This window comes from Quercus suber, unplaced genomic scaffold (genome assembly GCF_002906115.3).
Source record: "Quercus suber isolate HL8 unplaced genomic scaffold, Cork oak 2.0 scaffold_194, whole genome shotgun sequence".
Taxonomy (NCBI): domain Eukaryota; kingdom Viridiplantae; phylum Streptophyta; class Magnoliopsida; order Fagales; family Fagaceae; genus Quercus; species Quercus suber.
The window spans coordinates 324,638-396,726 of NW_027069652.1; the positions used below are offsets into that span (position 1 = coordinate 324,638).

General features: G+C 35.1%; 4 protein-coding genes and 1 long non-coding RNA gene across 5 annotated transcripts; 4 read left to right on the plus strand and 1 right to left on the minus strand.

Annotated features, from left to right (window-relative positions):
• The first annotated feature begins 21,299 nt into the window (after nucleotides 1-21,299).
• LOC136069871 (uncharacterized) lies at nucleotides 21,300-23,234 on the plus strand. Its single transcript, XR_010631071.1, has 3 exons — nucleotides 21,300-21,813; nucleotides 22,151-22,207; nucleotides 23,102-23,234. It is a non-coding gene; the product is annotated as an uncharacterized LOC136069871 (long non-coding RNA).
• A 758-nt stretch (nucleotides 23,235-23,992) lies between these two features.
• LOC112029422 (calcium-transporting ATPase 1) lies at nucleotides 23,993-41,193 on the plus strand. Its single transcript, XM_024062103.2, has 7 exons — nucleotides 23,993-24,600; nucleotides 33,813-33,867; nucleotides 33,952-35,903; nucleotides 37,114-37,272; nucleotides 39,607-39,778; nucleotides 39,900-40,198; nucleotides 40,815-41,193. The coding sequence occupies exons 1-7, from the start codon at nucleotides 24,424-24,426 to the stop codon at nucleotides 41,055-41,057; spliced, it is 3,057 nt and encodes a 1,018-aa protein (XP_023917871.1). The 5' UTR covers nucleotides 23,993-24,423; the 3' UTR covers nucleotides 41,058-41,193.
• A 55-nt stretch (nucleotides 41,194-41,248) lies between these two features.
• On the plus strand, nucleotides 41,249-43,590 carry LOC136069870 (calcium-transporting ATPase 1-like). Its single transcript, XM_065778937.1, has 2 exons — nucleotides 41,249-42,112; nucleotides 43,322-43,590. Exons 1-2 carry the CDS (start codon nucleotides 41,267-41,269, stop codon nucleotides 43,571-43,573), a joined length of 1,098 nt encoding a protein of 365 aa, XP_065635009.1. The 5' UTR covers nucleotides 41,249-41,266; the 3' UTR covers nucleotides 43,574-43,590.
• A 2,573-nt stretch (nucleotides 43,591-46,163) lies between these two features.
• LOC112029408 (cyclin-D5-1) lies at nucleotides 46,164-48,647 on the minus strand. Its single transcript, XM_024062086.2, has 5 exons — nucleotides 47,996-48,647; nucleotides 47,763-47,849; nucleotides 47,368-47,659; nucleotides 47,147-47,280; nucleotides 46,164-47,045 (listed from the first exon to the last, which is right to left on the minus strand). Exons 1-5 carry the CDS (start codon nucleotides 48,227-48,229, stop codon nucleotides 46,926-46,928), a joined length of 867 nt encoding a protein of 288 aa, XP_023917854.1. The 5' UTR covers nucleotides 48,230-48,647; the 3' UTR covers nucleotides 46,164-46,925.
• Nucleotides 48,648-68,121: 19,474 nt separating this feature from the next.
• On the plus strand, nucleotides 68,122-68,833 carry LOC112029774 (basic form of pathogenesis-related protein 1). The gene has a single exon (XM_024062460.2). It carries the CDS (start codon nucleotides 68,198-68,200, stop codon nucleotides 68,675-68,677), a length of 480 nt encoding a protein of 159 aa, XP_023918228.1. The 5' UTR covers nucleotides 68,122-68,197; the 3' UTR covers nucleotides 68,678-68,833.
• The last annotated feature ends 3,256 nt before the right edge of the window (nucleotides 68,834-72,089 follow it).

Here is a 72,089-nt window from a genome sequence, read left to right on the forward strand (position 1 = left end):
ATATAGTAAAAAACTTAAAATATGACACATAAGAAACCGCATCTAAGTTATACACATCTCAGACTCAATATCATATTGAGACATATAGTTTTTATTGGATTCCAAGCACTTGAAAAAGGAAGGGATGGAATGATTCTCTTGCATGATTACCTCAGAAGATTATTTTTGAGTGTTTTAGACATAATCATCCCCACTATAAGTCACATATCCATTAACTTTTATCTTTCTTTCTCATATACTCTATCTTCCCCCCTTTCCTGCTTTCCATTTGCTAGAATACATTTTAGATAAAGAAGGTCTAGGTTTTCTTTCTTTCTTTTTTTCATGCATGCGCGTGAATGCTCTCCCTGCCACTCCAATGTGGGCCGAGGTGTCTTGTTAGAAGGGGAATTTTCTGCACATATTTGATTTTCACTTAGATTTTCTGAACTTGGATAAGGTGAGATGTATGACCAACTTCCCGTACAGTACTGTAGTAATACTTGAACACTTTCATGTGTTCCCCAAATTCAACGTGGAGCTTGCTTGATCACTGAGAAAGTAATTGCTGCAGATAATTCATCCGGCCCTTCCATTAATTGGTGCGAAAAATTTTGTTAGAGATTCTGGAATCACATAGTAATTAAGATGAGAATAGGCCAAGATAAAATTTTCTTTCCGAAACCAAAAGTGAATATAAGACGTGGATTGATTTTTACTATAAGTTCTGTTTAACTGATTATATTTTCACCTTATTTTTAGAGACAAATTTAACTTATAATATTTGTTTATAATAATTGTTCTTTATTATCAAACTAAGATATTAATTACACGGCCAAATCTCTTACTCAACAATAAAAAAACTTTATCAATTGAACTAATTGGAACCCACAATTATATTTTCACTTTAAAAGTAAACATAATAAAGTTTATAAGATGAATAAAATCATGAAAATAAACTGAGAATAAGATGATTCTTTGGGAAGCAACCATACCAAAACCTTGCATGACCTAGTTATCCATCAAAATCAAACTTTTTAGATAGTGGGTTGCACTTGCACTACAGTGGGGAGAGTCTTTTCAATCGAACGTTAAATCTAACTTATTATCATGTCTATTGAGGGAAAGAAAAACAACTGTTGAAGTCTCCCTTTTTTATGGTATGGTAATCTCAAGTCTCAACACAACACAACACAACACAGATTCTCCTGAATTATTATACCTAGTGAGGGTAATTAGGATGCAAAAATCAACCCAAATAAGTACAAAAAACAGAATTACCAAACCAAAAAAAGAGAGTACAAAAACAGATCAGTGTAAAGAAATCAATTAGAGGACGTGAATAAACCCGTAATTAGGACGGAATTGACTATGATTAGATTGCCCTTGCACGCGTGCATTAACGTAAGTACGCATATACTCAAGGATATGGTGGGGTTCCTTTTTTCTTTTCTTGTTTCTATTACTATTCTCTCTGTTGTGTGACGTTGTCGTCCCAATCTTTTGTTCTTGTCGGAGTGGTCGTTGAAAACTTTTAATATTTGTTATCATTGCTTTTTTTTTTTGTTTGGGGGTAGGGGAGGGGGGGGGTGGGTGTTTTAATTTGCTAAGCTAATTAAGCTTTGCACAGAAGTTGAAGTTCACCATATTTTCATGAAGATTTTGTAGTGAATATGTAAATGTGTTATTGTACGAAGATACTTATATTTTGACTCTAATAAATGAGTTATATTAACAAGTATTTTAAAAAATTGATAATAAATTATTTTAGAAAATTTGTTAACATTATTTTTATGAAAATATAAAAGATTTAAAAAAAAAAATTATTCTTTTTTATTTTCTCATAAAAAATTTCTAAAAATATTTCTAAAATAATACTCTTAGAGCATACATTAATACTTCTTATAATTAAAATATATATCATTTCAAATTAAATATGTATCATTTCAAGTTTATAAGATGTCCTAATAGGCAATAAATTTCGTATTGTAGGTAACGAAGTGAGATTCAAAACCCAACTGAGTAAAGTAAAGTGGTTTTGTTTTTCCTTTATTGGGTCTTCTATCTTTTTTTTCCATTTTTTTTTTTTTTGAATCATTCTTATTGAGTCTTGAGTCTTGATAGAACTCTGACTCTTGAGCAATGTGGCTAATAAAGAAAATGTGAAGCAAATCGATATCTGAATAGAAATAGAAATGGTTGGACGAAATTCATTCAGATAAAAAATAAAAATAATAAAATAAAAACTATTCAGCCTAGCATGTTGATGTTGGGATACGGAATTAGCTGGGCCTCATGGACTCCATGGAAACAGCCTTTTTTTTCTAGGTTGGGCCATGGCTATTGAAGGGACTCAATGCTAGGCTAACAAGTCCCATCTTTGTGATATTGGAAACAGCCTTTTTTTTCCTAGGTTGGGCCATGGCCATTGAAAGGGACTCAATGCTAGGGCTAACAAGTCCCGTCTTGTTGTGGATAAGAAAATCCAAATCCACATTTTCGAACAAGTCCCTTCATGTTATGGATCATAAAAACCAAATTCACCTAGTATTGAAGTGCTTAGAATCATTCCTTTTCTTTTTGTTTCTAGCAGAATTATTTGGTTATTGTGAATTGGCCAAAATAACCCAATATAGAAAACATCCTAATATTTTTTATTAATTTTGATGTTGGAAAGAAGTCCAATTGAGTATTCCAATTCTTTAAACTTGACACTTTGTATTGCAATTGATTAGAAATACTTTGGCTAAGAATTTTTCTAACTCCTTTTACCCTTGGATTTGAATTGACCTTCGATCTCCTATGGATCGTCGAGTACTAGATCCCCTTCAGGTTGATGACAACGCAACATTGGCCATGCTTTCCACTCACATTCGCCGTCGGGTAGGAAGGTACCTATCAAGTTACCCAATCTCGACAATCAATTACATTTAGTCCCACACCAATTGCGTGTTCTCCACTCATGCATCCCTATATGGAAAGAACTTGCACACAATGTCCAAAAATCCTCCTACATATTCAGATTCTCCAAATATGGGAAGTAAAACCCTAGGATCTCAAAACATTAACTCCATATCTTCCTTACAAGGGAAAATCCTACGTTCACGGGAACTTGGTCAGCCATATGCTATTATAAAATCACTAAGCCTCTTCCTCTACAAGGTACATGCAATTTTTTAGCTCTTACACCCTTAAATTATTGAAGATTCTTCTATCACTGACTTAACTTTTGGAGGGTCTTTAACCAGCACCCCACAATGATCTCTGTAGGTTATAAACCTTTTTGTTCTTCAGATACCTCATTCGCCATGCTTGTGGACAATCAATTCACTGACGATTTTGAGCATTGTCAACAATCTACACTAAAATCTCACAAGGAAATTAAACATCACATTCATCTATTTGTTCTTTCTTTTGATTGAGACAAAACATGCAGTCTATTTAGTTGATGTTGGCTTTTCAATCTTCTACGAGTCTATGACACAACTTGTCTCATCGCTTCAATGAGCTCTCAGGACTGCAATCTAATATGATTTTAGATCATATTTTATACAAGAGGTGTAAACATCCTCATTTTCATATGTTTCTAGAATCCACGTGTGAAACTGTGAATCTTATATATATGTGAGAAAATAATCAAAATATTACATACACTCGTTAGAGTACTCACATCAATGAGTGCAAAATACATAAAGTTGTAAAATTTACATAATATGGGTTAAAACTCAAGCATATCAACTAGCGTATAAATGTGTATATTTACACATCTGCTATAGTAACCATATAAATATACACAGTTACTGTAGTTGTATATTTCAATATTATAATATTTTTTCTCTCACATCAGATCTCCTTCTCTCTCTTCCTCTCACTCTCTTCCATATCTATCTCCATCTCCATCTCACTCTCTCTCTTGCTCTCTTCCTCTAAACAAGACAGAGTCGGTCAACCACCCACCACTGTCTAGCCACCACACCCAAGCAAAAATCTCATATTTCTCAAACCCCAAAACCCAAATCAAACTACACCACAACTCAAAACACCAACAACCAAACAAAATACAAAGTCCTCAAACCCAAGAGAGAACCTGAAGGTAAGAGCCTTTGGTGGCGGAATGTGGTGGTTGATTGGCTAAACCCATGGTGTTCAACCATGGTAGTCTAGGCTATGTGATGTTCATGTTTAGAAGGTTATAGAGAGAAAGGATTTGATTCATGTCGGTTTTAGCCTTGTGGTGGTCATGTGAGTTTTAGGCTTCAACCATGGCCTCGTAGAGATTAGGTCTTTGGTGGTCAAGAGAGAAGTGAGTTGACAGATGAGAGAAATTATTTTTTGTTTTTGAGGAAATGATGAGAGAGAACGTGAGAAGGACAACCATAAAGTAAAAACTAAAAAGTAATAATAATAAAATGAATATTTAAATAAAGTGCAGTGTATAATAGATAATCTGATGTAGATTTTTGTAAAAATGTTTGTGTAAAATAGAATAAGTAGGTTTTTATACTAGAATAGACAGAAAAATTTAGATAAAATGATGCAATTACTCTAGTATAAGATATTTTTTTTGCAATTTGAAGGGGTGTATATATATATATATATATGTTTTTTTTTTTTTTTTTTGAGCAAGGCCCAAGAAGCCAAGGCTTCACTTATCGACAACATGTGCTCATACCTTTTAGCCTTTGGTGGGTGAAGCCATGGAGGCCCAAAACTACCAAGCACAATGATAGGCCCAATGTCATGGTACTGGCTCAAGGGTTAGGCTTAAGACTCGTAAGTGATTTTTTTATTAAAAGTGATTAAAAAAAAATGATTATACACTATTTTTCTCACCTTCAAATAGGTCTCTAAAATGTTAGACTTAGACATATAGAAACTCAATTCAATCAAAATCTTAAATTGTTTAGGAGAAAAAATCTTGTAAATGTCCCAAAACAATAATGATGATTAATGTTCCCTAACAACTTGAGGATTTAATTATTGTAAACAAATATCATACATGGTGGACTGTCAACATTAGCCACCATATCATTACATGGTCATACATTAAATAATTTCTATCTCTTTGTTCATATGGAAATTCAAAATTTAAAATTAGATTACAACTTTATTTAAGCATGCATTACTTATCTAAAATAAAGCAATAATTTTTATGAAAATAAAAGCATTTATTTTTGTTAAAATTTATTCATGAGCCATGAGCCGTGATATTTGATTCTTTATATAAAATTAACCTTAGGTTGGTTAGTATTAGTTATCAAATTAACTTTGGTTGGTTAGTATCTAAATAATTTTGTAAATTGATATTTGAATAAATAAGGTTCCACTTAAATTTATTACCTTCAATTTCAAACTATATCAAGTGGTTTAAATGACCCTTTCTACAAAATTTCTTATGATATCTCCACCCTATTAGCAAGTGATGACATGAGTAATGTTGCCTAATCGTGTACCATGGTTGTGGTCCAAAACCAAAAAACGTAGGGATGATAATAGGGTGATAGGAAGTTGGGTTATAAGTGTCACATCTATTTTTTTAGATTGTTGATATCATTGTTTTAAATTTCATGTGAATTATGTATGTGTGTGTTTTATAAACTTTGCCTCCTCCAGAGTCTAATCGCGATACCATCACTAAAAGTAATTTTCAAGACTAACATTTTTAACCATTCACGCATCTATGTGACTATGTTAATGGCTAACAAGTAACAACTACTATACTAGGGTTGAGCTTGAGATGATGTTATTTAACTTCATCTTTCTTTTTTCTTTTTTTTTTCTTTTTTTTTTTCTTTTTTGAGAAAGATGTTATTTAACTTAGGGTGAGTTTTTAGGGTGAGTTTGTTTTAGCTTTTTGAAACTGGGTTTTTTGAAAAAGTGAGGTTTTTAAAAAGTGCTTTATGAAATTAGGCTTTTTGTAAAAGTTGAGTGTTTGATAAAAACTGTTAAAAAGTGTTTTTTGAAAAAGTTGAGTGTTTGGCTAGCACTTATAAAAGTGGTGGTTTGAGTGGTAAATTACCAAAAAAAAAAAAAACAATGTATACATAAAGGAGTTTATTTCATACTTAAATCAATATTGTGAAATTATTTTTTTCTCACCAATATTAGCTAATAATAATCTACCACTTAAGATTTATTGTGAAAGTATTGTAAAAATATTGTGATAATTTATACTGATTTTAATTTGAACGTACTATTACAATTATTTTTTTCTCTTTCTAAATAAATTATTTTTTTCTCACAAATATTAACTAATAATAACCTACCACTTAAGATTTATTGTGAAAATATTATGAAAATATTGTGACAATATTTCTCAATTTTAATTTCTTATTCTTTATTTTATGTTTCCCTTATTTTATTTTATTTTCTTATCCATATTTCCTTCTTTTTTTCTCCTCAACACACGTACCCTTAGTTTTTTTTTTTCTTTATTTCATTCTTTCCTCTTTTTCCCTACCACTTCCTCCACACATGTGCCCTTAATTTTTTTCTTTATTTCCTTCTTTCATCTTTTTCCCTGCCACTTCACACTCCAAAATGTTCCACACAGAGCCGAGCTCTTTCTTCCTCTTTCTTTTTCTATTTTCTTTCTTCCTTTCTCCCTTTTCTCTTGCTACTTCGTTTGCAAGTTTCTTTCCCTCTATCCCATCAAAACACACAAACTTAAAGGTCACACACAACCACACCATTTGATTCTCATCAAAAGAAGTTGGCTCAATACCATGTGCATTGAAGAAGATGAAGAAAGAAGAAGAAGAAGAGGATGGCATGAGAGTGAGCTTCAGGGCAAAGGGTAGAGCAAAGAGATGAGATGAGAGGAATGAGGAATCTAGGCCTGAGAATTGAGGACATCTTCTGATTTATTGAAGGGAAAGGACCTGGACCACAAATTTTTGCGAGCTCAGACATTCATAAACATTTAAACTCGTTATTGGGCTCAGCCCATACATTACTCCGCAAAAGGCAAAGTAAAAGTATCTAGGAAAGTCCACACGTTGTCTCTGGTCGGTGTTGCGTTATGTTTATTTATTTGTTTATTTATTTATTTTATGAACAACAGCGATCATGTGTGACACACCCCCTTGGGCGTGGCCATAAGGACACCCACATTAGGAAATATTGGATTGAGCCATAACTATTGTGATTGAGGTGTCACACCCTAACACCTCAAGAAAGCTAGCAGTAAGGCGCAACGCATGAGTGCTCCCACCTCCTATCCCCGGTACCCGCCAGGGTTCGAATGAGGGATTATTGCGCATGCACGCGGGCTCCTTACCGCTAAACCACCCTCTTGGGGCACGTTATGTTTATTTAGAAGATATTCACAAACTTAAAAATATATATATATATATATATTATATTATATATTTATTATTATTATTATTATACTGGCTTGGATATCTGAATTCAAATTTGGTGAGGAGGATAACATGATTGCACCAGTCCATCCCATGTGAAACTTGGCAATTGGACCAATTTAGAATTGCACGATTTTGTGCGTGATCAGCATGGTTTTGGCTCTCTGTTTTTGTCTGGGCTGAGAAAGTGGACAAAAAATAAATAAATAAAAAACCTTAACCCATAAGCTAAGTATCTTTGTTTTAGTGTGCAAAGTCCCTTTGAAAATAAAGTGTTGTTAGTCTGCTCAAAAAGAAAAAAGTTCAAGAAAATAAAGAGTTGATCTTTTTCTTTTTGACTTAAGAAAATAAAGTGTTACCATTATGAGATGTGACTTGATGGTAGAAATTTTCGAATTGCTTCACTTGGTGAGTGGTTCGAGCAATAGTCTTGGTGATGTACACGATATAAAGTGTTGAACTTTTTCTTTTTGAGTTAAGAAAATAAAGTGTTACCACTATGGGGTGTAACTTGATAGTAGAAGTTTTCAAATTACTTCACTTGGTGAGTGATTCGAACGATAACCCTAATGGTATATGTAGTATAACCCATTGTCATCATGTGTCGTGGGGCATCCATGATATAACCCACGAAATCCCTTTTTTATTAAGCAAGAAAAAAAAAAGGGAGGAGTTTTAGTGGGTTTCATTATATAAAGATAAAAAGTAGGTTGGTCTTTAATGATAGAGAATTAGTGGGCTCAATAGTCAATTACTATTAAGCATAAAAAACAAAATATGACACGTTTGTTGTTTTTTTAAAAAAATTTAAATATTTTCACAGTATTATTGTACTCTTTTTAGGGATTTAGTTATTTTTTATATGAACAAATTTAGTTATAGTGGCTCAGGTATTGTTTCTTAAATTTTTCTCAAAGTTCAGCTATGTGATTTTTTTTTTTTTTCCTCATTGATGGAAGTATGTTTTAGTTAAGTATAAACACATAATTGAATTATAAAAAAAAAAAAAAAATCAAAGAACACCTAAATATTGTACCTAAGTTGTGTAATTTTCATTTTATTGTATACCTATATTAACTTTTTGAAACTTAAGAGTTAAGAGATATATCATTATCATTATCATTTATCATACATTGTGTCTTTGACAATTAGTGTGCGTTTGGAAAGCACATTCCCCTGCCATGTCTGCGTTTGAAACAGTGGGACCCACGACTATTGTTCACATTTTAAAATGAAGACCCACAACAGTATTTTAAAACTGGGACCCACTTCTACTGTTTAGCCAACAGATGAAGACCCACGACAGTGTTTTAAAACTAGGACCCACAGCTACTGTTCACGTTTTAAAATTATTTTACTGCAGTGTTTTACAAACCCTTAGTCAAATCGTTGATGGGGCAAGGGATGTCTTCGACCTTTACTTCTTTTTTTTAATCTTTTTTTTTTTTTTTTGGCCATGTTTTGTTAATAAGTATACACGGGAATAAGGGAAAATGTTTTAAAGCAAACTTTTGTCATTTAAAATTTGAGTTGTTTTCATTTTGGTCTTTTATAATTTAAAATTTTTACTTTGTCCTTTTATTTTTTATTTCTTTTTCATATTTATCTTTTAAGTTTCAAATTTTTTATTTTGACTCTTAATGTTTGACTTAGTTTTATGTTTGGCATTTCATATTTGATTCAGTTTTTTTTTTTTTAAATTTATTTTATAGATTTTTTATGAAAATTAAAAATTTGAAACATAAAAGCCTACCAGAAAGTCACAGTTAAATGGTTAAACTTTTTCATTCACCGAAAGTCATTGAATGGGCAACCAAGGAAATCAATTTTCATTCAACAATATCTGTGTAGATTACTCACCGAAAGTCATTGAATGGGCAATCAATTATCTATGCGACTAGGTTCTTGTACTTAGGACTGATATTGGGTCGGGTTGGGTCGGGTCGGGTTCACTGTGACCCGAAACCCGACCCGATAGGAATCGGGTGTGACTGTCTGAAACCAACCCGAACCGGAAAATCGGGTCTGCAATCGGGTCGGGTTTCCGGGTCTCGGGTCTCGGGTCTCGAGTTGGACTTTTTTTTTTTTTTTTTTTTTTAACCCAGAAAGGTTCACAAAGGCCATGATTTTGAGCTACTACCTTTTGGGGCTGGTACATGGAGTTTGCCAGAGAACATGAAGATTGAAGATTTAAACATGGATTTGTTCACACCTTAAGGTCATGCTATTAGTGTAATCTATATCAGATGTCTTGCTGCTATTAGCTAATGAATAAGCTGATCGGTTTGATTCATTTGAAAGCATTTATTCATGGTTGGTCTTTCCCTTAACATCTAATCTTCAAGCCTAACCTTCTCTCCTTCAAACACAGAGGGGGAGTGTCAAGGATTAGGAATAGGTCCTTACATTATCATCAACCGAAATATTTNCATCTTCTGATTTATTGAAGGGAAATTTGATAATTGCTCTGTGAGTCCAATGGATATAAATCAATGCGCACGGGCTTTTTCCAAAATGCACCTCTGAGCTCCCTTATGGCATTGCGCCTTTTTTTTTTTCCAAAAAGTTATGTTTTATACCTAACCAAATGGGCTTTTTGGGTTGGGAAAGCTAAAACAAACAATCACTTAATCAAATAGAAAACTTTATATGATTCTAAAAAAAAAAAAAAAAAAAAAAAAAGATAGAATACTTTATAGAAGACTTTTTTTTTTTTTTGTATGTGAGAATACTTTATAGAATACTTTTTCTATTTTGCACAAACGCGTTATAATATTTTACCTAACTTATTCACTCGACCTGGACCACAAATTTTTGCGAGCTCAGACAATTCATAAACATTTAAACTCGTTATTGGGCTCTCAGCCCATACATTACTCCGCAAAAGGCAAAGTAAAAGTATCTAGGAAAGTCCACACGTTGTCTCTATCATGGTGTTGCGTTATGTTTATTTATTTGTTTATTTATTTATTTTATGAACAACAGCGATCATGTGTGACACACCCCCTTGGGCGTGGCCATAAGGACACCCACATTAGGAAATATTGGATTGAGCCATAACTATTGTGATTGAGGTGTCACACCCTAACACCTCAAGAAAGCTAGCAGTAAGGCGCAACGCATGAGTGCTCCCACCTCCTATCCCCGGTACCCGCCAGGGTTCGAATGAGGGATTATTGCGCATGCACGCGGGCTCCTTACCGCTAAACCACCCCTCTTGGGGCACGTTATGTTTATTTAGAAGATATTCACAAACTTAAAAAATATATATATATATATATATATTATATTATATATATTATTATTATTATTATACTGGCTTGGATATCTGAATTCAAATTTGGTGAGGAGGATAACATGATTGCACCAGTCCATCCCATGTGAAACTTGGCAATTGGACCAATTTAGAATTGCACGATTTATTTCCAAAATCAATTCCAAATGCGAATAGCAAGAATGAAACTAATCCATATATCACCCCCACGAATTCAACTAAAAGTTAAAACTAACTGAACTTTGAAATGCCAAAATAGATAATAAGTTAATGATAGCTGACCCCTAAAACAACTGTTAAGTAAATTTATAAGAACACGATCATTTCTACAAACACAAGTTTGGCTATCATCAAGAAGCCTCCCATCTTCAATCCCAGCAAGACTCCCACCTTTTAAATGATGCCGCCAACATTTGTGATCAAAAGCACAACAGTTTCATGGATCTTCTCTACACAATATCTTCTCACATAGCACCTAGAGTTCAAGTAAAATTAGAGCTGAAATAATTAGTTCTAGCAAGAGTAAATTTTTTTAAGACAAATTTGATATATTCTTAATTTCAAGTAATTCTATCTACTTTTGTATTAATAGGACATCAAAAGTATGTCAAACTTCAGCAGAGGAATCAGGGTACAAATCATTTAAAAAAAATTATTAGTATTAATTTAGATTTTTCATCCCATTCAACATAACTAAGAACAAAACAACCAACATAACTAAGAACAATATTTATTGAAAAAAGAGAAGTAAGATGGTCATTATGATTGTGTTAACAATATCCAAATAAAAATTAAAATGGATAATGGAGATACAGAGACTATAAGGGCATAAACAAAACCTGCAATGTATGTAGGCAGATCAGTCAAGATTAGTAACAGTGCTTGATGGCGAAGGCAATGCTGCTGAAGGTGAAGCTAACTTCGCTTCCATCCTTACTTAAATACATCCATCCCTACTTAAATACATCTTAATGAAAGATAGGTGAAATATTAATTGTATCAATATTTTGAGAAAATGTAAATAAAAGTGGTGTGTAAAAGTAAAATTTCACACACGGACACTATATTTATCTCCAATCATTCTTTTATAAAATCCCAAATGATGGACCTTCAGATTGTGCATGTGATATGTTTGTTACTATATGCTATTAAGATCATAAATGTGTGTCTTAGAAAAATTAGAAAATTTATTAATTTAATAGAAATTACTAACAATTAATGTTGATTACCCAAAAACATATGGCATATCTTTTGAAACATGGATGTAAAAAGGGAACTATTTTGAAATCTCCACCACCCAACCCAAAAAAAAATGAAAAGAAAATTGAAAGGTTGAATTACAAATTACACTCTTAACATTGGTTAGTTTTTGTTATTCCTCTAACTTTATTTTTTTTCAATTCTAAATCTTTAATTCCATTTGTTATCATGTCCATCTTTGTTAAGTGGGTTGCCATAAGTACCAAAAATGACATAAATTTGATATATTTTCTATTGTTTTTAAATTAAAAAAAGCTAATAACAAATATTTTTTAAAGGAAAAAACAAAAAATTTATTTTGATTTCAATATTAAACCTATCCCGGTTAATTAATGCAAAAACCAAGATAAAATATAAAAAATAAAAAACTGATTTTCTATGATCATTCATCACCAAAGTATATTATTCCACACAAAAATCCATACATTCAATGCAAAACCAAGATCACATATAAAAGAAGTGTGGGGCCAGAAAATCAAGCAGCCTCGGCCCACCTCAAACCAAGCTCAGAGGCCCGTGCCGAGGATGCATGTGGGATCCGAGGATGAAAGTGCGGTGTCCAGCCCCCAAGGAACATATCCGAGGACGACCTCATCCTCGGACATCCGAGACCTCAGAAGTACACGAGCACCACTCCACCAAAGAGGGGTCTTCTTGAATATCCGAAGAGGAAAGGGGCAAGTGCCACGCGTCGGCGACGGGAGCACGATGAAGGAGCAAGTCTAAGGCGAGCTGTCACCTCCACATTGAATGCCCTCAACTAACGTTCTGGCCGCATTAATGAGGATAGGACTCCTGAACAGTGCTGTCTTGGGTGCTGCAACCCACAGGAGGAATGGAGATGCGGCTGATGGGACATGCTCTTAAGTGGTGGCTTGGCTAATCAACGAATGTAGGGTTAGGACCAGTTTAGAGAAGTGTATATAATGCAAGGAGTCTCTCTTGAAAGGAGGACAGAAAATCTGCATTAAGAAGTACTGTAGCGACTTGTATTCTCTTAACCTTTGTAATCAATCTTAAAAGAAATAATAAGAACTCCAAGCTCCGGAAGACAAGTCCGAGGAGCACCATTGTGCACCCCAATTCATGTTTAGGTTGTTAAGCCCACATGCAACCATGCAAGGCAGTTGCATCCCTTACTATGGCCTAGTTCTTGAGCCCACTCTCTATAAATTCATTGAAGGGCAAGCTGGGCTTGGGTCCACTCTCTCAACCCGAAGAAGTGCTCAAATCTGGTCCCTACAATAAGATATAAAAAGAGTTGGGGGGTATAAGACTGTAAGATTTAATTTAATAGTCTTTGTGTTGGTAAATGAGAGAGAGAGAGAGAGAGAGAGTCGTTATGTAGGTCATGATCTAATGCCCTGTAGCTCAAGACTCATTGTGACCTAACTTACTATTGTAGGAAGCCGTTTCTAAAGTGCCATCGAATCTAACTAATGACTCTTACATTTTTGTGTTCTATGATCTTGATATTTATGATAATATTAATGGATTTAGGTAGTTTGGAGGCTGTACATATATGGATTTTTGTGAGTTAGATACTATTAAATTTCTTACTCCCTCGTCTCATCCCAAAAAAAAAAAAAAAGCAAACAAATAGTCATCAACCACTATAAGATTTAAAATCCTTGCTCTATTTGTATATATTTCACGTTTCAGTTTTTACTTTATTTGCACAAAAACTTTGATTTCCTCAATTTCTTTTTTCAATACCATCTCTTTGTTCAGAAACGTGCATTTCCTTTGATATTATTTTAATTATTACTTTGTATTTTTAATTGTATTTTCCTTTTCTTTAAACTAATTTTATGTTTGATTTAATCTCCTATTATTTATTTATCATAACTTTAATGTCTCATTTTCAAGTTCTTCCCACAATTCCATTAATTTCCTCTAATTTTATCCGACTATATATCATCCCCCTTTGAGAAATGCATTTTTCTATTTACTTTTTAAACATTCATCACTTCCCCTAAAAATTTGGTTAAAAGTTTAACTTATAAAAAAAAAAAAAAAAAAAAAAACAAAACACTTTCGAGCTGCTAGTGTGTTTTTTTTTTATTATTAAATATAATATATATAAATATGGGTGGGTCGGTGGGTCGGGTCGGGTTTGGCGGGTTTGTAATTTTATGACCCAAACCTAACCTGACCCGCTATAAAAAATTTTTTGTAATCCAACCCAACCCATCAAGGCCTAAAAACTGACCCAACCCGATGGGTCGGGTCTGGTTTGGCGGGTCGGGGGGTTTTCTGCACACCCCTATCGTCAAGGATCAAAAAATTTAGAATTTACCATCTCAAAACTCAATTTTTATAACATATAACACTCCATTTTTCAATACAATCTATATCAAAATTTTTAGTTTTTTTACCATTTCATTTAAATAATGTTTCTTTATTATTTTTCAATAATTTTTTATTTTCCTCTCACTCCTCTGTCTCTCTCTTTCTCACAGCACTGCCAGCACCACACTACCAACCACTCACCTATAACCCACCACCCATACCACAACCACCACTAACAAAAAAAGAAAGAAAAAAATCACAGCAAAAACCTACACATCCATGTCCACATCCACCTATAACCCCAAATTCGTTCACCACCACCNTTTGTATATATTTCACGTTTCAGTTTTTACTTTATTTGCACAAAAACTTTGATTTCCTCAATTTCTTTTTTCAATACTATCTCTTTGTTCAGAAACGTGCATTTCCTTTGATATTATTTTAATTATTACTTTGTATTTTTAATTGTATTTTCCTTTTCTTTAAACTAATTTTATGTTTGATTTAATCTCCTATTATTTATTTATCATAACTTTAATGTCTCATTTTCAAGTTCTTCCCACAATTCCATTAATTTCCTCTAATTTTATCCGACTATATATCATCCCCCTTTGAGAAATGCATTTTTCTATTTACTTTTTAAACATTCATCACTTCCCCTAAAAATTTGGTTAAAAGTTTAACTTATAAAAAAAAAAAAAAAAAAAAAAAAAAAACACTTTCGAGCTGCTAGTGTGTATATATAGATAGAACAAAATTTTTAAGTACAGTACCTTAAGTGCTGTTTCTTAAGTTCTCATCTTCAGATTCAGCCATGTGGCTATTTAACTAAAAAATATACTTTTATTCTATGAAAAAATTTCACATCGCATAATTTTAAAAAGGAAACTTAAGTAATAACATCTAAGTACTGTATCTAAGTATTGCTCATATGAATATGTATAAATTAATGAATAATAGCTTAATAGTTTAGAAAAATTATTGAATACTCCGAGAGTACTATAAATGTGTACTCCCCCTCTCACATGAATTGTGAGTGTCACCATAAATTTAATTAGTGAAACCTACAGTTATATGAGAGGAAAAATATGCATTTATAGTATTTCAAAAATACTCAATAATAAGTTTAACTTTACTACTATTAAACCACAGCAGAAGAAGAAAAAAGAAAAAAGAAAAAAGAAAAAAAAAAAAGGGAAAGAAACCTCCACCATCGCTTCCACCAGCAAAACCACTAGCAGTGAAAGCTTCTCTTCTCTCTTAAGATTGGCTTATAGGCTTTAGATTGCCGCGGGCCGGTGGTGGTCGTGGCTCGCTGTGTGTGGGGTTCAAATTGCAATGGGTGGCCGTGGGTGGGTTCAAATCATCGTGGATTGCCGTGGATGGCTTCAAATCGCGTGTGTGGCTGTAGATTGGTTCAGATCGCGAGTGGCCATGGGGCTGTTGCTCGCCTTAAGCCGCCATGGTTTGCTCACCTTGGGCCGCCGCGATGATGGTCGGTGGCTGATTTAGGGTCAGTCACAAATCAACCATGGGTTGGTGATTTGGACGGTCATTGACTGTTAACCATGGGTTTGGAGAGAGAGAGAGAGAGAGCTCCACTTGAATAAAAAAACAATATAAATTTTACAATTGGTGAACAGTGTGGTCTCAAATATGAGACCACATTGTTCACCAATGCCAAAAATTTTATCATTGAAACCCTTGATGGAGCAAGCTTTTGGGTCAAAAATGCTAAAAAAAAGCATCTTTTGGCATATAGAACCCTTAATGAGAAAGCTCTTACCCGCTCTCTCTCTCTCTCAAGTCTCAAGCCTCTTTCTGAAGATAAGTTCTTGATCATCTTCCTCAACATTTTATTCTAGTCAAAGCTCAAAGCATAGCTTTCTCATACATATCATCTGAAAGAAGTATCTTTTATTTTTTATTTTCACCCACAGATCTGAGATTTTCCCCAATCTCCTCAGTGCAGATCTAAGAAGTTTGTAATTTTGTATCATTTTATTCTAGTTTTTCTTTCAGCTAAAGAAAAAAATTTCTAGTTTTTATTCATATTCTTCTTGGTTTTTATTTTCCAGTTGAATTTGCGGTTTACAGGTTTTCTTGTTTTTTCTTCAATTTTCGGGTTTTAATGATAACTGAACCAGATTGGTGTCCGATTCCTGTTGCACCGGTAGGTACTATTTTTATACTATAATCTTCTATTTTTTTGGTAAAGGGTAATAAATTAAATTGTTGACAAAATAAATTTGTAGTTCATATTGAATTTTAACCCAAAAAAAAAAAAGTGATCTTATTTTGTAGTTAATATTGTACGTCAAAATTAAAGAAGTATTTTTACTAAGTTTTGCTCTTATGTAAACCTATATTATTTTTTACTAAGTTTTGCTCTTATGTAAACCTATATTATCAGGTATTTTGGAAAAAAATGTTTAGTCCAAATTGGAAAAGTTCCTTTAATAATAGTATATATGTTTAGAATTTAGGGCAAATTACAACTTATTTACTTATAGATAGGTTGAAATTTAAGTTGCATACATGTGATTTGAAATCTGACACTTTATCCACTTAGGTTAGCTCAATTACATATTCGTAATCTACTAAAAACATTACTAAATATATAATTTTATTTAATTTTTATGTCTCTTTCTTTTAAAAATACAAGCTCAAATAAGATAAAAAAAAATAATCTAACCGAATACTTGCATCATAGATTTTAAATCACAATCAAACAACTTAAATTTTGGGCAAACATTAGGTAAAGTTTTAAATTTTAAAGCAGACCATTTAAGTTACGGCAAAACAACGCTCGAATAGGTTGTAATTTTTTTTAATTTGAGTGAAATAAATATCACGACTTCGATCTTTTTCAATATAATCATCACGTAGTAAATCAACAAAGCCTAAAGTGATTTCTCTTTCCCCTTCAAGTTTACCTACTATGGTACTGGAATGAATATGATCTCCACCAGACATACGTAATGCTTTAGCTAATACACGAAAGTATATACCATGATTCTTCTGTCGATCAATAACTACATGCATTGCACGATGGATGTGAAGAAGTAGACTATTATCTCTAGGAATGGCAATGGGTCGGGTTCGGGCCGGGTTTTTCCATACTCGGACCTGACCTGCGGGTCTGCCCCAAAACCTGGACTCGGCCTGTCTATTAAACGGATTTTTTTCTTTACCCCAAACCTGGCCAGTCGGGTACCCGCAGACCCTGTGGGCCCCGTTAGCCATGCCATGATTTGGGCCTAAACCATGGCCCAATCCAAAAAAAAAAAAATCTACCTACTGTGGCCCAAAATTTTATAAAAAAAAATGTTTGCCCAGATTTTTTGAGAATGTGTTTGCCCAGATTCAAGCCTTGAATTTGGGCAAACACATTCTTATACAATTTTTTTAATACTAGCAGGAGTATACTTAGGTAGAGAAAATCAAAGAAATCAAAGGATGAAAATTGAAAAATAAAAAGAACCACCAAGAAATCATGGATGAACAATGACCAAAGATCTATGATTTTCCCTTTCAAAATCACAAAAACAAACACAAATCCTAACCCAAACACAAACCCAAATATTTCAAATTCATAATTTTCCCATTCAAAATCACAAACACAACACAAATTCAGATTTATGATTTTTCCCATTTAAAATCACAAACACGAACACAAAAATTTCAGATTTATGTTTTCCCTTTCAAAATCACAAACACAAACACAAATCCTAACACAATCACAAACAACTCACATGACTGAGACGAAATGAACCTAGAAAAAAAAAAGAAAAAAAAAAGAAAAAAAAGATAGAGAATGAGGTGGTCCGGTGGAGACAAATGGAGGAAGTGAGGCGGTTGGAGGTGCAATGATGGCCGGCGGTGAAGGGCTTCAGGCTAATCATGCTGGCGGTGACAGATGTTCAGGCCGGCTGTGACAAATCGGAGGTTGGGGTGATGAAGAATGATTGACCAAGTGAGAGTGGGAGAGGATAAAAAGAGTAGGCAGGCGGCTCAACATCAGAGTGATTGTGTCAAATGGGAATATGGGGTTAGGATTTTTTTTTTTTTTTTTAACTTATATATATATACGGGGGTATTTTAGTATTTTTAACTTATATATAAACGGGTCGGGTCGGGTTTGGGTTCGGGTCGGTTTTTGCAAAAACCCAGACCCGACTTGGACCCGCTTCGGGCTTTTTTAAAAAACCCATACCCGACCCTATAATTTATCGGGAGGGTAAAATCCGACCCATTAGGGTCGGGTATCTGCAGGTCGGATATAAATTGCCATCCCTAATTATCTCGACAATAATGAGCCAAGCTAGTATTTGCAGTGAGCCCTCCCGATTTAGTCATGCATTTAAAAAAAAAAAAATCACAAGTTATCCGCATGTTGTTTTGCCAAAACTTAGGGCTTGTTTTGTTTGACCATGGCTCAGTTTTCATAACTTAGTATTCATAACTCAAATTCAAAACCCATAACTCATAACTCAGTTTCCACTTTCTCTCAAAAACTCCAAAATTCTTGGCTGGCAACATAACCCAGTCACATAACTCAAAATTTAATCCTACTTTTTGCCAAAATAGTGGAGCCACCCACCGACACCACACTGTTTGCTTATGGTTGGTGCTCGCGTGGGGATTTCTCTTACCTTTCATAAGACATTTTCTCCCAATGCAGCACACCTAGTCTAGAAATAAACCCAAACCTCATAAAGTGAAAAGCACTACACAAACCTTCCTGTCCGACGCTGGTTCAGATCGAAAACAAGTTCGGTCTTCTTTACTCTTCTTTCTATTTCTATTTCGTTATGCTTTTCATCAATACCCATTAACATCTCTTTCCCCAGAAACCCATTTCACGCATCAATACCCAGCTACATTGAAACCCAGCTCCACCACCACCAACGGCAAACCTAGAAATCCATAACCATAACCTCCACCACCAATAGCCCTCAACACGACCACAGCCTCTACCAAAAAATCTGAATGAATAAAAAATTCAAACCCACCGATAGCCCTTAACCAAAACCACAATCTCCACCAAAAAATCCAAGTGAATAAGCTTTAAGCCTTAACCACAAACTGTAGGGAATTCAACCGAAATTCCAATTTGTGAGAAACAAAAAAAATTGAGAAAACATACGTCAAAGAAAAACAATCACACGCACAAGACAGTATTTACTTGTTTCGGCAATTTGCTTATGTACACGGAATTGCAGGGATTTCACTATTATCAAGGAAAAAAGTACAAAGTGCGGTTATAGTGTTTTTCTCTCTCTCTAAAACATGACAAGACAAAACCCTAATCACCAAAAAACGGCTTTTATATCCTGTGCACAGGGTTCACAATGGGCTACAAAACGGGCCAAAATTTTTCCCGAGGGCAAGCCTCCACTCCATGGACTAAGTCTAAGAAAATCTTCCATTAAAAATTACGCAACATTATTTGGGTCGAGTCGAGTCATCAACCGGATCAAACATAAACTAAGCTACACAAAGCCCAACACAAACACAGAAAAGCCAAACCCAAACCTAAGAATCCTTAGATTGAAAACCAAAATTACGAAAATGAGGTATGGGTTTTTGTTTATGGGTATAAATTTATGCATGTATGAAAATGGTGGAGTGGGTTCAAAGAAGAAAGAAAGAAAGAAAAGGAAAGGAGAAAATGCCACCAGTGATGAGTGGGTCTGACTTGGCAAAAAACAAATTTTGGGCCCCATAAAGTCCATATATTTACGTTGGTGTCATTGATTTTTTTATCTCAATTTTTAAAAACACTTGGAGCCTGTTTCTTGTTTCCGTCACTTTAAATTGAATTTTTGAGTTTTGAGTAATAAAAACAAAGGTTGAAAATCAAGTTAAACACAATTTTTTATGAGACTCGTGTTTTGGCCTAAAATTTAAACTTGAAAAACGTTTAGTGGATCCCACGCACGTCAGACTCTGTGGGCATGCAATTGGGTCAAAAACCCACCCACATGGGACCCCCGGTAATCAAGCATAGTACATAGCAGCCAATACGAGCTTTAATAATAAAAAAAAAAAAAAATTAAATCGACGCCTTCACGCGGTTTCTACTTTGAGCCACGCGGTTTTGAAATAGATATTTTCATTTTATTTCCTTTTAAAATTTCCGCCCCATTCCTCATCCCACTCGTGCCTTCTAAGTTTCACGCACATCATTACAGATTCAAAGAAAAGAGAACACAGAAATCATTCATCACATGGCTCAAAAAAAGAAGAAATCATTCATCACACAAAGAAAAATATCTGAAAAAAATTTGAAATTGTCAAAAGACTTTTGGTAGTGTATTCCGGTCCATTTCTCTTGCTTTTGTCACAAGTGTCGTTACTCGTTAGGTAAAGTAACATCAGATATAAATTTAACGCGTTGCTTTCTTTCTCTCTTGTCAGATCAAACAGCAATTTGGAAAACGATTCTATTCAAACGTTTACGACACTCGTTTTCTAACAGTTGATACCGCTTTATTCTTTGAATTTTTTCTGAAAGCTTCCTCTGTAATCTTTGATTTCGTGGTGCTTTTAACTAGTTTACTTTATTATTATATCATATCATTATATACTATTTTCATCTTATTTTTTTTTATTTAATTTTGAGATGTCTCAAAATATTGTCTTGTTTTTAAAAATAAAAGTCATTAATTTACTAATATTTCTATTATACCCCTATTAATTTACTAATTCAATTTTTTGATGAATTTTTTAAGGGTAATTTTAAAAACTTATACATTTTTAAAAGATAGACAAGATAATAAATGATGTTCCCTTAAAATGTTTGACTTTTCAAACAGGAAAAAAAAATTAGAACAAAGAGAGTAATACTTTTAGACCCCGTTTAGTTTGTCATTTCAAACAATATTTTTTAATTTTTAAATAACATTTCACGCATTTCAACGCACTTTTTTACCCACACGTATTTCAAAAAATTATAAACAACAATTTTCAAACTACTCTACCAAACTACCCCTTAATATCTCAATTTTTATTTATTTTTTTAATTTTATTTATTAAAATAATATTTTTAAATAATAAAATAATATATTATCGTCATTTATCCATATCTCAATTTTTATTTATTTTTTTAATTTTATTTATTAAAATAATATTTTTAAATAATAAAATAATATATTATCGTCATTTATCCACACAACCCACTGCCACCACCATCACCAACCTAACCCAGCCCAACCCACTACCGCCATCGCCATCATCCCCAACCAAAATTAAAACTCTCATTTAACCACTACCATCAACACAACCACCGCCATTAACTCACTACCCACACCACCAACCCACACAAACCACAACCACAAACTAAGGAACAAAGAAATCCGGCTAGATAGCTCACAAATCACAACCATCAAATTACACAGGCTCACAATAGGAACCCAGAAACATTGACCTCGGTGTGACCCATGCAAAAATAAAAAAAAAAGCAACCACAGAACTCGCCGGATTGCAACCCACCAGAAAAAATGAGCCAATGTGACGTGTGATGTTGATGTTGAGAGGAAGATGGTATTTGGGCATAAAGAGAGGAGAGAGAAATTGAAGGAAGCCAGAGAGAGAGAAGAGAACCAAAATAACGAGAGAGAGGACAGAGAAATTTCGTATCAGGTGAGAATAAAATATAAATATATATTTATATATATATATATATATATATTTTTTTTTACAATACTGCTAAGAGTTGTAAATTTTTTTGCAATACTTTGTATATAGCATTTCGGATGTGGGAGTTTTTTGAAGAAAAAAAATACTAAATGAAGCTTAGATATGGCATATGCAATTCCCAGAGCTCATGCCCTCTCATTCATTCCATTTCCACTTTCATACCACTTTCCTAGTCAAAGACGTTTACTCTTGTTTTCTTTTTTTATCTGCTTTCCATCAAATCTGACTAAAGCTCCTTTTACTTCACTTTTCTTTCCCCACACTTTTTTCGGTAGTGCAGTGGAGTACACATCCTCTCACTTGCTCTCTCTCTCAAGCCTCAAGTCTCTTTCTCAAGGTAAGTTCATGATCCTCTTCCTCAACATTTTATTCCAGTCTAAGCTCAAAGCATAGCTTTCTCATACATATCATCCGAAAGAAGTATATATATTTTTTTAAAATTTTATTTTTACCAACAGATCTGAGATTTTCCCCAATCTCATCAGTGCAGATCTAAAGAAGTTTGTAGTTTTGTACCATTTTATTCTAGTTTTTCTTTCTGCTAAAAAAAAAAAATTCTAGTTTTTATTCTTATTCTTCTTGGTTTTTCTAGTTGAATTTGCGGTTTACGGTTTTTCTTGTTTTTTCTTCAATTTTCGGATTTTAATGATAACTGTTTTAAACCATTATCTTCTATTTTTGGGTAAAGGATAATAAATTAAATTGTTGACAAAATAAATTTGGAGTTCTGATCGAATTTTGAAAAAAAAAAAGTCTTAATCTGTAGGTAATATTTGATGCTTTGCTCCTCCTTAAACTTTGGTTATAAAGGTGTTTTGGTATAGCTTATTTTCGGTACCCATGTATTTTGAGATTTTACCGTTATATATATATATATAGTAATTAATAAAAAAAATTTATTATTCATTTCTATTATTAAGCCAAATGTTATAAATTAATAAATTTAATATAGTTTTTTAAAAGAAAATCATGATAATAAAATGATTTTTTTTGAAAAGATATAAAGTAATTAGATTAATTATTATAAAAATGGGGTTTTTTGGTAAATAAACAAACATAGTGGGATGCATATAAACCCATGAAGCTTCCTAGAAGCATCCTTTCAACTTAAACTCCACTCAATATCTGCCAGGTGCATCATTGAGTTCTGTACTCCTATTCCTCGTTTCAAAATCTTGTCAGTTATATTTTATTCCTCACTTTATGCCCCTCTGAAATGATTTGGTAGCAGATCTGATCTGGAGTTCACGTTTATGGTGAAGGAATGAAAAAAAAAAAAAAAAAAAAGAGTTTCGACCGGAATTCATTGAAATAGCCCGAAATGGTCGAAATTGACTGTAATGATCCGGAATTTTATCCAAGGTAAAAAAAAAAAAAAAAAAAGAGTTTCGACCGGAATTCATTGAAATAGCCCGAAATGGTCGAAATTGACTGTAATGATCCGGAATTTTATCCAAGGTGTAATAGGGGGGTTTCTCGTTCTGGTTTGGATACCGGAATGGTATTTTTCGGCCGTTCTGGTCGAAATGGAACAGAATTAATACTTATCAGGTTAGTTCAATTAGATTCTCTTAATTTAGGTTGGTTAAAAACATCACTAAATATATAATTTTACACTTTTATGTCTTTTTTCTTCAAAAATATAAAAATATAAAATGAAATAAGATAAAAAATAATTCAATAAGAGGCATATAGATTTAGGGCCCGTTTGGTTTGCCATTTTAAACAACATTTTTTAGTTTTTAAACATCATTTCACGTATTTTAATACACTTTTTCACCCACACGTATTTCAAAAAACAATAAACAACAATTTTCAAACTACTTTACCAAACACCCCCTTAACATCACTTTTTCCATTGATTACAACTCGCAACCAATGTTGTGCATTTTGGCGTGGCGCAAGATTTTTTTCAAAATTTAAATTTGAAAAACGTTTTGTGGATCTCACACGTCGCACTCTGTGGACACGCAATTGGGTGAAAAGTCCACTCACATGGGACCACCGGGAATCAAGCATTAGCAGCCAATACGAGCTTTAATAAAAAAAATTAAATCGAGCTTTCACGCGGTTTCTACTTTGCGCCACGCGGTTTTGAAATAGATATTTTTATTTTATTTCCTTTTAAAATTTCCGCCCCATTCCTCATCCCACTCCTCTCCCTTCGACCAAGTTTCAGGCACATCATTACTGATTCAAAGAAAAGAGAACACAGAAATCATTTATCACAAAAAAAAAAAAAATTCTCTTGCTTTCGTCAGAAGAGTCATTACTTGTTAGGTAAAGTAATATCAGATATAAATTTAACGCGTTGCTTTCTTTCTCTCTTGTCAGATCAAAAAGCAATTTGGTATACGATTCTATTCAGACGTTTACTACACTCGTTTTCTAGAAGTGATACGACTACTTTATTCTTCAAATATTGCCTGAAAGCTTCCTCTGGAATCTTTGATTTCGCTGTCCTTTTAACGAGATAAGGCAAAGCCAAGTTTTTGTGTATATATATTTGAAGAAGAGCTTGGTGTTGCTGAAAGTGTGGAGGGCGTGAGATCTATGGAAAACTACTTGAACGAGAACTTTGGGGATGTGAAGGGCAAGAATTCGTCGGATGAGGCGCTTCAGAGATGGAGAAAGCTCTGCTGGCTAGTGAAGAACCCTAAACGGAGATTCCGATTCACTGCTAATCTCTCTAAGCGATTTGAGGCCGAGGCTATTCGGCGATCCAATCAGGTTCTAACACTTGCTGAATTTGATTTCTGGTTCGTTAATCAAAAAAGTTTTTGGTAGAAAAATTTTTGGTTTGATTTATTGTGTTTTGCTTGTTTTAGATGGCTAATAAAAGAAGTGCATATCAATTAACTGCATCAATGTCTTTTTTTTAGTTCTGCTTCTTAGTACAATAGATGAATCCATTTGTTTCCTTTTTTGATATGCCTAATTGCGAATAGCTTTACATTTTTAGTAGTTTATCTACTTGCTTCCCCCTTTGGGTAGAAATTTTATTGACATAGAATTCCTAGCCTAGGTGATACCTTCACGACAAATCCTAAATGTTAAATTGTTGAGGATTGTAATTTGAACATACTGCTAAAATTACTTTTTTACCCCCAACAAAAACTAGTAATATTTTGCCACTACTTAGAATTTGTTGTGAAAGTATTTTGGAGATAACATTTCTCTTTACTTATATTCATAATAGAAATGTATTTCAAATGGACATCCTCATGTAAGATTGAGTGTAACCGGTCTTGAAGGGGTCCAAGGAAGGTGTATCCGGCCAACCACGTAGGTAGGCTAGCTTTCACTTAGGTCGATTCATCTAGCTGTTGTATATACCTATAGGTATATACAAGGATAGGTTGTGTAATAATGATGGTTGAGTTTGGAGAATATGGTTTCATAAAGTGAAAATTCAAGTTCTAGAATTTTCTAAGTGAAAATTTGAAATCTGAATTTTTTGGAGTTTTCTAGAATTTTTTGGTGACTATTCAGAAAGGCTGAAGAGGTTTCAATCTTTAGTAACCGTATTATGAAAAAATAATTAATTTTCCATATGTGCCTTTTAATGAAACAGGCTTAAGTTCACTTAAAAAAATAACTAACTCTCTATACGTGCCTTTTCTTGAAATAGAACCCTATAGGTATAAATAGAGGCTTAGAGGCTATTTAGATCATTTTTTTTCATCACTCAATTTTTGTCACTCAATTTTCATAGCTCATTACTCATCAATTATCACTCATCACTTATCACTCTAAAATACCACACCCGTTTGGCATAATCACTCAATATTTTTCACACTGTTTGTGGTCCTATACCTGTCTGTTGGTTAGAGCAAAACTGTTTTGTGGGTCCCGCCATTTTCTCTTTTCTCATTTCCCCTCCTTTATCCCTGTTACTCTCCCAAAACACAAACTCGAACCCAACTTCAACCACAATAACAAAAACAGCAACAACAACAACATCAACAGCAGTAGCAGCAAAATGTGGCCAATCAGACGGCTAATTCCACCTCCACCTTAACTGGCAATGACGGGACGAGGAGGAAGAGGAGGAGGAGGAGCTGATTTAGAACCGATACGGCGACTGTCTTCGTCCATCAACCGATATCGAACCGATGCGAGATCATCGTCCACGGTTGCGGCTGGGACACCATGCCGAAACCCCAACTGCCGTGTTCAAGGAATGGGTATTTTGAAACCCCAAATCCAAATTCAAACCCATCCTTGGCTGGTCATGGAGTGCAGCTTTAGACCAAAAAATTCTGTGATGAAGAACAAAAAAAAGAAAGAGAAACCCGAACCCAATGAAAGAAGAAGAGAAAAAGAAGAAGGAAGAACTGAAGATTGAACCCAGTGAAAGAAGAAGAAAAAGAGAAAAAAGAAAAAAAAGAAACCCAAAAAGCCGAACGCAGTGAAAGAAGAAGGAAAAAAGAAAAAGAAAAAGGAAGAACAATGGTGATTGAACCTGGGAGAAGAAAGAAAGAGAAAAAGAAGGAGATAGTGTCAGGAGTTGAGTTGACAAAGTTGTGTAATGGGTCCCACCATGTGTGTTTAATTACAAAAATGCTGTTGAGTTATGAGTTATGAAAACTGAAAATAGCCAAATTGTGGAAAAATTAAGTATTGTTATGTAAGAGTGGTGTAAAAGTTGTACTTGAATCGGACAAGTGAATTTTATTCAAGAATGGGATATTTGTAGAAAAGGGATATGCTACTAATGACATGTACAAACTAAGTATTATTAATAAAGAAGTTTTTGGTTGTGCTAATATTGTTGATTCTTCATATTTGTGGCATGCTAGATTAGGACATTTAAATTTCAAATTCTTGAAGTTTATGTCAAAGCATGGTATGATTTCATATAAGGATGATGATGAAAAAAAATGTGAGATTTCCATTCAAACAAAGATGACAAAGAAACATTTTTCTAAGTCAAATAGAAATTCTATTATATCAAAGTGTGGGGGTGTTTAGCCTTTTATAAAGTGGTTGATCTAAAAAGAACAAAATGAGGTCCAAGAGCTATTAAAAGTGTGTTTGTAGGTTATGCTGAAAATTCAAAAGCATATAGGTTATTAGACTTAAGCTCTAATATAGTGGTGGAATCAGGAGATGTTGAATTTATTGAGAATAAATTCAGTAAAGATTTCATGGATGCTTTGATACTTACTCAAACACATCAAGGTGACTCTAATCCTAATACTATTTTGACTGGTACTAAAAGGATTGAAAGTGGTTCACCAAGTGAACAAATAAAGAGTCAAAGGATAAGAAAAGTAAGGACTTTGGTTCAGATTTCATTTCTTATCAAGCTCAATTGTACTTAATTGAAGGTAATGGAGAAGTGGTCTTAAAATAAAATACCCAGTGTTTAACATGGAGTATGATCCTAAAACGTTTGAGAAAGATATGGCTTCTAGGGATTCAGCTTTTTGGAAAGAAACTGTAAATGATGAAATGGACTCAATATTATCCAATAATACTTGGGTCCTAGTGGATCTACCTACTAGTTCTAAACCAATTGGTTGTGAATGGGTATTTAGAAAAAAAATATAATACTAATAGATTAATTCAAACCTTTAAAGCTAGTGGCAAAAGGCTTTAAACAAAGGGAAGGAGTAGACAATTTTGAAACCTATGCTTTAATGGCTAGGATCACGTCTATTCGTGTGTTGTTAGCACTTGCATTCATATATAAGTTGATTGCACATCAAATGGACGTTAAGACAGCTTTCCTAAATGGTGATCTTGATGAGGAAGTTTACGTGGAACAACTTGAGGGTTTTGTACTTACTAAAAAAGAAAAGAAAGTTTGCAAGTTAGTAAGTCTTTGTATGGCTTGAAACAAGCTCGAAAACAGTGGCATGAGAAGTTTGACTTAGTAATTTTGTTGGATGGCTTTGTGCATAATAGTTTCGACAAATATATGTATTCCAAATTCACAAAGGAATATGGAGTTATTGTATGTCTTTATGTGGATGATGTGCTCATATTTGGTACGAATATGAAAGGTGTATGTAAAACCAAAAAGTATCTCTCTTTTGTGTTTCAAATGAACGATTTAAATGAAATAGATATTATTTTGGGAATCAAAATTAAAAGACATAGTAAGAGTTTTGCACTATGTCAATCTCATTATGTTGAGAAAGTGCTTCAAAGATTTGAATATCTTAATATAAAGCAAGCAAATACACCTGTTGATCGGAGTATAAAGTTGGGTGAAAACACTGGAAAAGCAATAGCACAGCTTGAGTATGCTCATGCTATTGGTAGCATGATGTATGCTATGCGTTTTACAAAACTAGACATATCATTTTCGGTGGGCAAACTTTCTTGTTTTCCATGTAATTCAAGTGTGGATCACTGGAAAGCAATTGGTAGAGTTCTTGGTTATTTAAAAAAAAACCATAAGTTTGATACCTTTTATTCTGAATTTTCAGCTGTGCGGGAAGGTTATTCCGATGCTAGTTGGATTACTAGGGTGAGTGAAAACAAACCTATGTCTGGTTGGATATTCACTCTTGGTGGGGGTGCCATTTCTTGGGCATCAAAGAAACAAACATGTATTTCTTACCCTGGCATGGAATTAAAATTTATAGCCTTGGCTGCAGCGAAGCGGAATGGCTAAGAAATATGTTGTTAGAGTTGTGGCTACAGCCAATACCAACCATTTCGGTGTACTGCAATAGTGAAACCACCTTGGGCAGAGTATACAGTAAAATGTATAATGGTAAGTCTAGACATATAGGTTTAAGACATGATTACATAAGACAATTAATCGAATCTCGTACCATTTCAATTGTATATGTAAGGTCAAATAATAATTTGGCAGACCCTTTAGCCAAAGCAGTGTCTCGAGATGTGGTTGGCCATCGGAATGGACTAAAACCCTTCTTTTAAGAGAATTACCAATAGTGGGAACCTTACCTTGAATTGATTTAATCTAAAGAGGTTTGAAGGGTAACAACAAGCTATTGATACGTGGTTAGTAAGAGTACTAATTTTGTGTCTCATTCAGGATGGATTAGTGTAGACTGTTACGATGTAATTCAGGATGTGTTATACACTTTTAATGAAGTTCATAAAAAATAAATGTCTGTGTAACAGGGTCATAAGAAGGAACTTCACCTTTGTGAACATAGGAGTGGTGCTGCTTCTAGCAAGAGTAAAAATGTTTTCTCTTGTACATATTCATTAAACCGGGAAGAGCACATGGCCATAATAGTGCTTACAACAGGAGATTTTTAAATGTGTTGTGGATGTTCTCATGTGTGTGTTGTTTTCGATTTCAACACATAAGAGTTTTGGTTTAAGCACCAAGCCAACATTAACTCTTTTGATTTCTTGTGCAATTCCACTAAAGAGGTTTATGTTGAAAGGCACCTCTCATTATGCATGCTAGGATATTAATCAAGTGAGACATATATTATTACAAACTAGTGGGGGATTGTTGTATATATAGGTATATACATGGATATGTTGTAATAATGATAGTTGAGTTTGGATTATATGGCTTCATAAAGTGAAAATTCAAGTTCTAAAATTTTCTTAGTGAAAATTTGAAATTTGAATTTTCTGGAGTTTCTAGAATTATCTGGAGGTTCAATCTTTGATACCTGTATTATGAAAAAATAACTTACTCTCCATATGTGGTTTCATATATACGTATTACGTTTACTTAAAAAAAATGACTAACTCTCCATATGTGCCTTTTTATGAAACAAACTTATGTTCACTTAAATAAATAACTAACTTTCCATACGTGTCTTTTCGTGAAACATAGCCTTATTGGTATAAATAGAAGCTTATGTTATCTTGAAAAAAAAAAATTTCACAAAATCAAAAGTTGGAGAGAAATACAAAAAACACAAGAAATCATGTGGTCATTCTCCAGAATTGCTATCTGTTCAACGCAACATTTTGGTTATATCTTGGAGACAAATTTGCGATAAAGCAACAAAAGTGCGGGAGGCAAATATTATTTAAGGAAAACGATATAGTGGCTCTAAATTATTTTATTTTATTTTATTTTTTGTGTTTTCTATTAATCTTGTTTTTCCATTATTATTTTGTGTAATATTCCCAACACTAGCTTCTACTTAGATCGATAACATAGGTCCTTCTAGTTAGGTCAATAACATAGGTGGACCTACATCCTCTTAGATTGACATCGTATGTTAAGATATATCGGCTTAGGTGCAATGATGTAGGTAGACTACTTAGTTGGGCCGGTCAATATAGCAGTCTTCAAAAGAAGTGCCCGCTAATCCTCCTCTTATCAACATTTATTGCATACTGACAACCAACGATTGCAGTTAATGATACTGAGCAACATCTCTCAGTTGATCTGACCTAACTTTACAAACAACTAGCTAGCAAATGTATTGAGTTGTTGCCTTCGCACGCTGCTTCAGCCGACTTGACTTGATAGATGACCAAGTGGTAGGTCTACTACATGGTTTTAGGGAAATTTCCCGCCTAAAATTCTTCCCACATGCTTTATAAATACTCCTTCACTCAACAAAAGAAAAGAAAGAGGCAAGATCTATACACTGTAACTTTGTGATTCTTTTCTATGTTTCTCGCCTCCGCGAGTTTTTCACTAGTTTCCTTGGCCACCTTCCTTTGGGAGGTATTGGTGGGTCTAAGGTCTTCTTGCTTAGTAGGTGATCAGTTAGTCAAGAGGAGTTTGATTTGGTCAAAGTTCCATCACAATTTGGTTGGTGTTGAAGTCCTTGTTGAAGTTTTACCTCTTCTTTGAAATTTTATCCACCTACAATTGGTATCATCTATAGAAACCGTACGTCAAAAAAATTTGACTTAAGGTCCATGTCGTGGTATCCCAATTTATCCCACATGAGTCTCACCCTTAGGATGCAAATCGACGTTAGCAACTTTGGTTCAACCTAACCAATAAGTTTGGGCACCCAACCAAATCGGCCTCACCAACTTCAGTTCAACCTCACTAGTTAGTTCAATCTCACCAATTAGTACGACTCCACTAGCTAGATCAGCCTCACAAGTAAGTCTAGCTTGACTAGTTAGGTCTCCCTTTGGAGCCAAATTGGCCTCAATTCACAAGTCCCAACTTCAGTTTGACCTCACCAGCTTCAGTTAGACCTACCCACCCACTTGCCAGATCGGCCTTACCAACTTTGGCTCAGCCTCACCGGTAAATTCAGCATTACCAGCCAAATTCGCCTCACCAACTAGGTCACCCTCAAGATCTAGATTGGCCTCATTAGCTTTAGTTTGGCCTAGTCAGATTAGCTTCACTAGTGAATTCCGCCTCATCACTACAAGAAGGCACAAAACCCTTCTTTGCAAAAGCATAAAAGCCCTCCTCAAAGGAAGCACAAAATCCCTCCTCTGTAGACGCACAAAAGCCCTCCTTTGCAGAAGCACAAAAGCCCTTCTCTATGATCTCAACTACACAACCTGCACTAGGAGAATAATGAACCCACCTAAGTAGGTACAACTTCATCTTTCACTTCCCTTGTTTGGCTTAGACATGTAAAAATTGGAGGCTATTGTGGGGGGTCGGTATTGATAGGGTCAGGAAGGTGTGTGTACCAGGCCAGCCATGTAGGGGGGTAAACTTCTACTTAGGTCGATGGCATAGGTCAATGGACATCCGCTTAGATGAACGACGTAGGTTGATCGACTACTTCTACTTAGGTCAACGTCGTAGGTCGACCTACGACTGGGTTTGGCTCAAAGTAAAATGTTTTTAAAATGTACTTATCAAAGAATATTTCAAGCTGTTTGCATCCTAAAAAATGATTTGGAAAATATTTTAAGGTGTTTGGTTTTGTTCCTGAAAATGCTCTAGAAAACACATTTTCTACTAGTTTCTCACATTTTTTTAGTTTCCAAACAAATACTATAATAGAAAATCCCAATATATAAACCAAAGAAACAAAAAACAAAACAAAACAAAATTCAATCTCTCTCAAACTAGACACTGATTATGAGAGAGGGAGAGAGATAGATTTAGAGAAAGAGAGAGGTAAATGTGGTGGCAGGATCTTGTTGGTTGGATTTGAAGGGAGCAATAACTAACTTTAGGCAATAGCGTTGAGCTTGAGGTGACGACGACGAGATTGGTGGTTCGGTGTAGAGTTGGCAGGCGCCGAGCTTGAGGTAGCTAGATTGTGGGATGGGTGGTCTTGGTGGTTGTCGTCTGTGGGTGGGTCACAGTGATTCGATTAGTTTTTGGGTGGGTCATAGTTGTTTGATCGACTCATGAGTGGGTTGCAGCGGCTGGTCCGATTGCTCTGTGCTCTCTCCTTCATCTTGTTCAAGCTCCTTGTGAGTCTGCTCTGTCTCTGTTGATGGGTGAGTGTGAGTGAGTGGTGGAAAATGAAATTGGGGAAAATGTAAGTGTAATTCATTTAACCAAATATGGGCCTATTTTCCAGTCAATGGAGGTTGACTGAATTTTTCAATCAACTCAAACACCTGACTTGATGTAAAATGTTCTATGTAAAGTCTTTTTTGTCGAAACAAACACAGCCTACATCTGCTTAGATCAACGATGTAGGGAGACTGACTACTTCTACTTAGGTCAACGACATAGGGCGACAAACATTCACTTTGGTTAATGACGTAAGTTGACTAGTCAGTTTAGTAATCCTCAAAACAAGTGCCCACTGGCCCTTGCATCAACATTTATTGCGTCCTAACAACTAACCATTGCATTCAATGCTGCTAAGCAACATCCCTTCGGCGAACCCAACTTGATAGAAAATCAGCGAGAAGGTTTGAGCTATTATCCTAAAACACATCTCTTTAGCCAACTAGCTTGTAGGTCCACTACCTAGGTTTAGGGCAATTTCCTGCTAAAATTTCCGCACACATGCTCTATAATTGTCCGTTCAGTCAACAAAAGAAAAGAAAGAGGTAACCATCAGAGCCTCGTTGGCTCAACGCCCTTGGGGTGGTCTAAGGTATTCTTCCTTAGCAAGTGATCGGATTGGTCAAAGGGAGTTTGGTTCAGTCAAAAGGTCCATCAAAGCTTGCTTGTTGTCAAAGTCCTTATTGTAGTTCCATCTCTTTTTTGAAATTTCGTCCACCTACAATAAGCATGATAAAATAAATGGGGAAAGAAAAGATTTATATTTTTCAAAATGCACCTTGCTGTTTACTGTGAAAGTGTTTTAGGGTTTTGGTGAGTCAACCCTAACACATAAAATATTATTTATGTATAAAGTACGTGATATTATTATTTTGCCCCTATTACTCATAATACACCTCTTGGGCATGAGGATAAACTGCTTAGCCTGTCAAGAGTGAAAAACCTCTGGATTACTCAGTAACTGGTTTTGGCGGGTGGGATCAGTTGCTTGTAGGTGTTTGATTAACAGTGAGAATTGTTGTATAGTATGCTATGCGTGTTGTAAGTCATAAAATTTGAACCACTATAAGTAGGTGTGAAATTATAGATCCCATTGGGTGGGTGATGTTACTATCTTCAATCTTGACTTTGAAATTGGTGCCTTTTAGTAAGTACGTGTAGTAGAATTTTGCCAACAGGATATACCGGTCACATAAGCGTTTGCCACTAATTTTGATACTAGCTGCATGAGACTTCTACGGAGAACCCAAGAATTTTGAGCCCTGTGGTGGATCCAAACTTTGATTCTTTGATAATCATACTTGTATGGTCCTTCCAGATGGGAACTTGTCTGCAGTCTCTTGAAGATTTTCAGGCAGATCCATCTAATACATAAAAGAAATTATGTTGGATTGAAATTATGGTTATACTATTATTAGAATAATTAATTCAAATTCAGGATAATGAGAAACAAGATTGAACTTCTTAGAATAACTAGAAGTACAAGTTTTTTTGACAATTGAAGAAATAGATTGGGTCATTTCAACTACATTCCTGCCTTTTTTTTTAATGTTCTTTTCTTTCTTTTTGTGTTGGAACATTATAGGAGAAGTTTAGAGTTGCAGTTTTGGTTTCACAAGCTGCACTTCAGTTTATCAATGGTAAGAGTCTTAACTTGCTCAAATAAAAAATTTTGATATTATGGTTATACTTCTTAATGTTGACTCCACCCTCAACGCCTGTAGGTCTAACTTTATCCAGTGAATACATCGTACCAAGGGAAGTCCAAGATGCAGGTTTTGAAATTTGTGCTGATGAATTGGCATCCATTGTTGAAGGCCGTGATGTGAAGAAACTAAAAATATATGGTGGTGTTGAGGGTATTATATACAAGCTTGCAACATCAGTCAACAATGGCATTCCAACTTCTAATAAGTTGTTGGATCAAAGAAAAGAGATTTATGGAATTAATAAATTTGCTGAAAGCCCAGTACGAGGATTTTGGGTCTTTGTATGGGAAGCCCTTCAAGACATGACTCTTATGATACTTGCTGTTTGCGCTCTTGCCTCTCTTCTTGTTGGAATAACCATGGAAGGATGGCCTAAGGGTGCCCATGATGGACTTGGAATTGTTGCCAGCATTTTGCTTGTTGTATTTGTCACTGCGACGAGTGATTATAAACAATCTTTACAGTTTAAGGATTTGGACAGGGAGAAGAAGAAAATTACAATCCAGGTCACCAGAAATGGATATAGACAAAAGATATCAATATATGATTTACTTCCTGGTGATATTGTTCATCTTGCTATTGGAGATCTGGTCCCAGCAGATGGACTTTTTGTTTCTGGGTTTTCAGTGTTGATAAATGAATCCAGTTTAACAGGAGAGAGTGAACCAGTTAATGTCAATTCTGACAATCCATTTCTTCTGTCAGGAACTAAAGTTCAGGATGGATCATGTAAGATGCTTGTGACTACTGTTGGAATGAGAACTCAGTGGGGTAAACTGTTGGCTACTCTTAGTGAAGGAGGAGATGATGAGACCCCATTGCAGGTCAAACTTAATGGTGTGGCAACCATTATTGGAAAGATAGGCCTGTATTTTGCCATTGTTACTTTTGCTGTTTTGGTGCAAGGACTTGTTAACCGCAAGCTGAAAGAAGGGTCCCACTGGACCTGGTCTGGTGGTGATGCAATGGAAATTCTGGAATTCTTTGCTGTTGCTGTTACAATAGTTGTTGTTGCTGTTCCTGAAGGGCTGCCTTTGGCTGTGACGCTAAGCCTTGCCTTTGCCATGAAGAAAATGATGAATGATAAGGCACTTGTCCGTCATTTGGCTGCTTGTGAGACAATGGGATCTGCCACAAGTATCTGTAGTGACAAGACTGGGACTCTAACTACTAACCATATGACTGTTGTGAAAGCTTACATTTGTGGGAAGATCAAGGAAGTGGGCAGCTCTACAGAGACTTCTAGTATTTGCTCTGAAATTCCTAGTTCTGGTTTGAGTATCCTACTACAATCAATATTTAATAACACTGGTGGAGAAATTGTTAAAAACAAAGATGGAAAAGTTGAGATCCTGGGATCACCCACTGAGACTGCTCTTTTGGAATTTGGGCTGTTGCTTGGTGGGGATTTTCAGTCAGAACGACAAACATTGAACATTGTGAAAGTTGAGCCCTTCAATTCTGCTAAGAAGCGAATGGCAGTACTTCTAGAGCTTCCTGATGGTGGTCACAGGGTACACTGTAAAGGCGCTTCTGAAATAATATTAGCTGCTTGTGACAAAGTCATAGGCTCAGATGGTGTTATTGTAGCCCTTGATGAGGCATCCCGTGATCATTTGAAGCATATGATTGAACAATTTGCTAATGAAGCTCTTCGAACTCTATGCCTTGCTTATATGGAAATTGGAAATGAATTTTCTGCTATAAGTCCTCTACCAATTATAGGTTACACATGTATAGGAATTGTAGGTATTAAAGATCCAGTTCGCCCCGGTGTGAGGGAGTCTGTTGCAATTTGTAGGTCAGCTGGTATAACTGTTCGGATGGTTACTGGAGACAACATAAACACTGCAAAGGCAATTGCTCGAGAATGTGGAATTTTGACCAACGATGGTATAGCAATTGAAGGCCCTGTATTCCGTGAGACAAGTGAGGAGGACTTGCGTGTAATTATTCCAAATCTTCAGGTGATTTACATTGTTTTGTAAATATTTGGTGCGTTCTTGGGTTGGAATCTAGGGGTAAATGGTTTTTCATGGCCATTAGGTCCGTTTGGTTGGGAGGAAGGAAAAAATTTAGTTTTTCCTTGATGTGTTTGGTTGGAGAGATGGAAAAGTGGAGGGATATAAATTTTTTTTGTTTGGTTGTGGAGAAAAGTGGGAAGATAGAAAATCTAGTTTATCTAAATTTACTACTATGTCCTTAGTATATAATATGTAAAATATAATTTCTTTGTCATAAAAATTATAATTTCTTTGTAATCATTAAATGAGAAGAAAATATTAATTATTGATTAAAATTAATAAAATAACATTATATATAATATAATATATTAATTTTTTTTTTTTTTTGTACTCATTATATTTTCCTTTATTATATAATAATATATAATATAATATATTATATATGATATATTAGTGGCTTGAAAGAAAAAAGAAAAAAAAATTGGCAAAGAACAAACCTGACATGTTTGATTGTTTCATGTGGTTGCTTGTGGGCTTGTGGCTATTCAGAAGAAACAAAAGAGAGGCAAGGAGAAAGATAGACTCAGTAAATTTGGGCAATTTGGTAATTGGACAAGCAACAAGCTTTTATGCTTGTTCTCTCTCCAATTTGGAGTGAGATTTTTTGGGGGCCTGGGTGGAAAATGCTTGGGCCCCACCAAAAAATTGCCTCTTCTTCTCTCCAACCATACATTCCCTTAAAGTTCAGTTTGCAAATTGCTGTGGTGTCTGGTTAGTTGCCAGTTTGATCTAAAATTTTCCACTGTTGATGTGATTACTACAAAAGGTAGGAAATTTTATATTGAACTAAATGGCCCATTCCGAAGGTTGCCTTGGACACCGCATTCCTCTACCAGATATCTTAAAAAATATTTCCAGACCACCATTTTTTGTGCATCTTCCTTATATCCAGTTTACAGTTCCTGTGATGTTGGACTTTAATTATCCTCTTATTCTCTTGCCTTGGAAATACTGCATCTCAATGTGCTAGTAGTATGTAATTGCAAGGATTGGAATAAAGCAATGAGTTTGCTAAATTTCTAGTTCTGGGCGATATGGGTTCCAATAGACTTGAGAATTTAGTGGCAATCACTGAAATATGAAATTGTCAATTAACGGCTCTTTTCTGTGGAAGAAAGTTATCTGCTAAACGAAAAGATTTCTTCATATGCAGGTAATGGCTCGATCTTCACCAATGGATAAGCATACTCTTGTAAAACACTTACGAACTACCTTTCAAGAAGTTGTAGCAGTGACTGGTGATGGTACAAACGATGCTCCAGCACTTCATGAAGCAGATATTGGACTAGCAATGGGCATTGCTGGAACTGAGGTGTTATGTTGTTGCTTTTCCTTTATTTTGCTGAGAAAATATCGTAGGTTAAAAAATATAGCTGATGCAAGCCCCAACTTCCAAAAGTTATAGTAAACTTCTTTGGTTTTATCCAAAATATATCTTTTTCTTTGAAATTTCAACCCCTTTAAATTACTTTTGCGAGCTAACTACTCTCTCTCTCTACCACATAGAATTGGAAATAAAATATAGAAAAGAGAAAGGGTAGGAGTCGTATATGTTTATCATTGGCAATCATAAACCATTCAATCTATAAAACCCTTCTTTTTTGTATAATTTTAAAATACAAAAAATTTAGAAACTTTTTTTGATAGGTAAAAAAAACTTGAAATATAACATTTAGTGGATGCGATATTTATTAATTTTTTATTATCTTGAAAATTTGTAAGCATAGTGAGTATAAGAAAAAAATGTGATTTAACGATAGATTTGTCAAAATTCACAACCACCGAAAAATATTAAGGGTTGTAACTTTACTTGAAGTTATACTAAGTGTAACTTGAATCTAACTCATATAAAGAAGACCTTGACAGCAAGATATCAAATAATAGCAATTTGCAATATTTGAGGATTTATATTATCCTAAGAAATTATGAATTTTAAAATCTATTTCTTATCTGCGTAATCTTTTTTGTGGTTTGTTTTCTGCTATCTTTTTGCATCATACAGCTGTTATATTTCTGAAAGGGAATCTTAAAAAGGACATTAGGATTTGTGTTCTTCATGTAAAAGAGTTGGACAAAGGACCATAGACAATGGTCTTCGTTCTAGGAGCCTTGTAAGTTGTAGCTCTGGTTGGCACTTTTTGGTATTTCCAATATTTGTAAAAGTGCGCTTAAGCGCAAAGCCCCAACCGTTTAAGCTCCAACGCTTTTTGCCTCTAAAGCAATGCGCATTCAAAGAAGTGCGTTTTAGGTGCGCTTTTTTACATTTAAAAAAAAAAAAAACAACCTAAACTGAATTGTAACTATAAGATCTTAATATTATTGTTATAAACCATTGATTTGACATATTTTTAGTGTAACTTGTCTTGAAACTCACAACCCCCTCTATTTTATTTTAATTTTTAATTTTTAATATTTATCTTTTTTTTTCCTCCCCAAAACATTTACCCACCCATCTTCTTCTTCTTATTTTATTTTTTCCCCTTCGAATATCTACTTGGTACTAATTACCAAAACTACTATGTCCTAAAATTCTTAGTTCATTCATTGAAAAAAAAAGGTATGATATAATTTATTTGTGGTAATTTTTTAAATACTTTAGTATTTGATGCTAAACATGGCTCTTAAGGGGTGTTTAGTTTGGAATGGTGTGTCCTTGATGTGATGTACATTACGATAATATGAAATTAAGGTTTTTGGTTTATTTTATTTTTTCTAACATTACCATAACCTAAATTACAAAATATATCACATCACCTTAATCTCATCTTCTTTCTGAACAATGTAATGTTATATTCTTGTATTGAGATTACATTAATGTAAGATTACATCATGGCAAACCAAATGTCCTCTTAGACTTGTATTGACTAATTCTTATAGACTTATAATTGTTAAGGGAATAATTTATTAACTAATATTAGTAATTCTTCATAGGGCATTATGGCTATTGGAGATCTAAGAAAGGATATTGCGTGGAAGTACTCATATCTGGCTATCTAACTGATCCAAAAAATAAAAATGACTTGGCTTGCAATATTTGTGGTAAAATTGCAAAAAAGTAGCCTATATATAATTTTTTTTTTCAATTTAAATGATTATTTGATCACTTGATTGTTTTATTCCCCATTAATAATTTTTTTCAAATTTATTAAATTTTTTTTTTCAAAATGTGCGCTTCACTTTAGTCAAATGCGCGCTTGCGCCTAGGCTCGAAAGACCTTTGCACTTAAGTGTGCCCCACACTTTTAGCAACACTAGGTATTTCTAGTGGAGACATCCAGAGTTCAAATTCCCTCCCCCCCCCCCCCTCCCCCTAAATATTGAATTATCAAAAAAAGAAAAGAAGAGATATTGGTCTTATGTACGCTATCATTTTTAACGTGGAGGATTTTGAGGGTTAAAATTCTGACCATGAGGTTTCATCTTCTGTCAATTGAAGGTCCTGATGCCTCACCTTCCACCAGTGTAACCTTTGAGGTGTTCTGTGTGGACTATCTTACTGTACTTTCCTGCTGATTGGAGGCTCTTAGTCACTGAGATTGTTGTCTTTACTTCCAGGCCCCTGTCTTTGTTCTTGTTGACAAATTATTATCATTTTCAAATCTTCTTACTTGACAACTTATGTCATACAACTGTTCGCAATTTTCAGGTTGCAAAAGAGAGTGCTGATGTCATAATCTTGGATGATAACTTCTCCACAATTGTCACTGTGGCGAAATGGGGACGTTCCGTTTACATAAACATTCAGAAATTTGTTCAGTTTCAGTTAACAGTAAATGTGGTTGCCCTAGTTGTCAACTTTTCTTCAGCCTGTTTGACAGGTAAGAAAATCCAGATTTTTTCTCCTCTCTATCACATTTAAAGTTTTTGGCTTAAACCTTTTCCTATACCATTATTCTTTCATCCCCCTTTTCTCTTTGGGGGATATATGTGTGCTTTCAGGAAATGCTCCCCTTACCGCTGTTCAGCTTCTATGGGTCAACATGATCATGGATACTCTAGGAGCACTTGCCTTAGCCACAGAGCCTCCGAATGATGACTTGATGAAAAGATTGCCGGTTGGTAGGAAAGGAAACTTCATCAGCAATGTTATGTGGAGGAATATCTTGGGGCAGTCTGTGTATCAGTTTGTCATAATTTGGTTTCTCCAGACAAGAGGAAAAACAATTTTTAATCTTGGTGGCGCAAATTCTGATTTGATATTGAACACAATCATTTTCAACTCGTTTGTCTTTTGTCAGGTAAATTTAAATCCATCGCGATATTTTACTGTAATTTGGAATGTGTTTTCTTGACATATTGGCTCTATAGGAACCTCATTGATAGTATAATTTACATTCAAAATCTTTCCCAGAAAGTTTTTGTTTTCATATTTAGAGCTGTTTGTGAATTCATAGCCAACTCCAAAATTTTGGGACTAAGGCTTGGTGGTTGTTGTATGTGAAGGCATATTGTCATTATTATCGCTGCTAATATTTGAGAAATGATTTTGATCTACCAGGCTGATTCTTAATGCTTAATCCATATGACACACTACTGTTATAATGATTCCTCACATATCAGGCAGATATGATAGATACTTCATCTAATTGCATGAATTTTATTTTGCTTAATATATGAAACCATCAATGGATTTCCATCAGGATGAACTTGTTAGGTTTAGTTGATTTTATAAATTGGAAGTATATAAAAGGATAGTATTCTAGTTACAATATCCACTCAAAGTAATAGTTAGGATAATTTGAAATGTCTTAATTATGTAGGATTTGAACTAATCAGCATTCTGCAATCCCTCATTTTAAGACCTGCGACACTTGGATTATGTGACTTACACTCGAATTCTGATGTCTTCCTCAGGTTTTTAATGAGATCAGCTCTAGAGAGATGGAAAAAGTAAACGTCTTCAAAGGTATAATGGATAACTACGTGTTTGCAGTTGTGCTTACTTGCACTGTTGTCTTTCAAATCATCATCATTGAGTTCCTGGGTACATTTGCAAACACAACTCCTCTCAGCTTGCAGCAGTGGTTTGTTAGCATTTTAATTGGATCTCTTGGGATGCCAATAGCAGCGGCTTTAAAAATGGTTCCTGTGGGTTGAAACTGAGTTCATGGCAAAGTGAATGGGTACTTTCTGTCTTAGTTTTTTAGATTCTAACCCTAAATGAAATTTTTGTTTGATCATGTAGTTTGTATTATATTGTGTTCATCTGTTATTCTTGTGATTGTTATTCTTACTGCTGGTCCAGCATCAAAACTGGATATTCTAGAAACACCCCCCCCCCCCCCNATTTGGCTGCTTGTGAGACAATGGGATCTGCCACAAGTATCTGTAGTGACAAGACTGGGACTCTAACTACTAACCATATGACTGTTGTGAAAGCTTACATTTGTGGGAAGATCAAGGAAGTGGGCAGCTCTACAGAGACTTCTAGTATTTGCTCTGAAATTCCTAGTTCTGGTTTGAGTATCCTACTACAATCAATATTTAATAACACTGGTGGAGAAATTGTTAAAAACAAAGATGGAAAAGTTGAGATCCTGGGATCACCCACTGAGACTGCTCTTTTGGAATTTGGGCTGTTGCTTGGTGGGGATTTTCAGTCAGAACGACAAACATTGAACATTGTGAAAGTTGAGCCCTTCAATTCTGCTAAGAAGCGAATGGCAGTACTTCTAGAGCTTCCTGATGGTGGTCACAGGGTACACTGTAAAGGCGCTTCTGAAATAATATTAGCTGCTTGTGACAAAGTCATAGGCTCAGATGGTGTTATTGTAGCCCTTGATGAGGCATCCCGTGATCATTTGAAGCATATGATTGAACAATTTGCTAATGAAGCTCTTCGAACTCTATGCCTTGCTTATATGGAAATTGGAAATGAATTTTCTGCTATAAGTCCTCTACCAATTATAGGTTACACATGTATAGGAATTGTAGGTATTAAAGATCCAGTTCGCCCCGGTGTGAGGGAGTCTGTTGCAATTTGTAGGTCAGCTGGTATAACTGTTCGGATGGTTACTGGAGACAACATAAACACTGCAAAGGCAATTGCTCGAGAATGTGGAATTTTGACCAACGATGGTATAGCAATTGAAGGCCCTGTATTCCGTGAGACAAGTGAGGAGGACTTGCGTGTAATTATTCCAAATCTTCAGGTGATTTACATTGTTTTGTAAATATTTGGTGCGTTCTTGGGTTGGAATCTAGGGGTAAATGGTTTTTCATGGCCATTAGGTCCGTTTGGTTGGGAGGAAGGAAAAAATTTAGTTTTTCCTTGATGTGTTTGGTTGGAGAGATGGAAAAGTGGAGGGATATAAATTTTTTTTGTTTGGTTGTGGAGAAAAGTGGGAAGATAGAAAATCTAGTTTATCTAAATTTACTACTATGTCCTTAGTATATAATATGTAAAATATAATTTCTTTGTCATAAAAATTATAATTTCTTTGTAATCATTAAATGAGAAGAAAATATTAATTATTGATTAAAATTAATAAAATAACATTATATATAATATAATATATTAATTTTTTTTTTTTTTTGTACTCATTATATTTTCCTTTATTATATAATAATATATAATATAATATATTATATATGATATATTAGTGGCTTGAAAGAAAAAAGAAAAAAAAATTGGCAAAGAACAAACCTGACATGTTTGATTGTTTCATGTGGTTGCTTGTGGGCTTGTGGCTATTCAGAAGAAACAAAAGAGAGGCAAGGAGAAAGATAGACTCAGTAAATTTGGGCAATTTGGTAATTGGACAAGCAACAAGCTTTTATGCTTGTTCTCTCTCCAATTTGGAGTGAGATTTTTTGGGGGCCTGGGTGGAAAATGCTTGGGCCCCACCAAAAAATTGCCTCTTCTTCTCTCCAACCATACATTCCCTTAAAGTTCAGTTTGCAAATTGCTGTGGTGTCTGGTTAGTTGCCAGTTTGATCTAAAATTTTCCACTGTTGATGTGATTACTACAAAAGGTAGGAAATTTTATATTGAACTAAATGGCCCATTCCGAAGGTTGCCTTGGACACCGCATTCCTCTACCAGATATCTTAAAAATATTTCCAGACCACCATTTTTTGTGCATCTTCCTTATATCCAGTTTACAGTTCCTGTGATGTTGGACTTTAATTATCCTCTTATTCTCTTGCCTTGGAAATACTGCATCTCAATGTGCTAGTAGTATGTAATTGCAAGGATTGGAATAAAGCAATGAGTTTGCTAAATTTCTAGTTCTGGGCGATATGGGTTCCAATAGACTTGAGAATTTAGTGGCAATCACTGAAATATGAAATTGTCAATTAACGGCTCTTTTCTGTGGAAGAAAGTTATCTGCTAAACGAAAAGATTTCTTCATATGCAGGTAATGGCTCGATCTTCACCAATGGATAAGCATACTCTTGTAAAACACTTACGAACTACCTTTCAAGAAGTTGTAGCAGTGACTGGTGATGGTACAAACGATGCTCCAGCACTTCATGAAGCAGATATTGGACTAGCAATGGGCATTGCTGGAACTGAGGTGTTATGTTGTTGCTTTTCCTTTATTTTGCTGAGAAAATATCGTAGGTTAAAAAATATAGCTGATGCAAGCCCCAACTTCCAAAAGTTATAGTAAACTTCTTTGGTTTTATCCAAAATATATCTTTTTTCTTTAATTTCAACTTCCTTTAAATTACTTTTCGAGCTACCCCTGGGGGGGGGGGGGGGGGGGGGGGGGGGGGGGGGGGCTAGTGTACCAGATTTGTTAATGGTCCTTACGGTGTTGGTTTATCGAAGAGTATCAGTCAGGGATGGCCTTCTTTCTCAAGCCATATCCTGTATGATATTGGTGATGGGTCTAGGGTGAAGTTTTGGTAAGACCGTGTGGAGAGACCTTTTGCAGTTAGCTATCCTAACTTGTTCAAATTTTGCAGGAATAAGGAGGCTAGTGTGGCTGAGCTTATGAAATCCTCCAATGGATTTCTTTTTTGGGATGTGAGCTTCTTTAGGGTTGTTCATGTTTGGGAATTAGAGGCTTTGTCAAGCTTCATGGAAACCAGGTACGGTTCTTCAATAAGGGGGTTTGGTGAGGATAAGATGTGTTGGATTCCTAGCAAAGATAAGGGTTCTTGGTGAAAGATTATTATAGAATTTTAGCTGGTCTTACTATCTTCGGTTTTCCTTGGAGAAGCATTTGGAAGGAGAAGATTCCCTCTAAAGTAGTTTCTTTGTATGGTCTGTTGCTTTAGGGAAATGCTTGACGATTGATAATTTACGAAAAAGAAAGGTGGATTTTGGATTGGTGCTACATGTGCAAGAGTAATGGTGAATTGGTTGACCATCTCTTCCTTCATTGTCCCGTTGCTATGGATCTATGGTCTATGGTTTTGGGTTTATTTGGAGTATCTTGGATTCATGCAATTTTTGTATTTGATTTGTTGTCCCCTTGTTCACTCTCTGTGTACTAGGGTGTTTCCTTTTTTGATATCAATATATCTTTTTACTTAAAAAAAAAAAAAACTTTCTGTATTTCTATATTCAACAGGGTTTTTCATTTATTTATTAGGGGAGTTGGGATAACATTGTAGAGTGCCTGTCAAAGACTTAGTTGAATATCCCAGAAAACGTCAGTTCCCACTTGAAACTCGAACCGCACCTAAGTGGGAATGAATAAATGGTGGCAATTTGATCAGGGTTTTGCTTTGCAACATTAGAAACTATAGTGATGGATATTCATGCAGGCGCTCAAATATCAAGCCGTATTTGTATTTGCAAATGGTGGTAGATAGGTATCATAATCACAACTGAATGCAATATGGTCATCTGACTATCGGAGTAGCTTGTTCACACTGTACGACCAGTGTAAATGCTTGTTCATACAGGCATTTACAGATTGATGCAAGCTATATAGCAAAATCATTTATGAAACATTTGGCAAACCTACCCACTTCTGTAGGGTATATCGGGTTCAAAAAAAAAGTTGCACAAATAAAAGCTTTTCAACAAGGTGTCTCATTATATTGATTATTTCCTTTAGTTGGCAGTTGGGACTTATGGACAATCAATGGTAAACAACGTAGAATGTTGTTGTATTATGAATCCCAACGCATGCCATGGCGCATGTAAACAATGTCATCAATGCAATAGCAGTCGCCTTTGGTCAATGTTTGCCTATTCATACACGCAAAGAAAAGAGAGAGTTGGGTTGGCTATAAAGGCCTAAATAACTAAGGTGCATACAGTACGAAGTGATTTTCAGCACAAGCCAAGATGCCATTTTTTTTCTATCCAGCCAGCAAAGAAGGCAGCTGGTTAGGGGTACCACTGTCAGGGAAAGTACTAAGTACTTAGCCAGTTTTGACCACACGGACATGATCTCGTTTAGTCCTTGAGCATGAACAGATTTAATATTCACCCATGAAATGTTATCCAATGAAACGTCAACCTGATCTAGTCGTATCTCAGATTGCAGCCGAAGAACATCCGGTATAAACTAAAAAGTACTAATAAATTTAGGGCCTGGTTTATGTATGCCTTTAGGGCATTAACAAATCCGTTTTTGAAAAAAAATTTATCAAAAAATTAAAAAAACTGTCAAAACTTTTTTAATTCCCGATAAATTTTTTTTCAAAAATGATATATTATTATGTGCCTTTAGGACATACGTTAGTAAAATTCATAAATTTATCAACTTTCAATTTGTTAAAACATTTGAATATATGATAAATACATATCTTTGGGCTTTTTTAAAGTGCTTTAACCTGGCCAGAAACCCCGAATAAAGTATATGCATAAGATCAAAGATGAATCCAGGTTGTATTGGATGCTTCATGCACTTTAAAGGCCTGAAAGTGAGATAAATACTAATCTTCTAAAAGTTCCAATGGTTAAAAGACAATTTCATGCCTAGGGCATTTGGCTACGGAGCTAACCTTTATGTACTGTTACTAAACGGTAGGGACCAATGTCCCATCATAAAATCTTTCACCAAAAAATTATCCCATCATAAAATCAACATGGAAACTCAATTGGCTTGGGAAAATGTAGCCACCGTGTCACAAAACTGTATTTTATAAAGTTTAATCAAGTAATCAACGCAGAAATTCCTTTTGATTCCACAAACAATGTCTTGGGTTTCATGACCCACCCCTCAAACCTGCTCAGCCAGGGCGTCACAAGAAAAAAAGAGTGGGGGCCTAGCTTAAAAGGTATTTACCCAAATATTCAAACAAATCCAATCACGTTCACCTTTACACAGCTTTTTTTTTTTGGATAGCCAACATGAAGCACATATGCATCAAATCACACAAACAGAGTTCCCTTACCCCCACTTTACCCCTCAAGTCTACATTGCTTTCAGTCTTTTCAAAGACACCAACAAAGCATCCCAAGCATCCAATCAAAAGGTTGGTTGTATAACATCACAAACCCCAGAAAGAAAAAGCAAAATAGGGAAGAAAAAAAAACTTTATATAAATATATTGAACAAGAATGAACTAAAACTTTCCTTCAAAGAAAGAAAAGAAAAAAGAATGAACTAAGACTGACTGTTATACATGCAGCCTTCAAACCCCACCCCCACCCCCCTTCTCTTCTGGTCTCTTTTTCCACATTGTAGTATTGCCCTATAATGGCAATCAGCTTTTATGTGCAGCCCAAAGCTTTGCTTTTCTATTTTTCTTTTCCTGCTCTCTTTCCCCTCACTGTCTCTCACTCTCTCTCTCTCTGGCCGTTCCTAAGGGAGATTCAATAAATCAATGAATCCCAAATCATATCCATTAAGTAATGATTAAAGAACGCTGATTTGACCAATAATCATTATTGAAAAAGCCACTACCAAATCTTTCACAAATGCTTATAGTACAATGACTCCAATCTTCTTTAGCAGAGTCGCTTGTCATCAGGTATGACACAACTTTGATCACTAGTATTGAGTGTAAGCCTTTTTCTTTTATTGCTAACAGCAGAAGTAACCAATGAATTATCTAAACATCAATTGGCCCCAATTGGGTTGGGGAAAGATCTGGAGAATTTACAACCTTAGGTATTTTAGATTTCTCCACGCCCAATCTTCTCATTATATTATAGCATGAAAACAGATCATCCTGTGACAAAAAGGCCAACAAAATTAATCCAATCTACTTTATTTATTTGATCAAATGAGTTCTAAAGAAAAATAGATAAATAAATAATATGAGGCACTCACAATTTCAAGAAATCTACAATGGGAAATGGAATTCATCTTCAACTCCAATGCTTTTCTTGATAATCTATCATCCAAAGCCAACAAGGTTGCAGCAGCAGCTATAACAGACGGTCGATGATCCATTAAATTGACCTCTACATTAAAAAACTTACATCAATACATTAATAAAAAATAAAATTCGTACAACATTATCAAATTAAACATTAATGTTCATAATGTACCTCTGGCTATAGCGAAGATGAGTTCCACAGTCCTGGACAAAATATTACTTGGTGGAGATTCCTTGCACAACTTCGTGATGAAGAAATGAAGAAAAGCAAAAGGAGTGATTAGGCACATCCTCCATTCTAATGTGTTCAATACCAAAAGCTCCATTCTTTGAATGAATTTGCTCTCGAAGTTACAATCTTCTAAAAAAAACTCTGATAACATTGGAACTTTTAACTCCTCCATCTTTGCAGCCAGAGAAAGACATGCCACTGACAGTAATCTAATGGCCCATAATTTTTCACTCTGCACAACATTAACAATTTCAACAACAAAGACAAGCATTGATAGTCAAAAGGATTGTCTTGAAGCAGAAACTTTGGCATTGAAAAGGAAATCAAAAACTTACATCGATGGACCGCCTTGAAAGGAATCGATCGAAGTATGTCATTGACAAATAGACTGTTTGGAAGCGGAATCCAAATGCTGCTCTTGTCTAGATTGACATACAAAATAAAATGAATGAAAAAAAAAATCAACCCCAATTACAATTTAATTAATCTTTATAATTAGTATTGATTTTGTACTTAACAGAAAACAAAAAAAAAAAAAAAAAAAAATGGAAATGGTAGTGAGACTAACTTTCAGAATCCATGTGAAAGCTTCCAAGCGAGCACATTGGACCCAGTTTCCAAACACCAAAGACTCATTCCTTTTGAACCGAGAACAGATTTCTCTTTCAAATAGCATTTCCAGGTGCTCATCTTCTGAACCATCATAGTTCTTAAAGTTAATGAAGGTATCCCCATTTACCAACTCTTCATCCAAGCAAGTCTCACTTTCTTGACAAAGTAGGCTAGACATAGAATTATCCATGTTTGTTTTTTTATTTTTCTTTATCTCTCTCTCTCTGCATCCAAACAGAAAATCTAAGACAGTGGAAGAGAGAGAGGGGGAGAGAGAGAGACTATTAAGTGATAAATTCAGGAATTTGAGAGATAAAAGTGGTTGACAACCATGACCAAAAAGCAAAAACTTGAGGGAGAAGTGGGTGATGGGGATAGGTGAGGTATAATTATAAGCCTATAATTTAGCAAAAAGATATTGTCACTATTTTTAGCGGTTACAGATTGAATTGTAAAACGCTAAGCTTTACTCTGCAGCATTTGTCTCTAAATGTGGCTTGGCAAGAATGCAGAAGAAGTTTTTTTTTTTTGGTTTTTGAGAATTGAGACTCGTGAGAGAGTTTAGGAGTAAGAACGAGTGTGTGTTTGGAACAGTGTGTGCGAGTGAGTGAGTGTTAAGGAGGACTGTTTTTGACTGAGAAAAAAAAGCCTTTGTTTCAGGGCACGAATAGTTTTGGCCTAAAGTGGGGTTGGGAACTTTGGTACTACGCGAATTTTAGGAGCGTGGAAGCACGCCCCAATGGGAAGAGGTTTTGTCACACTTAAGAGTTAGAACTCAGTAAGTGCCGTACATGAGGTCGTACCCATAAGCCATAAGCAGTGGGGCACAACCAGATGTCTTCTGTGATTGGTGGGAGGTGGGATCGTGTGAGGTACGATTAAGCTGGTACCGTGACCAGTCAAATTTGATTCACAACGTATACAATAGATTTTTGTTTTTTGGGCTGAGGATTGAGGATTGAGGAACACAACATATTACGGAATAAAACAGGATTTAGTTATAGAATTTAGGTATGATTTTTTAAAATTCTGCCATTTGAATTTTTTTTTATAGGATAAAAATGTATTTTTAAGTTAAATAACCATATAGTCGAATCTTAAAAAGAGAACCTAAGGAAAAACATTTAAAGTATTGTACTTAAGTTTTGTCCTATACGATATATAATAATAGATAATAAGAGAAAAAAGACTAGTAATAAGCCTGATAAAATTTGCAACCCGACCCTATAAGCTGTTCAAATCTGCAGGAATATTATTTTTTAAATAGTATTTTATATTATAGACAAATAGTATTTTAAGTCTATAACCATATAATATTAGCTCTATGATAATTGTTCTTTATTATTTAACTAAGATATCTGTTGGTTTTTGAATTAATCTCAATATATTAACAGAATTCAGAAAGTTAGTTATGCCTTCAGAGAATGTCAAAAATACTCTTAAGCTAATTAGCTAATCCTTATTCTTAAAAAATAAAAAATATGGTTAAAATTGTAATTCAAAAAAAAAAAAAAAACTGCCAAAGAAACTTTTTTTTCCTAAAAATTAGCACACTCTATTTTTTTTTTTGGTTGAAAGAACACACTCTCTATTTAAAGGTGTGTGAGATATATTTAAAGATAACACGTTTGATACATTTTATTCTAGAAATTAGCATACACTAAACCCATTAGTTTACTATATTTCAAATCATAAATTTTAGTTTCTTAAAAATTTATTCTTGTATAACCTCACTAATAATAGATAAATTCAAATTGAAAAATTATATTAAACTCAAAATAAATAAATAAAGCCTCATCACACATGCAGAACGTGTGTGATGAGACTAGTATAAATTAAGATTTTTGAACTTGTGAAAAATATGACTGACTCACTAAAACTTCGGGTGGGGTCGTCTTACACAAGTTGGCTCATTATTATTTTTTACCCTTTTATATTTAGGTTTCTTACTTAGTATAAATATGTTTCACTTTTCACTTTTTATTTTATTTATTTATTTTTAAAAATCAATTATTTTTCTAAAGTTTTTTTCTTCTTACAAACACTTACATATTCTTTCTTCACAAGTGTCGGGGATGTTTTGTGACATAAGCCAAAAATGCAAGAACGGCCCAAATCTCTCATTGAGTTCTTTAGAAGTGATTATTTGTGGAAAGTATCAAGCCCAAAATTCCAATATTTAGTTAATAAATGCTAATGATGCTTTAACAAGAGAGAAATCAAAATGCCAATAACAAAAATGCTGAAAAATTCCTAAAAACATAATAGGTCCGAAACCTCGACTCACAGTTAGCGAGAATAAGAAATTGAGAGAGGTCGTGAGGAAAAAAGGGAAGATCCCCCTGTACCCATATTTCCACCCTTAAGCTTTGGAATTGTGAAAATGTTATACGATTGAATGGGTTTTGGCTGTAAAGTTTCAACTCTAAGGGTAAAATGTGATTCTTTCCTTTTGAATTTGATTGGGGCTTTTTGTATTGAGTTTGGGGTGCTCTAAGTGACTGGTTTTTAGTCAATAAAAGAGGTTTTGAACCCTAATGTGTCAACCAAAGAGGTTATGGTTAGATTTGCTTTGATTAGGTAAAAGGGTTGGTTTGTTTTTTGCATAATTTAGGAAATGAAGTGGCCTAAATTCATAGGCTAATGTTTCCTAGACATGGTAGTTCCTTGAAGGTTGCATTTGGTTGTTGTAGGAGACAAGGCCAGCCACTTAGGGTTAGCTATGTGCTTTAGGCAAAAAAGTGTAGAGCAGAAAAGTTGGGACACAGTCAACCAGAGTATGAAACCTCTTTTGAGGTGGAAATTTTGGATAGAAAACTTCTTTCATGAGCCTGAGGTGCTACTTGCGTCCTTAACTCACTTAATAGCACTTGTGGGTTGGGATCATGTAAAATGTCTGAATAGAACTGACGGACATTCTGGCATTTTACCCACTTTTTTTATTTTTTTATTTGGTATTATGCCCCTGTTTCGAAACTATATAGGTGCGTGCCCTTGTTTCGATACTCGATAATCCTAAAATTGAGTTAATTAAAGTACTCGATTGGTTTAAAATCGAGTTATGCCCGATCAAACTTAAAAAAAAAAAAAAAAATTGCATGGAACTCAACTTCCTAGAAATTGAGTTCCATGCAAAAAAAAATTTAGTGTCATCGCCCCATACAATATTCAGGGAGCTCTATAGTGGCGTTTTTAACATCTATAGCGGCGTTTTCCTGTAAATTTTTTTTCTGAGTGTTATTGTCCCATGGCAGGATCAAGGAGCCCTATAGTGGCGTTTTTAAGCCCTATAGTGACGTTTTTGAACCCTATAGTGGCGTTTTGGAACTCGATTTCCATAAAATCGAGCTCTATACAATTTTTTTTTTTTTTTTTTAAAATTTGATCGGGCATAACTCGATTTTAAACCAATTGAGTACTTTAAGTAAATCGATTTTAGGGTCATTGACATCGAAACAGGGGCACGCACTTATATAGTTTCGAAACAGGGGTATATTTTGCCCAAAGGGGCAAAAGGCCAGTGTAGGGTCGGTTTTTGTAGCCCAAAAGATATGGGTTCCTCAGGGCCCAACGAACCTAGAACAATGAATTTGTAGAGAGTGGGTTGAAGGTTTAGGTGCTCACCGGCCCCCATGAAGCATAAACAACTTTTCTTTTATTGAAAGATACTAAGAACAATTTACAGCTGAGGGATGCTCCTCGGACCATGGCCGAGGAGGTTTTTCCTCCTGAAAACCCCCTTTTACACTTTTCTCTCCTTTCTTATATATCCCTCTTTTCCTCCTTCTGTTGATCATCTATTGGCCTCCCTTCTGACCGTCTGTCCCGTTAGAGGTCATATCCGTGCTCAGGTGGCTCACCCTGATCGATGTTGCCATGTCAAGGGGTTATATCCCCATCAATGCGGCCAGAAAGGTTAGGTGAGCGTATTCAATGCCGAGGTGACAGTTCGCCCAGGGCTTGCCCCTTCTCCGTACTTCTGTTGCCAACGCGTGGCACTGGGCCCTTTCCTCTTCGGATATTCCAGGAGTCCTTTGGTAGGGTGGTCCTCGTGTTTCTCTGAGGTCTCGACGTCCGAGGATAGGGTCATCCTCGGACCCATCATGCATCATCGGCGTGGGCCATTTGGGCGTGGCTTGGAGTGGGCCAAGGCTACCCGATTTTCTGGCCCCACAATAGCCTCTCAAAATCTTGCTGCACGCATCCTCGGGCAGGGAGAAGGATTTTGACATCCTCGGCCTTACCCCCCTGCTATCCGTGAGGTAGCCCCTGATGACCCTAAGGTTGGGGAGATTGCTGAAGCGGTGGGGGCTGCTGAACTAGGGGAGCATTCGCGCCAGGAGGTGCCCCAAGAGATAGTGGAGATCCCGTCCGATGATCAAACCCCCGCCACCGAGGAAACAGCTGCTCTCGTCGCGCCCTTGCAGGCCGTCCCCTCAAGCCAGGGCTCGGAAGGGTCAGGGGTTGCCCCTACCCAGCCTGAGCAAAAAGAGTAGACCCCCGGCGTCTCAGCTCATCCTACTTTCACGTTGTTTTATTTTATTTTGTCGTGCTTCTCCTCTATGTACTGTGGCTCTTGCCATGCAACTTTTACGGACTCATTATTGTAATGCGAATTTAATCTTCCTTTCTATTTATTTCAACTGCTTATTTTTGTGCACGCTGCCTGCTTTTCCTCTTTTCCTTTGATCTGCACGATTTTAGCTTGAATTGTATGTCGGCCAATTGCACCAGTAACGATGATAAGGAGAGAGAACATATGTATGGGCAGCCCTCTTACGTCTCAAGGGCTAGGTGGGGCTTGATCCTTTCCTAACTTGGGATATTTTGTAGTTAGTCTCCCTGTAGGCCTGAGTCCGAGGACCATACAACGCCTTGGTTCTGTCTAACGTCTATTTCTCTGTAAGTATCTAGTTTCCCCATAGGTTTGAGTCCGAGGACCATGCAATACCTTGGTTCTGTCTAGTACCCAGGTATAGCTGAGCGGTTAGTTTCCCCATAGGCTTGAGTCTGAGGACCATGCAATGCCTTGGTTCTGTCTAATGCTTCCATTTCTCTGTAAGCATCTAGTTTTTCCATAGGTTTGAGTCCGAGGACCATGCAATACCTTGGTTCTGTCTAGTACCCAAGTATAGCTGAGCAGTTAGTTTCCCCATAGGCTTGAGTCCGAGGACCATGCAATGCCTTAGTTCTGTCTAACGCTTCCATTTCTCTGTAAGTATCTAGTTTCTCCATAGGTTTGAGTCGGAGGACCATGCAATACCTTGGTTCTGACTAGTACCCAGGTATAGCTGAGCGGTTAGTTTCCCCATAGGCTTGAGTCCGAGGACCATGCAATGCCTTGGTTCTGTCTAACGCTTCCATTTCTCTGTAAGTATCTAGTTTCCCCATAGGTTTGAGTCCGAGGACCATGCAATACCTTGGTTCTGTCTAGTACCCAGGTATAGCTGAACGGTTAGTTTCCCTATAGGCTTGAGTCCGAGGACCATGCAATGCCTTGGTTTTGTCTAACGCCTCCATTTCTCTGTAAGTATCTAGTTTCCCTATAGGTTTGAGTCCGAGGACCATGCAATACCTTGGTTCTGTCTAGTACCCACGTATAGCTGAGCGGTTAGTTTCCCCAGTGGCTTAAGTCCGAGGACCATGCAATGCCTTGGTTCTGTCTAACGTCTCCATTTCTCTGTAAGTATCTAGTTTCCCTATAGGTTTGAGTTTGAGGACCATGCAATACCTTGGTTCTGTCTAGTACCCAGGTATAGCTGAGCAGTTAGTTTCCCCATAGGCTTGAGTCCGAGGACCATACAATGCGTTGGTTCTGTCTAACGCCTCCATTTCTCTGTAAGTATCTAGTTTCCACATAGGTTTGAGTCCGAGGACCATGCAATACCTTAATTCTATCTAGTACCTAGGTATAGCAGAGCGGTTAGTTTCCCCGTAGACTTGAGTCCGAGGACCCTGCAATGCCTTGGTTCTGTCTAACGTCTCCATTTCTCTGTAAGTATCTAGTTTCCCCATAGGTTTGAGTCCGAGGACTATGCAATACCTTGGTTCTGTCTAGTACCCAGGTATAGCTGAGGGGTTAGTTTCCCCATAGGCTTGAGTTCGAGGACCATGCAATGCCTTGGTTCTGTCTAATGCTTCCATTTCTTTGTAAGTATCTAGTTTCCCCATAGGTTTTAGTCCGAGGACCATGCAATACCTTGGTTCTGTCTAGTACCCAAGTATAGCTGAGCGGTTAGTTTCCCCATAGGCTTGAGTCCGAGGACCATGCAATGCCTTGGTTCTGTCTAACGCCTCCATTTCTTTGTAAGTATCTAGTTTTCCCATAGGTTTGAGTCCGAGGACCATGCAATACCTTGGTTCTGTCTAGTACCCAGGTATAGCTGAGGGATTAGTTTCCCCATAAGCTTGAGTCCGAGGACCATGCAATGCCTTAGTTCTATCTAACGCCTCCATTTCTATGTAAGTAGGGGTTTGTCCTCGGACCGCTTTATTGGAGACGATTCCTCCTTGGGTCGGACTATGATCTTACATGTGGCGTTGACCTCGCCTCCAGCTCGAGTCCCCCATCTTTTTCATTTACGAGGCGTTATTTGGCCGTTCGCGCTCCGCGCTTGACATTTCGGTGTGCGAGATGCACCTTCATTAATGTCCTCGTGAATTAACACAAATTCAGTGGTCTACGGCCCCCTTGGAATCTGGTAGCTTCGTGATTAGCACTGCTGATAATTCTCTTTTCGAATTCTGTGTGGATTAATTCTCACCAACCTTCATCCTCTATATAAGACTTCCCGGGGGAAGGTTTCTCCACACTCTATGAACTTCCAACGCAGTTTTCACGTCCCTTCAATTCCCCCAAGCCCCTTTAATAACCCCGCCAGAATTGTAACTGGAGTTGGCAGATATGGGGCGGCTTTGGGCGGGTGTGAGGACATCCGTGCCAAGAGCCATTGTAACCGCAGCCCCCACTGGGCTTTCGGTGCGGCAGAGTCTAGGCGTAACACTGATAGTGTCGTACACGGTGGACAGGAGGGATGTCACTGCAGTACCTAATGTCTCTTCCCAGAGCGCACCCCCGACGGAGGAGACGCGTGAACTCATGTCATGGCTGGTGCCCGAGTGTTGCCGTCTCCAACGGCCAATGCTGGTGAGGAATGGAGAGAATCAAGGGAACATCACGGGGGAGGGCGTCCCGGTGCCCCTGCATCTGCTCCTCGCTTTGTTCAAGCTCCGCCGCCCCGAGAAAGGAGTTGTTGGTGGCCTTGAAGCAAGCCAACCTCCTTCCCTTCTTCTATTGTCAAGCTCTCCCATTCTCTTGATGCCAATAAAAGCACGGGTTGACACTTCCCTCTAGCTAGTTTTAGGACGAGTCCACCTGGGCCTCTGTTTGTAGGATTAGCTTGTAGGAGTAGTTTTAAAACACGCCTGCCTGAACCTCTGTTGTACTGTAACTTTTTGTTCAATAAAGTAATGTGCAGTTTCTTTCCGTTTCTGTCGAATCTTCCATTTCGAACTTTTATTTTTTCTGCAATGTTTGTTTGGTGGTTCTTTTTTTTTTTTTTTGAATCACCACCAATCTTCCGTAGAATGATTACTTAGAACGATCGCCTGTTGCGCCGGTCAGCGCACTAATCCTTCCCACAGACGGCGCTAATTGTAGGGTCGATTTTTGTAGACCAAAAGATATGGGTTCCCCCAGACCCCAACGAACCCAGAACAATGAATTTGTAGAGAGTGGGTTGAAGGTTTAGGCGCTCACCGGCCCCCATGAAGCATAAACTACTTTTCTTTTATTGAAAGATACTAAGAACAATTTACAACTGGGGGATGCTCCTCGGACCATGGCTGAGGAGGTTTTTCCTCCTGAAAACCCCCCCTTTACACTTTGCTCTCCTTTCTTATATATCCCTCTCTTCCTCCTCCTGTTGATCATCTATTGGCCTCCTTTCTGACCGTCTGTCCCGTCAGAGGTCATATCCGTGCTCAAGTGGCTCACCCTGATCGATGTTACCCTGTCAAGGGGTTACATCCCCATTAATGCGGCCAGAAGGGTTAGGTGAGCGTATTCAATACCGATGTGATAGTTCGCCCAGGGCTTGCCCCTTCTCCGTACTTCTGTTGTCAACGCGTGGCACTGGGCCCTCTCCTCCTCGGATATTCCAGGAGTCCTTTGGTAGGGTGGTCCTCGTGTTTCTCCGAGGTCTTGGACGCCTGAGGACAGGGTCATCCTCGGACCCATCATGCATCCTCGGCGTGGGCCATTTGGGCCTGGCTTGGAGTGGGCCAAGGCTACCCGACTTTCTGGCCCCACAGCCAGAATGTCCTAGAACTGACCCATATCCTCCAAATCACACTCCCTAAATTTCTCCAATAAATCGCATGGGCTTAGGTTATGCTTAAAATAATAAATTAAAATATAATACATGAATTATGCCCACAAGAAAGTCGGGTTTGGTTGAATTGGGCATGTAGAAAATGTGTCGCCAAAATGGGTATCAACAGCAAGGTTGAGGCTTGAAGTTTTCATTTTAATGAACCATTGATTATGTAAACTTACTGACTTATTTATTATTAAAATTTTATTTCTAATTTTTTTTATATGTTCTCTTATTTGTATTGAAAGGATAACAAAGACAATATTATTAATTATTATATTTTATTCTTATTTTTATTTTTTTATGACACTCGAAAAAATACGTGTCATAGTAAGTGTATGTTTGAATTTTTTTTATAAAAAAAAAATAATAATAAAAATAAAAAGGTGGTCTGTGACTATTTGGCGAAAAAAAAAAGGTGTTTTGTAGTATGGGATCCTCACCCCTACTCCCTAAAGCTTGCCACTCCTATCTATTAGATAAGTTCGAAACACTTTCCCGACCCCTTGTCCTTGGCCTTCCATCATGGTCCGCCGAACTAGTCCATCTTTTTCTAGAGAAACAACTTGCCCACTGGAAATCTGTCACATCAGTTGTGTAACAAGGTGTGATTATGAGTTTGCTCTCATCGGCCCTCTTCAATGGCACCATCCTACAGGTTCTGCCCACTAGTCATGGCTTGGCCTAATTTTTGGCTCTGAATCTCAAGGGCGGAGGCACGTACAAGGGTGGCGGGGCCATGGCCCCCCAAAATTTTAAAATTTTTTAAAATATATATACAATTATTTTTATGTTTTTAAAATTTAGTCTAAAAAATAAGAGTTGGTCCCTCCAAATATTTGAATTAGTCTAATAATGCTCTTAAAAAAAATAATTGGTCTAATAGTTATAAAAATATAACTTTATTTTTCACAATTCTATTTTTTATTGTAAAATGTGCTTTTATATCTATTAAATATTTGATAAAATTTGGTATCAAACATGTTTAAATCTATATTTTTCAACCCGTTATGTGACGATTAACAAGTCATTGACTCATTAAAAAAATTTGTCACTAAAACTATACATGTGTCTTTAGTTGCCATATAATGTGTTAAACAAAGTAGTTTTAAATATGTTTGGAGCCTAACTTATTTCTCTAAGTTTTGGATCATTCATGTTTTTGAAAATTTCATTAGTTCAATTGAAAGATTTTTTACTTACTTTAACATAAAATTTGATAATTTGTGTTTAAAATGAAACTTTTTAAGATTTTGACTATGAAAATGGAAAAAATGAATTTTATTTTATGAAAAATCGCCGTCAAAAATAATTTTGATTGAAAAATACTAAGATTTTTTTTTTTTTTTTTTGTTGGGTGTGTATATATATAACTTATCAAATAAAAAAGTGTGTATATATATGGGTGTATATATAATAAAAAGCACGCGTGTGTATATATATGTATGTGGGTGTGGAAGTTGTTTTGATAAATATATTAGTGTCGCAACTTGGCCCCTTCAAACAAAAATTCTTAGCTCCGTCCCTAGCTCTGATACTACTTGTCACGTCGCTAGGTTCTTGAAGCCCACAAACCATGGCACCTTGCTAACTGTCCGCTGTAGCAGAGTAAGCTGAAAAAGCACTTTCTATGATATTAGTAAAGCTTAAACGATCTGCAATCTTTTTAAAACGCTGAAGGTTTTTTCAAAAAATATTTTTTCTAACCTAATTTGTTTATTTACGTAATATCTAAGGAAATGCAATCAAAAATACAAAAAATGTCTAAGGAAATAATAGTCAAATCAACATGTTAGACAGCTCTTTCCGTCATTCATAAATATAAATATAGAGGACAACAAAAAAATCCAAAAGCCAACAGCCAACTTAACTGTCAATATTAAATGATACTTGGCATAATGCACATCTCACATCTCACATCTCACATCTAACTTTAAATGTGCCAATTTTTTCAACTCGAGCTGAACTCTGCTTACTAATAAGTCTTCGACAACTGGATCTGTAACTTAGAAAAGCAATGTTAATTTTGTAAACTTTTAGGGAAGAAGTATACCCACGACAAGCAAACTTTTTATCTTTTATGCAACAGCCAACATACTACAACCTTTAGTTCATGATTACTATTAAAAAAAGATTCCTTAGCTCATGATTTCTTTAAAACGCTGTTACCTAAAAAACATGGCTTATTGCACTAATGGACAAAGTCACTTCCTGAACTAATTTGAAAAAAAACTCTTCAAACTTCTTTTATATATTTTTTTTTTGTTGAATATGAATTTTGAAAATCTAACAATTAGATTATATGTTCTTTATGTTCTTAACACGTACGTCAAATTTCGTTCAAATCGAATGTTATTTACTATTCAATCAATAAACTTATTTTTTATATATAATTTTAGACCACAAAAACTTGAAATTTAAAAATTTGATTGATGACATAATTATTGATCTTTGATTTTCTTGAAATTTTGTAAGTATAAAAGATATAATAAGAACATGTAATATAACGGTTACATTTTTTAAATTTAGATCCAAAAAAAAAATATATAAAGAGTTTCTCTCTAAACTAGTTTGGAGAGAAATATTTTCTGGCACTAGTAGCTAGTTAAGTGGTCTCTCACTTCCTTTGCTTAAGGGATGTGTATTGGAATAATTATGAAAGAGGAAATGTTATCTTTCACTAAAGTACAAGTATGTTTGACAAAAATATCATAGCTAGATCCTCAAGTTCATCTTAAAAGAGGGGGTGAGTTATTAATTAATCACATGAGTCCACCACAGAGGCATATATTATGTGTTTTTAGGTGCATGAGTTAGTTTTAGCTAGATAATCATAATATGATTGGCTCTCCAACTTGTGGCAAAGCGTGCCAGAATTGCTTGTCATTGATAATGAATTAATATTCCCCACATAATTGAAGCTTTAATGGAAGATCATAGGGTTAACTGGTGTAGGGGCCTTTTTTGTGTTGTGCGTTGGACTGGGCTGCCTCCTGCGGTGATGGGCCCGAGTATTCTGAGTAGGAGAGTTGAAACCGGCCCAACTGTAACTCACGTTGGGCCGGCTTGTGTGCAAACTAGACATCGTCTGTCAGGAGTGTACTTATGACAGACAGAGCTGTTTCAAATGATTTACAGCAAGCAGATAAAACAATAGCAGAAGAACAAAAATATAATGACCTTTTCTTAATGAAAAATGACCAAGTAGTCCCTATTTATAACAATCACAATAATAACAATCGCGTTTACAAAAGAAGTGAAGGATTAAGTGACAAAATGAGTTAATCAAAGAAATAATATCAAGTCAAGTTTGGGTCCGTAGAGGCAAAGATTAAAGAGGAAGAACGCCTTATCTTAATGAAACTAATCTCCCAGGAAAAGATCCTGCCGTGGTGTGAAAGACCGCGTCCCCGGCCCGCTTTTATGAATGTTGGGCCAAACCCACGTGAATGGGTGGAGTCGTGTTATTGCCTCTCAAAATGGAGGTTCGACTAGTTATATTTTCCCCTTTAGATTAAGGGTTTTACAATGGAGTCGCCACTTATTTAATTTTTGGAATAAATAAGAAAACCATAATTGAAAAATTTGTCATTTTATTAATTTGAAATTGAATTTACATTGAACATAGGAAATTACACGGCTTTGGTCCTAGATACAATCTAAGATAAAGTACATGGCTTTATTTCCTAGTTACAATCTAGAAATTGAAAATTACAAGGATAAGTACTTGATCTACTAACACTTGATCTAAGTTCGGAGGCTATGTTACAAGGTGGGAAGGTGTTAGGCACCCACCTTGCCCGGTGAAACCGGTCTTCTAGACTATGGTGGCCAACAATCACATCATATTATCCAATATGTCAATCAATTTACATGTTGAATTTAATGTGTGTGTATGTGATAAACCCTAATTCAATTTATTAAACATTGCATTTGGATTGAAAAATAAAATTCTAGTGAATGTGTGTGGATGGTGATAACCTAGATTCAAGGATTTGAAAGAATTATGAAACAAACATGTTTTTCATATTTTTGATGTAAATTTAAGATCAAAACTAGTAATATGCATGAACATGTGATGAACAACCAAGAACATGTAAAGAACGCATAAGAACATTTAAGAACATTCAAACATATTCAAGAGAATTTAAATAATCACTATCATGCTTTAATCCTAAATTCTCATCATGGCAACACAATAAACAAGTTAGGAAAAAGGATTATACCTTCATGCAAGATCATATGGTGAAGGAGGAGACTCTTGGTGGAGGTCCTAAGGGTGGAGGAAAAAGAAGAACTAGGAGAGGGAGAGTGAGTCTCACTCAATACCTTGAGTCTCAGGAAGACCAAGATATGACAAGACTACTCACTTCACTAGAACTCAAGAGAGGAGAAGAGAGGGATTTTTTGGTGTCTTGGAATGAAGGAGGGGAGGGTTTATATAGTGGTAGTGGAGGGAATATGAATGGAAGGACATTTAATGAGGGTTGACAAGGATTATGAACCTAGACCTCATTTTAGCCTTGGGGAAAATCTGGTGCATTAAATGGAGAGATTGGTGGGAGTGGGGAGCAAGCCAAAATTCGGTTTTCCCGTAGCTGCTGTAACAGCTTGTAGAGCTAACTTCAAAAAATCATATCTGACCCAATTCTGATCGGAATTGTCTTGTTCTTGTACTCAAATTGAAGCCCCGGATGTCTAGTTTCTGGGAAAATTAACCTCATTCACAGATTCAAAATATTCTGAGAGATATTGATGAAATAGTGAACAGAGGTCATTTGTTAGAAAATGGTTTCAGCACAATTAACATTAATAGGTCCCAAATTAGCTCCCAATTAACATTAAATGGCTCCAATCACTCCCATTTCAGAATTAATTGGTTCCCAATTTACTCTAATTAAAAGATAATTACACAAATTACTCATTGAATAATTAATGTTTAACTATCTAATTAATTAGGTGTATGCAACCTCACCATAAAATGTAGTCCTAACTAACTAAATTATGACACATCATTGATCTCAAATTGATTACACCTATAACCAATTGAAATCAATTGTTCATAATCACATATAGTCAGACTCAATTTGTGATAGTACATCTTAGCCATTAAAACTTGATTTGATGATAACTTTCAATCTAATGGTTCGATTAGGGCTTATGACCAGTCGATTTGATCGTTACAACATCAAGATCATTTTGGTGAAATGAGTCCAATGATCTAATGGCTAGAATCAAGATGCATATTTTTAAAGTGAAAGTACCATTTTACCCTCCATGTGAGGTTAAATGCGGGTTGCAAAATGGGGTGTCAACACTAACTGCTCGTTCAAGGCATCGAAGGCCCCTAGTATCCTAAAGGTGTTGGGGGGGCACTGCTCAGGAGAGAGCTTGTGGTTGCGGAGATAGTTTAAGGTAATGGAGCCCATTGGGAGGGTCATTCCCCCTTCAATGAAGGTTATCATGGGAGCTATGACCTCTCATTCTCTTCAGGCTGTTAATACCCTCTCTGGAGGACAATACCTCAGATTTACCCCCCGCGGGATATTATAATTTCTATTGAAATCCTCTATCAACGCCAGACTATCGATGAGATATTGGAATTTGCCCATTTCTAAGAGAGTGACTGAAGTAATGAACAGAAGAATGGTCTTGAGGGGAGAAAAGGTTAGCCGAGAACAAAATAAAGGATTAGGAGACGCCGAAACTTACACAAATAAGATTGGAGTGAGGTCCCTAAACTCAAAATGAACTCTTTGTAGATCTTGAAGGCAAAGAACGCAGGAATCCGAAGAGGCGTGAAAGGCTTTCGAAGGAAGGAACTCTCTGGGTGCTCTAAGAATGCTCTGGGTACTTTGAAAATGTGTAAAGTAAAGAAAAATAACCTCCTTCAGAGGTTTATATACAGAGACAGATGAAGCAGTGTCATTCATTCCGCCCAAATCCCGAAGACGAACCCTGGTCGTTCGATCAACAACTCACCGTTGGATGCAAAAGACAAAAAGCCGCCTAGAGTGATTGATACAGCGCTTTGGGAATATGAGATTTACAGCGGCAATAATGAGGCGCGCGTCTCTATACCCTCGCGCGTGTAAACGGGGGTATTTATGACTTCCCACTTCTAAATTTCTTAATTTTTCTTATTTTTATCTCTTTTTTCCTGCGTGGAAAATCAAAATCTTACCTTTTCTCCTCGGATGCAAGGGAAAAACTAAAATTTTGAGGGGCTATTGTGGGGGAAAAAGGGCCCAGCCCAACGTAATGGGCCGAAGGCCCATAGGAGGGCTATTTTGCGACCGAGAAGAAGAAGATGGAAAAGGCAGGGCCCAACTGGAAGTGGGACCCTTAAAAGGAAGAGTTATCACAATCCGAAGAGGATATCTCCTGTCCGAAGAGGTTGTAATCCTCTGACGCGATATCATAGATCGATTGAATGTGTGAAAGGCCATAATGACCTTCCGAGGACTCCACCTAATCAAGATAAGCTCTGAGTATGCTATGGAACGATAAGGATGAATAAATATCTAAGGGGAAAGCTGCTGCCACCGTATTTAATGCACTGCAGCAACTTTTCTGGCCGCATTTATGTGGAGAAGACCCTTGAATAGTGCATCCTAACCTACCGCCACTCACACAGAGCTAAAAGAAGATGCTTGACGTGACATGTACTTCAGCAAACTCATGGATGAGGAACACGTGGACGATGGAGATGAGGAGAAGAGTAACTATATAAAGGAAGGAAGCTCCTAACGAGGAGGGGAGGAAGAAAACTTGATTGTAACCCTAAGATTTTTGTTCACCAGAAAAACAAATAGTGTAGCTCTTCGGATTATCAAATTTTATGTGAAAATTAATGTTGGCTTGTGTTTGAAAGCTGCGATCCATTGTTATCATTCCCATACTTAACCTAACTCTTTCACCCATACTCTACAAATTAATTGTTTTTGACCTTGGGCCATAAATATCAACCCTACAGTTATGTTTAGTAACAATTTTTATTTTCTATTTTCAAAAACTTATTTTTGGGAATATAAAGAAAGAATTTTTTTTTTTTTTTGGTATTTTTGAAGTAAAAAAAATGTTTAGTGAGTTGAAATTAGAAAGATAGTATTTTGAAGAAAAAAATAGAAAATATTAAAATATGTTGTTACTAGAATTTGAACTCTAATGTTAATTCATTAAATGAGATAAATTCATTAAATTAAATGCATGTTTTCATTAACTTTTGAAAATTAAAAACTGAAAACAGTTTTTTGCATGTTTTCAATTTTCTTCATAAATTGAGTTTTGAGATCAGTTTTTATTTTCTTTCCATTTTAGATTGTCAAACAAGTTTTTTAGTCTCAAAAATAGAAAATTGTTTTTAGAAACAGAAAATAAAGGGAAAAAATAGTTACCAAACATAACTTTAGTTTTTTTTTTTTTAATAAAAGAAAATCCTATTAGTCATATTTCTAGAAATTTTAAATTATACTCCAGTTATAGTTTAGCTTAGATAAACTCTATTAGCTATGTTTCAAGAAATTGCAAATTCTTTCAACTAAAATTTTATTTCAAAAAGTTTCAAGAATTTTAAAATAAAATAAATTTAAAATTGAAATCCGTTTATATTTTGTTTAAACATTGACATTGTAAAAATTTAAACCGTCCATTCTACAATGATTAATTATGTCAAACTTAGTACCATGTTGTAACAATGTAGCAAATTATTATTTTAAAAGATAATTACAATATGTTGCCAATCCTAGCTCAAACCCTTTCTCATTTCTGAATCTCTAATCACTTTGTACATGAGAAGATACCAATTCAACTACAAGGCCCTTAATTGTAACAAAATTCTCAACAATAAATGAATAATTAAAATTTTAAAAATGCTATGATAATTGATAGGATACTTTTGTAGAGGATTTCAAATCCGTAGATATTTTGAAAGCAATGGAAAGAGATGTTGAGATGGTAGAACTCCTTTCCTACTCCTACCATCGATGGCTGATTTTGCGGTCAATCTATTTCCTGAAAACCTCCCGCTAATGCGGATCCTGTGAGTTCCTACATGTCACTCAAAGTCCTAACACAAGTTTCAACAAATAATGGTTAAAACTTAAAAAGCTAGGTCGTTTGAACTTTGGACCACTCAATGCCCAGGTACTCAAATATATTATTGGGTCAATATTCCTCCATAATCTGATTGGTCTATCAAAACAATTTTATGCTTGTAAATCAAGCATGAGAAAGAGGCATGTTCCTAGAGTCTTAGGTTATTCCTTCCTAATGTGAATGATCTATCATGAAAAAGAGGGCATGTTTCAAGCATTTGTTTCCAAATTTCACAACTTTCTGATAAAGAATGTAAGGCTAATATAAGATAGTAGCCTAAAGTCATGGTGATAATAATCCGTGAAATGTTGGCGCTCTCAATAATAGATTAATATAGCTTATCAATATTAATTTGTTTTAATTAAATATCACATGATAGGGGAATGTACATGTATTGATATTCACGAGACTACTGTTAGGAGAATGACCTTAGGTTGCGCAGCTGAAATTGCTGACTTCTCTTTCTATCTGAATTTTGTAGTTTAGAACTGACCTATCAAAATATTATAGAATTAAATGAAGTTGGGACTAACCCTATCATATATTATTCAAAGAGATTACTTCAATTTGAAACTTTGATGTTGGGTTTACTTGTGGCGATGATTGATCTCTCTCTAAATGGACTATATATAGATTGATGAAAAATAAAGTAACTTAATCATTGCAACGAGATTCTCATGCTAGTTGAACTAGAAATTATAGAATATAGAGGCGGGAATCTTGACCATTAAAAAGAAAATCTATAATGAAATTTTTTTCGCCAAGAATATAAATTTTCTTCTTAAAAAAAAAATTAGAATGAATATTAATTTTCGCTTGTATAATTTATTCGATAAGAACAAATCATGTTCCATATAGAAAGCCAGGGAATCTTGACCATTAAAAGGAAAATCTATAATGAAAATTTTTTCGCCAAGTATATAAATTTTCTTCTTAAAAAAATTTAGAATGAATATTAATTTTCGCTTGTATAATTTATTCGATAAGAACAAATCATGTTCCATATAGAAAGCCACTATAGCTTTCCATTTTGTGAACCGATCGATACTGGCCCTTCACGTCACATGAGAAGTTCTTGCTAGTACCAAGCATGAACGGATTTAGATATGGACTTGGGGGCAATGGCACCCACACTTTATTTATTTATTTTTTTAATATTAGTATATATATATATAGGTTTTAATTTAAGCATTTTTTATTTATTTATAAAATTACACTTTATCCCTTAACAATATCATAGTTTCTTTTAAAAGTATTGCTATAATCACAAATTTTTATACAACATTTTTACTAACTGTTGAGGTAGCAAATTTTTATAATTCGCATTTTAGCCCATCATTTACATCACATTTTTACTTACTAATAATTATTTACCACATAAGCAATTTGTAAAAGAGTTTGTAACTCAAGTATTTTCCTCGTTTCAAAGGCAATAAAAAAAAATTAATAGATCTAAATCTAAAACAAAATATACAAGCCTAACAAAAATTACCAATAGTAAAGCCAAAAAAATAATAATAATAATAAAATAAATTAAACCCAACCAATCTATTTTATCCAAAATAAACAACCCAGCTCTTTAAAAAATTTTAAACAAAATTAAGCAGTAGATTGCAAAATTACGCAACTAGTAGTAGAACCACTTCCTAACAAGTTCTGGCTCTGTCCTAGTACCAAGTGATATAAATTGCAAAATGTTATATATATATATATATATATAAAGGATCTATATTTCAGAGAAATGTGTGGGTTCTAGTTAGCTCAACCGGTAAAGTCTCTGATGGTTGAATAAGAGATCTAGGGTTCAATCCCCGCCTACATCAAAAACTGATTGATGTCTTGGTCTAATAACAAAAAACTATCATCAAGAGCGGACGCCCTAGGTTGAAACTCTCTTAAAAAAAAAATTCAGAGAAATGTTTAATAATGTGGTAAACCATTTATTGATTCATTTGCACAGATGCATGCATGGCAGACTACACACGTTTTGGAAACCTCTCTATCTCTAAATGGATTGTTGGAGACTCCACAACATAATTATCAAATAGATTTGGATTGTTGGATACTCCACAACATAATTATCTAATAGATTTGGATTGTTGGATACTACACAACATAATTATCAAACAGCTTTAGCACTTGATTTGGTATGTAATTTACCCACTTTATTGACGGAACTGTATCTTCAATTAAAATTTAATAGCTTTCTCAAAAAAAACTTAAAATTTAATATAAATTAATAATATTTTCTTAAAAAAAAAAAAAAAAAACTCTTAAAGGCTTAAAATTTGATAGATAAATTTTTTAAATTATATAAGAGAAATTAAAGATTAAGTACGTAATTTCATACTTAATGCAATCTTTTATATATATATATATATATATATATAATTAAATGATCAGATATTTAAGTTTTTATATAAATATATTGATTAAATATTCAAATAAATATTTAAATGATAAGTCATAAATATGTAATTATCTTATTAATAAAATATATAATTAAAATTTGAAGTGAGAAAAAAAAAGACGTATATGAGGAATGTTAATACAAATAGAAGTAGAAATAGTTCATTCAAACAAAATTATATATAAAAAGTTAAAAACATTAAATGAAATAAAATAAAATCATTTTGAAAATTTATAGTTTTTTTGGTACTCCACTTTATATAAATTAAGAGATGCTTTTATAGAAATAATATTCATTGAATAATGGAAATTGTATTCGTGGATCTGTTCTTTAATATAGCATTTTTCAGTATATAGAAAATACGGATGGTTCCCAAAAAAAAAAAAAAAAAAAGAAGGAAAAGAGAAATGCGGGTACCAAAAGGTTTGATTGGGTCTGACCATATAATATAGTAATATACCATTAAAAAATAAAAAATAAACATTTAAAAATAATAATAATTGATGATTCAAAACGGTTTAGGTAATGGATCATAGCCAATCCAGTTTTAATAACTATGATTTTTGTATATTATTTATTTATTTATTTTTGAATAATAATTATAGAGAGCATTCACATCATATTCCTATTTTTCTTCAAATTTTAGAATAATAATCTACTACCTAATCTCTTTTTGAAACTCATATCAAATTTTCTATTCTAGGCATTATTTTAATTATTTAATTTTTTTTATTTCTCTACCAAAACACTATTTCATTTTTTTAGAAGTGCTATGTTCGCAACAATTTTGCAATAAATTATAAGCGATAAGATATTATTGATTCAAATTTAAATCTACAACTAAAATTACTTTTTTTTTCTATTAATAATAACCCATAATAATCTGTCACATATAATTTAATTTGTTATAAAAGTATTATGAAACTGTGGTGACATAGCATTTTTCTTTTTTATTTTAGTTACAATGACACAAAAATAGTTTGGGAACTAATAGTGCTTGCCTAAATATAAGAAAGCATTTTAGTGTTTATTGTGCACGCTCTCTCACCATTTACATGTAGTTTGAGGGTGTGTAAAAGTATGTATAATAGGTGTGGAGAACTATTTTTTACCCAAATAAGAAACCTGGCCCAAATGCTGGTGCGTTTATTAGGCACCCCACTTGAGCCATAACGTATTGATTATCGCTCTTGCCTATAAATACCTCAATCACATATCCCATCTTCATTCAGAACCAGAAGACTAAAAACTAGCGCTCCCTTGCACAGAGATAAAAATGGGTTTTATCAAGTATTTGCTGGCCATCTGCTTCTTGGGGTTGGCTCTACTTCATGTCTCCCTAGCCCAAAGCTCCCACCAAGACTTTGTCAATGCACACAATGCAGCTCGTGCCAAAGTTGGTGTTGGTCCACTTAGATGGAACTACACAATCGCAGCCTATGCTCAAAATTATGCTAATAAGAGATCGGGAGACTGCAACTTGGAACATTCAGAAGGGCCCTATGGAGAAAATCTTGCTGAAGGTTATGATAACTTAAACGGAGTGGATGCAGTGAATTTGTGGATAGCAGAGAAGTCTTACTACAACCACAAGTCCAACCAATGTGTCGGTGGTGAGTGCCTGCACTATACTCAGGTTGTTTGGCGTGATTCGGTTCATCTTGGGTGTGCTAGAGTCAAGTGCCACAATGGGTGGATGTTCGTCATTTGCAGCTATGATCCTCCGGGTAATTATGAAGGCGAACGTCCTTATTAAGTGGTTTCATTAGTTACTAATTATGATTATGTTTGTTCCTTATCAGGAGTGTATGTGGTAGTAACCAAATATATATGCATACCTTCCGAAGGATATAATGAAAATGAAGTCACTTTTATATTATCATGAAGAAGAAATTTGTTTTCACTTTGTTAATTTTCGTTCATACAATGGAACTGATCACTGCTATGACGTTTCTGTCACTGTAATAAGTTTCTCTGACATATGTTAGACTTTCCTGCTCATTTGACATGGGAGGGTCCGGAGGGAGAGACAAATAAGTCAATTCCCTGAATAACTTACCATGGGGTGCCATGCGAAAGTAATAAGTCTATTTTCTAATAAGGAAATATAAATCACAAAATGGTAGATATATAAGAGCATATGGAATTAAATCAAGAATACTTAAGCACATGAAAGATAAGAATAAAGTCAATATATTGAACAAGAAATTAACTGATACACCTAATTTGATTGCCTTCCTTTTAACTTTGAAGACATAATTAGCACATAACCCGTTTCTGAATACTGGATACCAAACATGACTGTATAGGTTTATGGCTGAGCTTTTCTTTTATGGTATGAAAAGAAGATAGGATAATCTAAGGAAAAAAAAAAAAAAAAAGCATTATGTGTTTTTTTATCACGTGAACGTCAATAATTACATTAAAGATAGGAAAAAAAGCATAGGGGTAGGGTACTTAATCATTTCTAAGGGCATCTGTTCTCGGCAAATCATGTCAAGACCGGTGCTTCTTGCCATTTACGACAACGCATGTCTTATTCTATACAAACTTTGCCATGTGATTAGGGATCCGTTTGGATTGAGCTTATTGTTGCTGAAACTAAAAACTGAAAACTGAAAACTGAAAACATTATAACAAAATAATTTTAAAATGTGTAAATAGTATTGTGGGACCCATTTTTAATATTTTTTATTACGTGAACAGTGCTGTGAACAATATTTTTTTGTCGCCTGCACAGTAAATTCATGTGCCTTTGCTGTTCACTCATTGACCCAAAAAAAAAAAAAAAAAAAAAAAATGAGGGACAAAACGAAGGGACAAAACATGCCGCAGGAAAACGTTGAATCCAAATGGGGTCTATATTAGCCGCTGTCTAATATAATAGAATTTTATGGTGCCACGTGTATGTTCTGGAGTAATCAGCACCGCTACTAGTACGTATGTTATTGGAGTAATGCTGCAACAACCCATCAGTTAATTTTTTTTTTTTTTTTTTTAAACATATCGTTGAGATGGTAAATTTTTACTAGTTTTCATCTAGGTCAATTACGTAAATAATTTTTTTACATATCAATAATTACTTATCACATTAGTAATTTGCAAAAACAAAAAAAAAAATTGTGGGTTTAATATTTCAATATAGGCAAAATTACACTTTTAGTCCCTACATTTTGGGTCTATTCTCATTTTGGTCTCTAATTTGATTTCACGCCTACCTCAATCCCTGAAATCAAAAAATCATTTTTGTTTTGGTCTTTGTCGTCATCTCTGTAGTGGAAAAAGCATATGTGGCAAACGGAATACATTGTTGACATAGTAAATATTGCCTATCAACATTTAAATTAAAAAAACAAAACCAGCTCAGAAAATTATTTAAAAAAAATTAAAAAATTAAAAATAAACATTAAAAAAAAAAAAAAAAAAAAACTTTGAAATCTGAAGATAACAAGCCATGTACAAAACCCATTAACAAAAACTCTAGCATCAAATAAACTTGGTTCCCACATCCAAAAAATAAACCCATTCACAAAACCCTTGGGATCAAAAACTATACTGGGAGTTGTGGTGACCAATTTTCAAAACCCATTAACGGTACCAAAGATCTAAACGGTCTAACCGATCTTCGTTTACTCGGACAACATCTCTCTCTTTTAGCTTTTTCTTTGGGATCTGGCTTTGATCTAGGTTTAGAGAAAGAGATGGGCTCAAATCAGTGTAGTGGTTACGAAGTGGTGGTCAGTCCAGTGGTGGTGGGGGTGGATCGTTGGTTGGGTTTGTTGTTGGAGTGGGTTGCGGTGGCTTGATGTGTCCATTGGCGATTGATCGGTGGCAATGGTGGTGATTGGTGGTCTGATCTGTTCATATGGGCTTCAGATTGGTGGTTTGACTTTGATTTGTTCCCGTTTTGGTCCCTGGGTTTGCTCTTGTTTCTAGGTTTGTTTGTGCTGGGTTCGACTTGCTCTTAATTGATGGTGGTGGTGGGTTTGATTGTGAGAATGTGAAGTGTGCTAGGCATCGTTACTCTTGTTCTGGGTTTGTTTGTGTTTTTGGTTTTTGGAGAGAATGTGGAGTTGTTTGTTTTTATGTAATTTTTGTGTGTTTGTTTCCCAAGAAAAAATCTGGGTTTATGGGTTTGCTAGAGATTGAGTTGGTTACTGTGTTATGGGTTTATTTATTCGGTTTACTTATGATTTGATTTGGTTTCTTTCATTTATTTCTTGTTTTTTTGGATTTGGTGCAGATTAGATTTTGGTTGCTAGATTTGGATTTGGGGTTTGCCAGAGATTGGTTTAGTTGCTAGGTTTATTTCTTGGATTTGGGAAGAACATGTTCTGACGGAAAAAATAATGAAAGTTAAAAATAATAATAATAATAATAATAATAATAATAACAACAACTAAATTAGATTTAAGGTTTTTTTTTTTTTTGGGTTTAAATTTTCTAAGTTTGCTTTTTTTATTAATTTAAATGCATTTAAAAAAAATGCTAAATATAATTTCTTATTATTATTTTATTAGCTACGTCAGTATTTACTATGCTAACAATATGTCAACAATGCATTCTATTTGCCATGTAAGCTTTTTTCATTTTTGAGATGATAGCAGGGACCAAAATGGAAATGATTTTCTGATTTCAGGGTCATTTCCGATTTGAGAGACCGAGATAGGCACAAAATCAAATTAGGGACCAAAATAAGAATAGGTTCAAATGTAGGGATTAAAAGTGTATTTTTCCCTTCCATATATTATTGTTCCCAACCCACCACAAATCACACATGTGCATCAAAACCATCCTTTGTTTCTTTTTTGGTGGTCAGATTTGAATCACATCAACTACGCAAATATATTGTGAGTACGTCTAATATAAATGTGGTATAATCGATTAGGCTAGCCTTTCAGTTAACCTTAAAGGTCCGTTTAGTTGGAGGAGTGAAAAAGTGAGAGGATAAAAAATAGTGAGATGATGAAAAAGTGGGAGGATAGAAAAAATTTTAATTTTTCTCATTTTTGTTTGGTTGGGAGTGAAAAAGTAGAGGCATAGAAAAAATTAATTTGTATAAATTTACTCATGTACTCTTATTAAAAATGATGCCCAATTAAAACAAAAAAAAAAAAAGTGACAAACAACCAAATATATATATATATATATGAGCAACATACACTTAA

Bases quoted from the DNA above. Each gene is read 5' to 3' on its own strand.
- LOC136069870 (XM_065778937.1), top strand. From the start codon at position 41,267: ATGGGATCTGCCACAAGTATCTGTAGTGACAAGACTGGGACTCTAACT. The intron at 42,113-43,321 runs GTGATTTACATT...CTTCATATGCAG, and splicing joins TAATTATTCCAAATCTTCAG to GTAATGGCTCGATCTTCACC.
- LOC112029422 (XM_024062103.2), top strand. From the start codon at position 24,424: ATGGAAAACTACTTGAACGAGAACTTTGGGGATGTGAAGGGCAAGAAT. The intron at 39,779-39,899 runs GTAAGAAAATCC...GTGTGCTTTCAG, and splicing joins TTCTTCAGCCTGTTTGACAG to GAAATGCTCCCCTTACCGCT. The intron at 40,199-40,814 runs GTAAATTTAAAT...TGTCTTCCTCAG, and splicing joins ACTCGTTTGTCTTTTGTCAG to GTTTTTAATGAGATCAGCTC.
- LOC112029774 (XM_024062460.2), top strand. From the start codon at position 68,198: ATGGGTTTTATCAAGTATTTGCTGGCCATCTGCTTCTTGGGGTTGGCT.
- LOC112029408 (XM_024062086.2), bottom strand. From the start codon at position 48,229: ATGGATAATTCTATGTCTAGCCTACTTTGTCAAGAAAGTGAGACTTGC. The intron at 47,850-47,995 runs GTTAGTCTCACT...ATGTCAATCTAG, and splicing joins CTTTCACATGGATTCTGAAA to ACAAGAGCAGCATTTGGATT. The intron at 47,281-47,367 runs GTACATTATGAA...TTTTTAATGTAG, and splicing joins CATCTTCGCTATAGCCAGAG to AGGTCAATTTAATGGATCAT.